This window comes from Sarcophilus harrisii, chromosome 3, assembly GCF_902635505.1.
Source record: "Sarcophilus harrisii chromosome 3, mSarHar1.11, whole genome shotgun sequence".
Classification (NCBI taxonomy): Eukaryota; Metazoa; Chordata; class Mammalia; order Dasyuromorphia; family Dasyuridae; genus Sarcophilus; species Sarcophilus harrisii.
In genome coordinates this window covers 468,669,798-468,741,886 of record NC_045428.1, presented here as the reverse complement: position 1 = coordinate 468,741,886, position 72,089 = coordinate 468,669,798, and the positions used below count along the sequence as shown (strand labels likewise).

The window sequence follows — 72,089 nt, the reverse complement described above, 5'->3', positions numbered from 1 at the left end:
ATGGCCAAAAGAGAACTTAAAACCCTTCCTTCAGAAGCCATCCTTTTCCCTAACTTCCCTATTTCTGTCAGCAGCTCCACAATCTAGTTATCAGGTTCATAATTTCAGAGTTGTCTTCATCTTTGCTCAACTCTAGTCCCAATATCTAATTTATTGTCACATCTTTGAGAGACCATCTCCCTACATTTCTCACACCCATTCCCTTGTTATGTTCACAGGGCTAATAGCCAGTTTAGGTTCTTACTACCTTCCCTGAAGTACTGCAGTAACCTCTTTTTTTTTTTAAATTAAAGCTTTTTATTTCAAAATATACACATGGATAATTTTCGACATTCATGCCTACAAAACCTGTGTTCTAAGTTTTCTCCTCCTTTCCTCCCACTCCTTGCCCCAGATGGGAAGTTATCCAATACATGTTAAACATGTGTAATTCCTCTATACATATTTCAACAGTTATCTTGCTGCACAAGAAAAATCAGATCAAAAAGGAAAAAATGAGAAAGAAAATGAAATGCAAGCAAACAACAATAAAAAAGGTGAAAATTCTATGTTGTGATCCACACTCAGTTCCCACAGTTCTCTCCCTGGATGTAGATGGCTCTCTTCATCACAAGCTCATTGGAACTGTCTGAATTACCTTGGGGTTGACAAGAGCCATGTCTGTCAGAATTGATCATCATATAATCTGGCTGTTGCCGTGTATCAGTTCATGTAAGTCTCTCCAGATCTCTCTGAAATCATCTTTGCATGTTTTGTATTACTTACATACATATATAAGTATATAAGTAATACAAAATATATATATATATATACAAAATGTATATAGGTAAATATATATTTTAAAATATATTAACATAAAACATATCTATATATAAACTATAGGTAATATCTATATATCTATATATCCAAGTTGTATCCCTTGATTAAATGTAGACTTAAGGGCAGAGAGTGGTTCATTTTTGTTTTTGTATCCCCAGCTACTAGATTTAGGGTTCTCAACCTGGAGTCCATGGGTTCAAAAATAGATTTCAAGGAGTCCATGAACATAAATGGAAAAATTATATGCATATCTAAATAAAGATTCAGATATAAAACTATATGCTCATAAATATGTAAATATCCTTATTTCAAAATAATTGGTTTTCTATACATTTTATATTGTAAAAAATTTGTTTTAAAAAGGGATTCTATAGGTTCTACCAGCCTGCCACTATGATATAAAAAAAGTTACGAATTTTTCTCCTAGAATTGTTGATTAATTAATTGGTGTCAGACAATTTTAGTTATCAGTTTCAGTGTAAATGAGGCTTTTATTTAACTAGTTCTCTGTCCAAAAAAATCTTATTAAGAGAAGATAGATGGTGGTCAAGTCTAAGTTCAGAAGGCTATAGCAAAAAAGATGTGTCTCCCAGAGCACTGACCTTTTTCAGAGGCTGAGAAGCCACATTGCTTACCGTTTCTATAGTTGTCCTTTGGGGATGGAGGAAAGAAGAGGGAAGGAAGAAGCAATATCAGTCTATGATCCCCAGAACCTTGACCTTATAGCCTATTCTAGAAATTTGTGAGGTCATATGACTAAAAGATGACTTAGATCTTTCCTCCAATAACTCTGAAAAATTCTCCAAAAGAAGCATCCCAACAAGAGCAGCTAAGTGGAGCATCAGATGGAGCACCAGGCCTGGTATCAGGAAGACCCGAGTTCTAATCTCAGCCTCAGATACTAATTACCTGTATGACTCTGGGCAAGTCATTTACCCCTATTTGTCTTGGTTTCCTCACCTGTAAAATGGGGTTCATAATAGCACCTATCTCCCAGAATTGTGAGAATCAAATAAAATCCTATTTATAAATGATTAGTTATGTAAATATTAGTTATTATTATTAACATGGTAACTGTATTATTTATTAGAGGGGAGAACACAAAGCCTTAGTTACTCAATACCTCTTCTCTCCTGCTTTCGTGTTCCAATAGAACTCATGCCCTTCATAGGTCCTATTTTTTCCTTTACTTTCCTTATTTAGACAAGAGAGCTAAGTATACCTTGTCTCCAAATTCTTTATCTTGAAGCCTAGGGCCTTTCAAAGTTAGACCAGCCCTGACTATCACTTTCCTCAATTTTTTACTAGAGTTCTTTGCTAGTAGCTTTTTCCTAACTAAGATTTCAAAATAACACAGGGACAGAATGCAGGTGTTCAGGAATGCTTCCAATCCATGGTGGTTCTGGTTTTTTGTTGTTGGTCTTTTTGGTGAGATCCATTGAATGCTAGAATTAGAAAGTCTTCGAATGGGGGAGTTGGTTACAGGAATCATTAGATCTGAACACAATAATGTTGCCTTCTTTGTTTAATGAAATTTTTCATTTATATGTTGCCATTGGTAAAGGGACAGAAATGTGTGAGGTATTAAAAAAGAACTGACATTTATACAGGGTTTTAAAGTTTTCAAAGTGTTTTGTATTATCCTCAATAATTTGTCCTCAAAAATTCTGTTTGATGGATCATACAGCTGTTATTATTCCGATTTTACAGCTGAGCAAACAGGCTGAGAAAGACAGATTATCAGTGCTTAATAAATGCTTGTTGATTGCTTAAGTGCAATTGCGGAGAATCGCATAGATACTATCAGAAGTGGACTTTGAATGCAGTTCGTTAGGTTTCTGGTCCAATCCTTTATCCATTCTACCATATTGCCACTGAACAGCTTAGAGGTTTATTATGAGGAAAGCTCTTTGTAAGTCTTAATGTGATATGTAAATCTTAGTTTTATTGTCATTATTCTGGTTCACACCATGCCCTGTACCTCTAAGTATTTTTTGGATGAATAAATAAATAATTTCCTTTTTGAAGTAGGAATTAAAACATTTGGGGATTGGAAAGGACCTCAGATATCAGTTGGGCCAATAACTTCCCTTTATGGATAAGGGAAATGGGACCTTTAGAAGTTAGACAGCTTGTCCAAGACAGATACAAAGCTGGGACTGGAACCCTGAGTTTCTGACTCCCATTTCAGACTTCTTTCCATCAAACCAAGTGGAGTTTATTCCTTTTCATGGTAGAGATCATGGGCATATGTTTTGAAATCTGTCATTGCACACAAGCTACAGACAGAAAAATCTATACTCCTTTTCCTCCTCTGAAATTGCACCAAATGAGTGCAGGTCCTAATCCCCTCATGCATGAACTACTGTCAAATCCCTCCCCAAACCAGTTCATTGTCCACTCAGCTGTCAAACTGGACCAGTTCACAACTCACCAACGCTGTATTTTTCCACATCCCTGCCAATTATCATCTTCCTTTTTAGTCCTCTTAGTTAATACTCTGTATATAAGTTAGTATCTTAGAGTTGTTTTAATTTTAATTTCTCTGATATTAGTCATTTATAACATTTTTCAATAAGATATTGATAGCTTTTATTTTCCTGTTCTGAAAACTGCCTTTTCACATCTTTTGACCATTTATCAATTGGGAATTGCCTCTTATTTTTATAAATTTGGCTCAATTTCCTATGAAACTTTTTTTCAGAGAAACTTGATGTAAATATTATCCCCTAGTTTCCCCGCTTTCCTAATTTTGCTTCATAGGCTTTATTTCTATTAAACCTTTTAAATTTTAAGTAAGCAAAATTATCCATTTTACCTCTTGTGATCTTCTCTATCTCTTGTTTGGGCATACACTCTTCCTCCATTCATAGATATGACAGGTATTTTTTTCCTGTGGTCTCCTAATTTGTCCCTTAGGTCTAAATTATTTATCAATTTTGAGCTCAACTTGATACCTTTTGCAAGATATTGCCCAATAATTAATTTCTAACAAACTGACTTCTAGTTTTCTCAGGAATTTTTGTCAAATAATGAGTTCTTGCTTCAAAGGCTGGGGTAAGTACCATCATTTCTGAGATTATTTGAAATTTATGTTTTTTTATCTCTTATTGTACATTAGATTCTGAGTTCCCCCAGAGAAAGGATCTGTTGGTTTCTATGTTTTTGTTTGCCTTTCTCTGTATTAACAATGCTTAGGATGGTACCTGAAACATACTAGGTACTTAATAAATATTTGTTGACTTGATTTGACTCAACTATAACCTGTTATACCTCCTGGAAGGCACAACTTTGGGGAACTGTAGTATAGAAATAAGTTTTCTAGATTCTCTTCTCAAATTAGAGATTAAAAAAAAAAAACATAAAAGATGAAGAAGCGCCTGAAGGGAAGGGAAATGGCCACAATTTTCCCAGTGGGGATGTTATCTGAGAATGTAATTGTTTTGAGCTTCTTTGGCTCATATCTAATTCCCCAGTTAAACCAGGGGTGTTTTCACACTAATACTCTGCCCAAAGGTTAGAATGAGGGAATGTTTATCATCTACCAGTTTGTCTTGGAAAGCTAAGCAGGTTTGCAAGCTCTTACTGAAAATCAAAATTGTCCAGTAACACAACGAGCTGCTTCTGGACTAATGATTACCCTGCCACTAAAGTTCTTTAAAGATAGTTTGATGATCATCTGTTGGAGATATTATAGAGGGAGTTTATTTTCAGGTAAGGGCTTGGACAAGGTGTCCTCTGAAGCAGGTGGGTGGCAGATGGGTAGAATAGTAGGCCTGGAGTGAAAAGGACCTAAATTAAAATCTGATCTTAGATACTTACTGGCTATATAACACTAACTGAGCCTCTGTCTGTCTCAGTTTCTTGAGTTGTAAAATGGGGATAATAACACCTAACTTCCAGGGTTGTGAGAATCAAATGAGATCATATCTGTAAATCAGTGGCTGACGAATACTTAATAAATGGCTTTATCCCTTTTATTTTTGCTCCTTCCAAAAGTAGGATTTTATGATTCTATAATTTTTACATTTTCTCAGTAACTCATACATTGATCATCCATCAGTTTGTCATCTCTTCTTAGACCCATCTATAGTCTCACAGTAGTAAATTCTGTCTCCAAGCAACCACCACCTTGAAATTCTCAGAAAAGCACTCTTCTTTTTAATAATAAAATCAATAAAGATTTTTTATATCATCTTCATTTTTGAATAAATCCTGCCCATCTCTCACCCAAAAGTCATCCTTTGTAACAACAACAAAGAAATAAAAGGAAAAAGAGAAGTAGTTCAGAAAGATATCAATTGAACGTGACAAGGACAAAATCATTATAAAGAAAAGCAACTTTGAAAGGCTAACCATGTCTCTAAAGAACCTGTGAGAAATCATGTTGTTCACCACCTGACTGAAAGGTGATGAATACAAAACCACAGATATGACCACTTTTTTTTTTTTGGTTGCCTGTGCTTCATTCATTTTACATGTTATTTTGAGGTACTTTTTTCCCTTCACTGACTGGGGTTTAAAGGGTGGAAAGGGATTAGTAACTGAGATGCTCCCAAAAGAGATCCATTGCAATATTTAAAAAAAAGTTATGGAAAAGAACATAAATATGGCTAGAAAGAAGCACTGACAAGGATGACAGTTTTGAAAGTAATGTATAAAATTGATTATACACTTTTTTAAAAAGAGCATGTGGTGTAAAATGGAAATACATGATTTTTGTGTTTTGTTGTGTATGTGTAAAAGCTCTTTTTTGGTATCTAAATTCACACATACACAAATTTAAAGTAAAAAAAAAAAAAAGACAGAAGAGTACTCTTAAAAAGTGGCTTGTTTTAGCCCCCCATGTCCTTGACCTCTTAAGTCTCTAAAGAGTACAGGCACACTGAGGTATGTCAGAAAACTGTTTTTTAGAAGAATACAATTAACTCTGTAGGGTTGATCACCCAAGTAAGAAGGCAGCTGGTGACACAGTTGATTGAGCACTTAAAGTCAGGAAGAACTTAATTCAAATCCAGCTTCAGGCACTTATATGCTATGCAACCCTGGGCAAATTAATCTCTGCCTCAGTCTTTGCAATTGGAAAATGAGGGTAATATTAATATCTCTCTCTTGGGGTTGTTGTGAGGATCAAATGAGATAGCAATTGATAAGGGAAAAAAAAAGGACTCAGCCCAGGGCCAGGCCATAAAAATGGTTACTCTTTCCCCTCCCATGAAGCCATCAGGGAGAAGAAGCATAAAGAAAGGACATAGTTTTAAAATCTTTTATGTTCCTCAAGGCATTTGGGGCCATAGAGGAATTATTGACTGTTATATAGAGGAGATAAAGCTGCTTTAACCTGTGGTACCTTCCCAAATCCATGTGGATTTGATATTCACCTCTAAAAAAAGATCCTTTTTCTCTGTTATTAGTCAGTTCATTTTAACAGGACTGATTATGGGACTGGGTGAAGGAAACAGAGGAATAACCCTGACAAAAGGAGTCAAGCTCCCCAAAGTTCACATAGTGCATTTAGGTAAATGAGTTGGACTGCCTTTTGCTTTTAGCTCCCCTTTTGTGTAGGGAAAGTAATTACTGTATTAGCTCACCCTTGGCCCCCAGCCCTGGGTTATCATGCTGAGCCAATCTTTGGCAGCTTCATCAGTGGATCAAATGTCTATGGTTTTATTCTAGTCCCTAAATGAATTGGGCCCTGAAAATTTGTTTTTGACATTAAATAATTTTTTTAAAAAGTAAAGCTTTCAAGCCTCTGAGCTTCCCCATGAGACCTTTTTGTTGTCCAGTATTTGCAGGGGTAGGAGGTTAAAAGGAAAGGAAGGAGAGATTGAGGGAAGGAGAGAAAACAACCCAAATTTAAAATGGCTTTCAAAGAAAAGACCCAGGCGGGAATTGATTTTTCATGTGGGCCCTGGCTCTAACTTGGCAGCTGGATCCAGAGACAGCATGCATTGTAAAAGGAAGAGAGCCCTTAGGTGAACGGGCTGGAAACCTTGCTCAATTGGGTTTTTGTTATGGTCGTATATTTTGGGACACACTGCAGAGCCTAGCGCTGCTCCGCTGGCCTGTTGTTCCAGGTTCTTAGCTCTTGGGGCTTTCTCCAGCCAAACAATCCCACAGCCTACCCCCTTGTTCTGGGTCAACAAGACGTGCTGGTGAATTTGTTTTGCCTGACGCTGAACCTGGAGGCTGCAATTATAGCTCTCTGTTCAACACAAACATTTTAAAAATGAAACTGGAGTATTTGCTGGGTCTGACTAAGGGGCATCTGTACTGGGACCAAACCTTTGCCCTCAGATGCTCTAGCATTCCTTGAATACTAAAGCATCTTAGATAGACCCTCTCCACTCCCCAAACCCCTCAAGGACCACAGGTAACTCCTGATATGCATTCCTATTCTGGGGACATGTAACAGAAGCTCAGAGTTAAAAGAGAGAGATAGCTCCCAGGAATAAAGAGATATAAGCCCACTATAATCTTTCACCAAATCCCATTTTGATTATATAGATATAATTATAGATATCATATATTTATTATCAATAATACATACAATATATTTTATACAATAATTCTATAATAATCATATATTATAACATTATTATATATGTATATTATATATAACATTTTGTACATTATGTATATAATATGACAATATATTATAATATATAACATTTGTATATAATATAATTATAATATGCAATTATATATTATGTGTATAATATTATATAATTATATATATTATAAATATATAATGTAATATAATAATATTATAATTCTGGAGACCACAGTTTAAACCAATTAAGATTTAGAGAATATCTAAAGGAAAGTTAAGAGTGATGACGACCATTTCCATCAGAATAATGAAGGGTCTTGAGTCACATTGAGATTGGTGGAAGGAACTAGCAATATGTAGCTCGAGGGAAAAAAAAATACTGGTGGAATAAGCTATCTTAAATTTCAAATTTGGTGTCAGGACTATGCTGAAATACAATGAATTGCCTCCTTAGGATCTTCCAACAGAGGCTGGACAGCCATTTGTCAGATTTACCATTTTCTAGGTATATTATAATAGAAATTAATTTCATTTATGCGTTTCATGAAAGAGTTGTTTCCAACTCTCAATTTCTGTAATTCCATGATTCTAGTCTAATCCCTGCCTAAGCAAGAATTCTCCCCCTCTCCACCCCCCAACAAGCTTCAACTTGAAGATTCTATCCCCTGTCTCTGCAGGAGGAGCCGCTCACTGTCTCCCATAGTAGGTACTCCAATGTTACTCTAATAAATAGATCTTTCCTTTCTCTTGAGCCAAAAGCTGTTTCCCTGAATTTCCATAGCTACCTGGTTCTGGCTTCTATGGCCAGGAATAACACACAGCACCAACAATAATAATAATTTATAAATAATTATATATAATATATATTATTAATAATCATTTATAAAGCACCTACTATGTGCCAGGTATTGTGGTGCTAGAACTTTACAATTATTATTTTTTTTTGATTCGCCTGACAATCCTGGGAGGCAGGCACAATTTTGATCTTCATTTTATAGATAAGGAAACTGAGGCAGGAAGAGGTTAAGTAACTTTCCCAGGATCGTACAGTTAGTGTCTGAGATGGAGATTTGAACTCAAATCTTTTTTATTCCATTATATCGGTTGTGCCATTTAACACAACAATTTCTCTTTCTACATGACAGATTTTTTTTTAACAACTTGAAAATAGCTATCCTACAACAATACTATATGGTGATCAATTCTGATGGACCTGGCCATCTTCAGCAATGAGATGAACCAAATCAGCTCCAATGGAGCAGTAATGAACTGAACCAGCTACGCCCAGTGAAAGAACTCTGGGAGATGACTATGAACCATTACATTGAATTCCCAATCCCTATATTTTTGCCCACCTGCATTTTTTTTTATTTCCTTCACAGGCTAATTGTACAATATTTCAGAGTCTGATTCTTTTTTGTTTAGCAAAATAACAGTTTGGACATGTATACTTATTTTGCATTTAATTTATACTTTAATATATTTAACATGTACTGGTCATTCTGCCATTTAGGGGAGGGGTGGGGGGAAGGAGGGGAAAAATTGGAACAAAAGGTTTGGCAGCTGTCAATGCTGTAAAATTACCCATGCATATAACTTGTAAATAAAAAGCTGTAATAAAAAAGAAAAGAAAATAGCTATCTTAGAAGAACTATCCTGAGTTAAACACTTGGCATTTGAAGTATCTGTCTGGCTAACAGAAGAGACACCATAAACTCCTCTTTAAGCCCAGTTACTCATTCAGTCTAATAGATCTAATTTCCACCTGGGGTCTCACAGGAGCCTGAATTTTAGGTGAAGCAGAGAAGGGGAAAGGATAAAATTACTTCAGTTCAACACATATTTAATTGAGCACCTGTTTTGTATTTAACAGACGAAACATAAAAAGGTAATGTGGATACAGCTGGTGGAGGGCCTTCAAAAAAGAAAAACCCAGGTGTAAAGTCTACCTCTGGGACATTCTACCTGCAGTATGGACAGACAGTCATCCAATGTCTTAGTGTCCCAGGCAACCCTCTAATATGATAAAATACAAAAAAGATACTGGTATGCAATACTGGAGGAATTTCTATCCCCAAGAGTTATTTTTGGGATCAAATTACAGTAGAAGGTATAATGAGGGACCAAGGTAGAGCCTACCACTCAATTCTTTTTCTTAGAGATCTTTACAGGTTTGTTGAAGAGGATAAGGCTTCCGTTCATGAAATAAAACGTGATCTAAGAGAATGCATAATTAAGTGCTAGTGGTGCATTAGATACAATAAATGCTTATATTGTTGTTTTTGGTAGTGGTCCTTCGTTACAGAAGACCCCTAATGATATCACAGCGTGAAGTTTAAATTTGAACATAAATTGGAGTCACTGAAATTCAGTGGCGAGACAAAAGCCAAAATGACTGGTGATGGCCAGAGACTTATGGAGGTAGTCAAGAAATAGAAACATTTATTTGGGGCTAGAATGTCTGGAAAGGCTTCAAAAAGTTGGATTCTAATGAGGTAACTCATTTTCCTTTGGGATAGCTCTGATACCCAGTTTAAGTTTATTTACCCACTGTTATTCATTCTACTTTTTGGAGCCAAATGTGAGAAGTGGTCAAGCGTTATAAGGAGATAGATATGACCAGAATCGAAGGTACCAATTGGAGGAGTGGAGATGAAGAAGGGAAATGGGGAACTTCCACTCCTGCAAGTCATGCTGCTGATATTGGACTTGGGCACCCATATATTCAGTATACCCTTTCACAAACTGGGTCAGCCCTGGAAATAAATAGGGGCTAGTTTAATTCTGGAAGAAGAGTAATTCCAGGTGAGAAGAAAAGTCTTTATAAACACACTAAAATTATATGAGCTTGTGTAAAAGAAGAGGAAATCTTTTATGAACTTGGAGGTAACCTTTGTTTTGCATTAAATTATCCTCATTTCAAGGTAATGGTAACTTCCTGACTTGCCTGTGGTAGTCTCTTGGTAGGAAGATATGATGTGGGAAATCTCAATAGCTGAAAATTGAATTTCAGAGTGCTATAGATTGAACACAATAAATATCCCATAGATTTCCTATGGGGGCTTCTTGACTGACTGAGAATAAGGTAGGAATCCCAAAAGTCCTGATGTACAGATCCCAAGGTCAATTTCAGTGACTTCTGAAAACCATCCCTAGTTAGGATGCTGTGAAAAAAGCACTTTAAAAATCTTAAAATTATATAAATTTGGATCATTATTATCATTATCCAAGAATGGGAAAAAGGAAGATAAACTGGTATGTCCAAGCAAGGTCAGGAGGAACTTTAGAAAAAATTAACTTTGTACCAATTAGTTTGGAGGTAAATAGATTAATTATTTTATCCTAGGTATACTTTCTGATTTTACAGATATTTTCCTTATGTTAAAAAAACCTTTGAAAGATTGTTGTCTTAGAGTCTGAAGCACAGAGAAAGTGTAGACTTGGAGAAAGAAGGGAATAAAAGTCCTAGTCAAGGATACCTGGCCCTGGTAGCAGAGCAGAGGAAAGCAGACAGGTAATCAGGAATCAAATGCAGTAAGAAGAAGTCTAGATTTAGGATTATAAAGTCCTGGGTTTGAATACCACCTATAGAGATCATCATTCTCATTTAAGTAATGAGGAAAATGATCCTCAAGGAGTTTAGGTGGCTTAACTGCAATCTCATAACTAGTTAGAAGTGGGATAATTCTTTCAAGTCCAAATTTATTTAGGAAAAAATGCTATTCTTGGGATGAGAAAGACCTGGCTTCAAATCCTGCCTTAGATATTTGTTAGTTATATGACTCAACAAGTTTTTTAACCTAAGTCTCAATTTTCTTAATGAAGATGATAATACTTTTCATATATATGTATATGCATATCTATAGCACAGGATTGTTGGGAGAATCACATAAAATATTTTCTGTAAAGTGCTCTGCAAACCTTACAACAATATATAAATATCAATGATTGGTTTCTTTGTTTGTGGACACTGAAATCTGAAAGCAAACACAAAGTTGGGATCAGCAAGGACCAGAATATTTAATATCTTGAGATGGAATTCAGGAATTAAGAAAATTTCACTAAAGAGTGCAAGTTGAAAAAGCCCTGAGCCCAAAGACAAGTGCCTAGGATTGGCTCATATATGCCAGCAGCTATCCGTCACTGGACATCATTAGTTATCCATCACTAACAATGGATCTTTGATATTTAAAAAAAAAAAAAAAACAATGTATCCTGTTACAGTTTACACTCCGTAACTTTCTGTCTTGATTTATAAACTGGGATTCAACTCCAAAATACTATCGGTTCAGTTTGAAGGATACTAAAATGTCTTCATTGTTCACTAGCTTTGGAAAATGTGTGCATATAGTTTTAGACTGAACTGGTACACTATGGATATGAGGTCTATTTTTAAAAGAAGATAAAAAATCCTTGTCAGTTGCATTTTTTTTTCTTTTTGGAAGCATATTTTGGTTTCAAATTGGGTTTAGCCAGATTCTTTCTGGGTTTGGGGTCATGGGTCTGAGTTCAAGTTCCTGATTAGAAAGTTAGACTGTCACGTTGTTGGCCTTGTGCAAGACAATTTAGCCCTGGCTAGGAGCCTGTAGGAGTGTTGGAGAAAAGACTAAAAAATGCTTTGGCTGCATCAAAACTGTAAATGCTTATGAAGTGATTTTGAGATGGAGCAAACAGACCAAAAATGTTCCTCTCAGACTGACACACAAGAACCACAAGAATCAGTCTTCATAATAAAAGGTCAAAAATTTCAAGGAAATAATGGAAAAAATGCAAAAGAAGATGGCCTAGCTGTACCAGACCTAAAACTATATTATAAAGCAGCAATCATCAAAACCATTTGGTACTGGCTAAGAAACAGAATAATGGATCAGTGGAATAGGTTAGGATCACAATACATAATAGTCAATGACTACAGTATTCTAATGTTTGATAAACTCAAAAGACTCCAGCTTCTGGGATAAGAACTCACTATTTGACAAAAATTGTTGGGGAAAATGACAAAAATAGTATATCAGAAACTAGGCACTGACCAACACCTAACACACTATAACAAGATAAGTCAAAATGAGCTCATAATTTAGACATAAAGGGTGATATTATAAGCAAATTAGGAAGATAAGGGATAAACTACCTCTCAAATCTGTGGAGAAAGAATTTATGACCAAAAAAGAACTAGAGAACATTATAAAATGCAAAATGGGTAATTGTGATTATATTAAATTAAAAAGTTTTTGTACAAACAAAAAACCAATGCAGCCAAGATTAGAAGGGAAGGAGAAAGCTGGGGAAAAAATTTGCATCCAAGGGCTTTGATAAAGGCCTCATTTCTAAAATATATAGAGAGAATTGACTCAAATTTATAAGAATACAAGCCATTCTCCAATTGATAGCCTAAAGATATGAACAATTAATGAAGAAGATGAAGAAATTAAATCCATTTCTAGTCATATGGAAAAATGCTCTAAATTGATTAGAGAAATGCAAATTAAGACAATTCTGAAGTACCATTGCAAATCTCTCAGACTGGCTAAGATGACAAGGAAAGATAAGAATAAATGTTGGAGGAGATGTGAGAAAACTGGGACACTGATACCTTGTTGGTGAAGTTGTGAACTTAGCCCAACCATTCTGGAGAGCAATTTGGAACTGTGCCCAAGGGGCTATCAAACTGTGCATACCCTTTGATCCATCAGGGTCACTACTGGGCCTATATACCAAGGAGATCTTAAAAGAGAGAAAGGGACCCCCATGTGCAAAAATGTTTGTAGCAGCCCTTTGCAGTGGCAAGGAACTGGAAAGTGAGTAAATGCCCATCAATTGGGGAATGGCTGAATAAGTTATAATATATGAAAGTTATAGAATATTATTGTTCTATAAGAAATGATCAGGATAATGATTTCAGAAAGGCCTGGAGAGACTTACATGAACTAATGCTGAGTGAAATAATCAGAACCAAGAGATCATTGTACATGGTAACAAAAAGATTATGTGATGATCAACTCTGATGGATTTGACTCTTTTTAACAATGAGATGATTCAGGCCAGTTTGAAAAGACTTGTGATGCAGAGAACCATTTGTACCCAGAAAGAGAACTATAAGGAATAAGTGTGGATCACAATATAGTATTTTTACCTTTTTGTTGTTGTTTGTTTATTTTTCTCCTTTTTAATCTGATTTTTCTTGTGCAGCATGATAAATGTGGAAATATGTTTAGGGGAAGAGCACATATTTAACTTATATTGGATTACTTGCTATCTAGAGGTGGCAGGTAAGAGGAAAGGATGGAGAAAAATTTGGAACACAAGGTTTTGCAAGGGTAAATGTTGAAAATTATCTTTGCATGTATTTTGAAAATAAAAAGCTATTATTATTATTTTTTAAAAAGAATCAATCTTCATTTGCCATGTAATAGTAAAAGTTCCTTTTCAGTATAATTCCTTTTCCTTCTTCTCATAATTTAGCTCTAAATTTAGGGCCAGAAGACTTGAACTTAGATTCCAATATTGACAATTATTGGCTGAATAAATTCAAGTGGATTGGGTAGCTTTTCTTAGTCTCAGTCTCCTCATCTGTCAAATTGGAACAGTAGAGCTGATATTAATATAGTACTTTGAATTTTGAAAATACACCCATTATTTCATTTGAAAATAAGTTTATATATGCCATATATCTGAGTCATTATGAGAAAAATGTTTTGCAAGCCTTAATGTATTATATAAATGTGAAGTAATATTAAATGGTATCTGAGCCGTGGTCCTGGTTCTACAATTAACTTGATATGGGACTTTGACCAAGCCTTTTAACCTTATTTGGGTTTCACTTCTTTCAGATGGAAAATGAGAAACTTTGCTGATTTCTAAAGTCTTTTCCACCTCCAAGGAATTCTTCTGCTTCTTTTGAATACATAGGTCAAAGTCAGACTGAACCCATGATGATAAAAATAAAAGAACAAATATAAGAACATATTTATAGATTTTTGTTGGCAAAAGTTAGGTTTCTGGAGAAATTTCTGTGGATCACATTTCAATAGTCATATTAATAATCATCTGAGTCCATCCAATTATAAAAGCAAACAAACAACAAAAAACCCCAAGCCATTCACATACACACAAAGTTGTGGAAAAACAGGCAGTACAGTCATTTATTGCTGAAAAATTACAAATTTGTAAAGTCTTTTTTGGAGAAAAATCTGGTTGTACTCAATAAAAGTTACAGAAATAATCATTCCCTTTGACTCAATAATTCTACTGTTGGGAATATACCATGAAAGTGTTATTTAAAATAAAACCACCAACAACCAAAAAAAGAGCCATCTGTTCATAGATTTTCATAACAACTTTGCAGCTGAAAAGAAAAACCATTGTAAAACCAGAAAACAAAAAACAAAACCAACCCCCCAATCCCAATAATCTAGAAGCATTTTCAATGTCCAACAATGGGGCATGACTGAAAACATTCTGGCACATTAATGTAAGGGAATAGTATAATACAATTAAAAAGACAATATAAGAAATATAAAAATATGGAAAGCTCTAAAATAATGCAAATGGAAAAGACAGAACCTAAATTAAGGAGTACACACTAATTGTAACCATTTGAGAAGAAAAGTAAAAGCAAATGAATGGTCCAACAAAGAATCCTGATGATGATTTACAAAAAGTGACTGGGCTATGATTATGTTTTACATGTTTAAATTTACTTATTTAAATATAAGTAAGTATTTGAAAGCAAGTTTAACTGGTTGTATTGGTGATTGTTATCATGTTAAATTTTTTTTAAAGAAAATAATATTTAAAACCCACTGTGTTGTCTGTCTAGCCTCGTCAATACTCCCCCCCGCCTCCTGCTTTTCTCCCTCTTTTCATCTATCTCTGCATCTGTGTTTTCCATTTTCATTTTTATTGTATGGGGCCTGAAGTCAAAGTATTTTATAAAAAAAAAAAAAAACCTACCTATTGACAAAAAATTTTTCACCAGACTGGTTACATTGAAAGGTTATTTTTTTGCTTATTCATTTGTTTGATTAAAATTCACAATGTTAACAAAAACTGCACTAATGAGAGTAGATTTGGAAGCTCAGAGATGTCCTTATTGATTGTTTTCCAGAAACATTACATAAGTAGACACTAGTACATAATACAGAGTAGACATGAAGTCAGACCACCATAATTTAAATTAATCTATGAGCTAAAGGCATACATTGACATGGGAATTAAAGAAGGATAAAGAGTAGATTTTCTTCAGTGATATTTTTTGGATGGTTTTGTTCTTTTTGCTACTAAACTTAGTTTTGGTTAAATCCCAGAATTTTAGAACTGGAAGGAAATCATCCAGTATAGCTCTTTCATTTTTATAGATCAAAAGCCGAAGCCAAAGGAGTGAAGTGATTTGCCAGAAATCACACAGCTAATAAAGGATAGAGCCAAGAAAAGAATTCACCTCTTTTTACACTATGAAGATTATCATTTTTTTTTAAGCAGCCAATACTAAGAGATTTAACTCTTCCCTCTGCATCACCCCCATCAAATCAGTTGTCAATTCATTGATTCTATCTCTATCTGTGCCCTTTTCTCTATTTCCATCGTCACCACTTTAATACAGATTATTGGTTGTTACTTCTCTATTAGAATAGCTTCTTAACCAGTCTCACTAATCTCCCATAATCAATTGCACTCAAAGACATTAATTTTCCTAATGCATATCACTCCTCTGGTTATAAACCTTAATGGCTCCTGATTGCCTATTAAAAAAATAAATAAAAAATCAAGTTATAGATTAGTCTGATATACAAGTCATCTGTAACCTGTATTGCATATACCTTCCCATTTTAACCTAATATCATTTCCTATCCAGCCTAACTGAATAACCCAGCATTCCTCAAATACGTCTCTCATATTTCGACCCTGAACTTTGTCTTAGCTGGAATGGCCTTTTGCAACATCCACTTGTTGAAATCCTGTCTATTCTCTAAGGCCCAGATCAAAGACCCCTTTCAGGAAACCTTTCATGATCTTCCTGGCTGGAATTGCTCTTTCTCCCTTCTGAACATTCACAATAATTCACATTCACAGTTACATAGCCCATGAAAGTTCACAAAGGTCTTTCTTCACAAAAACTAGATATGGTGAATAGATTTGGAGTCAAGAAACTTATATCCATGTCCTACTTCAGACAGCTGCCACAGTGGACAGAGCATAGGGCCTGGAGTCAGGAATTTCTGAGTTTAAATCTAGTCTTAGATGCTTTACTAACTGTGTGACCCTGGACAAGTCACTTAAATCTATTTGCCTCAGTTCTTTCATCTGTAAAATGGGGATGATAATAATAGCACTTGCTTCCCAGGGTTGTTGTGAAAATAAAATAAAATAACAATTGTAAAGTGCTTAGTGCTTGGTATAGAGTAGATGTGATATTATTATTGATCATATATTAATATACATTAGATATGATTTAATATGCTATTTTAATGGGTTGGCTATTATTATTACTAGAGACTTCTGCTGCAGGCCTCCAGGGAGAACTGGAAGAAGCTCAACTCAAATTAGAATCATAAGATGGGTGATATTGAACTGGAAAGGATCTCAGTGACCTCTGTCTTTGCTTCCATACTTTTTTGCATTTTCAGTCCTTTACTCTTTACAAAATGAGAAATTTTAGACCAGGCCAGACCAACACATTTTATAAATTTGCAAACTGAGACCTAGAGAAGTTGATTGTCTAGCCCAATGCCACCCAGATAAATATACAAATCAGGATTGGATCCAGGTCCTTTCTCTCCAAATCCACTATTTTTACCACTTACTGCCCTCACTTCAGTCCAAAATTTTGCTTTGCTTGTAATCCACTGCTTCTAGTTTTGTCCTCTGAAAGCCAAGAAGAGTAAGACGACTCCTTCTTTCGGGTGACAGCTTTTGAAATACTTAAAGTCAGCTATCTAAATCTTTCCTTATGTAGGCTAAAATATCTGCAACATCTTCAACCCATTCTAATATGGCATGATTTTAAGAGTCCCTTCATCATTCCAGCCACCTTCCCCTGGGAACCTTCCCACTTATTAATGTCCTTTCTAAAACGTAGAACTAAGGATGCTTCTTTCTACAAGTATGATTATTAGGGCAGATTCCTAGACCTTGAAGCCATGCTTCTTGTAATAAAGCCCAATCATGTGAGAGTTTAGGTTGCCACGCCATATTTCTGGCTCACTTAGAATTCACAGTTCACCAATAAATGCTACCTATATTAATGAATTTATTCATAAACATGATGTCTGATGTCTATGTTACACAAATGTTCAGAAGGCAGCTTCACTTAGATGTGAATTTGGGGGCACTAAGAAGGTTTTTATCAGTTTTCTCATCTATAAAATCAGGGTGTTGACCTACATAATTTCTAAAGTTCCCACTTGATGAATATATGTGATTTTTTTTTTTTTTTAGCAATTAGTTCCTCAGCTGCAGATCAGAAATTGGAATTCCTGCCCCTAGATTCTGTTGTTCCCTGGGGCCTAATGCTACTAAAATTATCCTCTTCTGTTTATGTGGGAGCTGAAACACAGAAAGGTCTGTTTTCTGGCCTCTGAGAATCATAAAAGTGAAAGAAAATATAGAGATCATCTAATATTATATATATAAAATATATGAAATTAAGGAGATAAGAGAAATTAAGGGGCTTCTCCAATATTATCCAATTATTCCCTGGCAGAGCTAACAACAACAATTCAGCATTTCCCCATCCCCTCTCCCCAAATAGTCCCCCTGCCTCCTACAAATAATGACCTCATTAATAAATATTCCTCTAGATCTAGGGGAGAAAGACAGATGAAGAGAGAGAGGAAGCCAGAGGAATTCATCCTTCTCTCTTTTTAAATCAGGGATTAAAACAGCAACAACAGGTTGGGGGGGAAGGGATAAGTGGGGTCTGGCATTTGATGTTTTGTAAAATTCAGGGAAGAAAAAAATTGGGTGTAAATGTTAACACTGCCCTGAGGGGCAACATGGCAGACAAGGCAGGTCACCTCTCACTCCCTTAGTGACCAAGGGCACAGAAAACGATTAACTCATGGGCTGAAGGGCTTCCTCAGGGCCTGGAGCACAAACAGACTTTTCTTTGGCATCAGCCAACCCAGCACAAAAATCTTTTATATTCGCTGATTCCTCAAGCAACATTAACTAATCTCATGAGAACCTCCACAGGAAAAACACACGAGACAGCTAGTTCCCTAAGTTATATTTGCCCCCAGGAAGGCTGTTTGTTGCTTGTTTGGAGGGATTAGGGGCAGTGAGGGGTGTCCAAATGCTGGATCAAGTCTCAGAGTTAAAGTCTGCCCCATACTGTTCTACGACTGGGCTCAAGGTGACCGTTCTGAGCCTTACTAAATTGTTCCCCTGAATAATTATGGACAAAAAGTAAATAAAGATATCTCTTTTTGCAGATGATAAGATAATATTCTAGAGTTCTTTAAGTATTCTGGAGAGTCAACTGAAAGTAGCAGAAACAATAACTTCAACAAAATTGTAGGCATAAAATAAATTCACACAAAACCTTGCATTTTCCTATATTACCCACAAAATCCAGTAGAAAAAAAATAGAAAGAGAAAATTCCATTCAGAATTTATATAATGTATACAAATATTGGGAGTCTACCTACCAGGACAAATCCAGGAACTTTATGAATACAACTACTAATTATAGTTACTAATTGTAATACAACTACTTTATGAATACAACAGCTTTACAGAAATAGACATCAATAATGAGATAAATATCAATTTCTAATGAATAGGCTGAGTCAATATGATGAAAATAATAATTCTATCTAAATTAATTTACTTTTTCAGTGCCATACCAACACAGCTACTGAAATATTACTTTAAAGAACAACAACTACAACAAAAGCAACCCCATAATCAAGAACAATGCTTGGTACTTAGTAAATGCTATATAAGCATTAGCTATTATCAGGAATAGAAGTTATTCCCCAGTTAATAATAATAATAATAATAATAATAATATAATAATGGTCAAAGGATATGAATAGGCAGTTCAATGGGAACAAATGATAAATAAAATCTTACACTTGAGTTAAAATTTTAATTTCACAAGTTATGGGGGGAGTTATTTTTGTGTTTTTGTATGAATATATGAAATGAAAAATAAAAAAAAGAAAAATGAAAAATATCTATGGGTATTAGTCCATTGAAACTCAAAGTGGGGGCAAAGCTAAGAAGGCAGAGAAAAGCCAGGGAATTGCCTGAGCTCTCCCCAGTTTCCATCAGGAAAAAAAAAAAACCCAAAAACAAAAAAAACAAGCCTCTAAATAGATTCTGCAATGATAGAACCTACAGAGAGATAGAGGGAAACAATTTTCTACCTTAAGCTAACTTAGAAGGACTTCAGGAAAGGTGCACAGCCTAGCGTAGTCCAGAGCAGCACTACCCAGGCAAGCCAGGGGGAGTTCTCAGTGAAAGCACAGATCTGAGGCACCCAAGTCATGGCTCAGCAGACAAACTGTGAATCTGTCTAGTCCCAGAGCAGGAGACAAATGGCCATCCCAGAATCAAGGCAACAACAGGTGCAAATCGGACTGGTGACCCTAGTGAATAAACTGCCAGCACCAGAGGCCCCAGTGCTTAAAGCCAGTGACCAGATTCCTAGTCCCCAGCACTAGAAGCTGGGGACAGTACCCCAAGTGCCCCAGGAGCAAAATTCAACTTTGAAAGTCACGAAAAAGGCTTAAAAAAAAAAAAAGGAACAAAAGAGCATGGATCATAGAAACCTAATATGGTGTAAGGGAAGATCAAAGCACAAATTCAATAATGTAAAAATGTGAATTAGTCTAGGAATGGTCTCAAGCCCAAAAAGCCTTCTTGGAAGAGCTCAAAAAAGTTTTTCAAAGTCAAATAAGAGAGGTAGAAAAAAAATGGGAAAAGAAATGAGAGGTACACAACAGAGTCAACAGCATGGAAAAGGAAGGATAAAAATTGGCTGAAGAAAACAATTCCTTAAAAAATACAATTGGCCAAGTGAAAAAAACCCTCCATTGAAGAAATGACTCTTTTAAAAGTAGAAATGGTTAAGTGCAAAAGGAGGTACAAAAAAGTTAAGTGAAGAAAATTATTCTTTAAAAATTAGAATTAGGTAAGTGGGAGGTAATGACTCTATGAAACATCAAGAACCAGTTAAACAAAATTAGAACAATGAAAAAAAAATAGAATAAAATATAAAATACCTCATTGGAACTCTATAATATGTTTTGTTTATAAGAAATACATTTGAAGTAGAGAGACATACACAGGGTAAAAGTAAAAGACAAGAGCAGAAATACACTGCTTCAGCAGAAGTTAAAAAAAAAAAAGTAGGGGTAGCAATCCTGATCTCAAAGCAAAAGCAAAAATAGATCTAATTAAAAGAGATAAGGAAGTAAAGTACATCTTGCTAAAAGATACCACTGACAATGAACTAATATTGATACTAAATATACATGTACCAAATGATGTAACAAATTCTTAGAGAAACTAAGTGAGTTACAGGAAGAAATACACAGCAAAACTATACTTGTGGGAGACTTCAATCTCCCCCTCTCAGAGTTAGATAAATCTAACCCCAAAATAAACAAGAAGTCAAAAAAATAGAATTTCTATTCTAGATAGACTTCTGAAGAAAATGGAACAGGGATGGAAAGAGTTATAGCTTTTTCTCAGTGGTACATGGCATCCTCACAAAAAATAACACTGCATTAGGGCTTAAAGCTTCATACTTAAATACAAAAAGGCAGAAATATTAAGTGTATTCTTTTTAGATAATAATACAAAAAAATTACATGTAATAAAAGTCCATGGAACAATAGATTAAAATTAATTGGAAAATAAAAAATATAATCCTAAAGAGTGAGTGGTCAAATAACACATCATAGAAATAATAATTTCATAAAGAGAATGACAATAATGAGATAACATAACAAAAATTATGGGATTCAGCCAAAGCACTACTTATGGGAAAGTTTATATCTTTAATTGCTTGCATGAATAAAATAGAGAAAGGGGAGATCAATGAAATGGATATGCAGTTTAAAAAGTTAGAAACAGAATAAATTAAAAATTCCTAATTAAATAGTAAATTAGAAATTCTAAATAAAATGGGAGATTAACAGAATTGAAAGCAAGAAAATTATTAAACTAAGAACTGGTTTTATTTAAAAAAAGAAGAAGAAGAAAAAGGTAGATAAACTTTTGGTTAATTTGATTTTTTTTTAAAAGAAGAAAACCAAATTACCAATGTAAAAAATGAAAAGGTAAATTCATCACCAAAGAAGAGGAAATTGAAGCAATAATTAGAAGCAATTCTGTCCAACATTATGCCAATGTATCTGACAATCTAAGTGGAATGTAAATATATTTATGAAAATATAAATTTCTTTAGATTAGCAAAAGAAATACAATACTTTTAAGTAGACTCATTTTAGAAAAAGAAATTGAACAAGCTATCAGTAAACTCCCTTAGACAAAATCTCCAAAGCCAGATGGATTTAGGAGTGAATTCTGCCAAATATTTAAAAAAACAATTAATACCAATAATATATAAACTATTTGGAAAAACTGGTTTAGAAGAAATTCTACGAAATTCCTTTTTTGACAAAAATATGGTGCTGATAACTAAACCAGGAAGAGCCAAAAGAAGAGGAAAAATTAATGAATATTGATGCAAAAAATTGAATAAAATATTAGCAAAGAGATTACAGTGATTTATCACCATAATAATTCACTCTGACGAGGTGGAATTTATATTAGGAATGTCGGACTGGTTCAATATTAGGAAAACTATTAGTATTGACCATATCAATAGCAAAACTAACAGAAATCATGTGATTATCTCAACAGATGCAGAATTTTATTTTATTTTACAAAATACAGCATCTGTTCTTATTTAAACCACTATGGAACATAGGAATAAATGAAAAAATTGTTTAAAAAAATATGTATTAACTATCTAAAACCATCAGCAAGCATTATATGTAATTGGGATAAGCTAGAAGCTTTCCCAATAAGACCAGGGTGAAACAAGGATGTCCATTATCACTACTATTACCCAATATTGTATTGGAAATGTAAGCATTAGCAATTAGAGAAGAAAAAGAAATTGAAGGAATTAGAATAAGCAGTAATGAAACAAGACTATCATTCTTTGTGATCAGAGTCTACCTGCCAAGACCGATTTGGGAATTATATAAACACAATTACAAAATACTTTTCACACGAAAAATGTCAGATCTAAACAAGTGGAAAAATTTCAATTGTTCATAGGTAGGCCAAGCTAATAATAATAATAAAAAAAAAGACAATTCAACATAAATTGATTATCCATTGCCATAATCAAACTATCCAAAAAATTATTTTATAGAGCTAGAAAAAAATACTAAAATTCATCTGGAAAAAATCAAAAGTCTAGAATATCAAGAGAATTAATTTTAAAAATACAAAGGAATGTGCCCTACCCATACCAGATATAAAATTGTAATTATAAAGCAACATTATACCAAACTATTTGATACTGGCTAAGAGTGTAGTGGATCAGTGAAATTGGTTAGTTGGTGAATGACTATAGTAATCTATTGTTTGATAAAATCAAAGACTCCAGATTCTGGGATAAAAACTCCCTTTTTAACACGTCTGCTGGGAAAATTGGAAAATAGTATGACAAAAACTAGGTAAAGACCAACATCTTACACCCTATACCAAGATAAGGTCAAAATGCATATAAGATTTAGACATAAAGGGAATTAGGAGATGAAGGAATGGTTTACCTCTCTGATCTATGAAGAAGGGAAGAATTTATGACCAAACAAGAGATAGAGAACATTATGAAATACAAAATGGTTAATTTTGATCACATTAAATTAAGAAGGTTTTGCACAAACAAAGGCAGTACAATCAAGATTAGAAGGGAAGCAGAAGTCCAGAAAACAATTTTTACAGCCAGCATTTCTGATAAAGGCCTCATTTCTAAAATATGGAGAGAGCTGAGTTGTATTTATAAGAATACAAATCATTCCCCTAATTGATAAATGGTCAAAGGATAGTTTTCAAAGAAAACACTATGCAAAATACCAGGAATACAGAGAATGGCCAGACAATCTCCATCTTCATTTTGTGGCTATTTTTGTGCTTTCATATTGTCTCCTGAAATAGAAAACAAGCTCTTTAAGGGCAGGGATTGTTTCTTTTTTGTCTTTGTCTCCTCAGTTCCTAGAATAGTGCCTGGCACAAAGTAAGAGCTTAATCTATGCTTACTCATTGATGGATGTCATCCAAGAAACAGCAGAAGATAGTACCTGTGACCCTCTGATTGGATCATATCTGGGTTATTCTGTTCTGTTGTCAGCACTGCAGTTTCAGGAAGATATTGGTAAGCTGGAGAACAATATAGGTAAGGGTAAGAGAGGGGAGGGATAGAATGATGAACCTTGAGAACAAGGTAAATAAGGATCAAAAACTGAATGGGGATATGAAATCCAGGTTCAGATACTTTGAAGGGCCATGATAGGAAAAAAGCCTTGCCCTGTTCTGTTAGACCCAATTCGGTCTGACCAGAGCAAAACCAGGAATAAAGAACAGAAGTACTAAAAGAGGCAAACTTAGGATTGATATACAGAAGAACTTCCTAACAATTAAAACTTTCCAACAGAGGAATGAATTACCTAGGAAAAAAAGCTAGTTTCAATTTATTTCGACTTGTAACTACTTCCAGTAAAATCTAAATGGCCATCTTAGCAAGTAACATCCATGCATTCGTATTTTAGTTAACTTTTCCCATTTTTAAGTCTTAATTCTCTCCCCCAACCTTAAAACCCCCCTTAGTTTGTGAGTTATGTAAACACAAGGCAACCACTGACTTATTTATCCTGGTATTCTCTATAGCCCCAGTAGAGTATAATACTGTGCACATAGCAAATAGCATTATTTGTTGATTTAAGATTGATCTGAGATAGTTTGGTTTTAAATGTCAAACAAGGCTCCTTCAGAGGGCAGCTCTTTGAGATGTGTGGTGGGAGGGAGACTCAGATAGGGTGGGGGGAGGTGAAGGGTGAAGTTATGTGCAGATAAATCAAGGAGCCTGGATTAAAGCTCTTAGTGTGATTAAGCAGGATTAGAAATTTGGATGATGCCAAGATCTTTGGTCAAATGAAACAGAAAATCGCTTTTAGAAAGCCAGACTAGGGTTTCTCCCAAGCTTTTCATCTTTTCTAATTAAGTTATTTTTCTCCTTGACGAGTGCATTTGGGAAAGACGAGTGGAGAACAGCCTTGAGGTCTCCAAGAGCTGAAAGCTCTGGTTCTCTATGCTCAGCAAACAGTCGAGGAAGAAGAAAATTAAAAGATTAAATAATTTATGTTTCAAACCACTTACCCCCTCCCTTCCCTAATTCAAATACTCAGAGACTGTAGAGAAGACTTTAATAACCTCTGGACAACTTCAAAGCACTTGGGAGTTTCAGGAGTTATCTCAAAAGTTTAACTCTTTTGAATTGTTGTCATGTAACATGACATTATAAAAACCAACAATAGGTAAAATGGGTCTGGAACAATTTGAATCAGCACAGGCAAAGACTGTGAAAGTGGAATAACTCTTAAGGAAGACTTCAGAAAACCAGATGCAATATAAGTCAGGTCAGCTAAAGCCAAAGAATGTACTCAAGAATACTAGGTGGTGGGTAGTGAGCAGTTGTGGGGGGTAGGAATTATTCATGATGAGAAGAATCTACTGCAAACCTCTGGGATTCTGAATTTAGGACAACCCCGGACATAGTGTCTGGCTCTAGGTCACATCTGCATCTAAGTCAAGTATACTTCATAGGGTACCTGGAGAAAATCCACTACAATCTGCCTTTTTTGCTTTCATTTTTCTTCAGTTGGTATTCATGGAGATCCATATTGGTAGCAGGATTTCAAATAACCTATTCACTATAATGGAAAAAAGAATGGTAGGATGGTGTTGGAAAAAGGAAGGGGCTGATGGAGAGATTGTAAGGCAACTGGGACCTCAGTTTTGAGAACTACTTCACAACCTGTTCCCTGTCAAATGTAGAATACCTGCATTGTCAGGCTTTCTAGTACTAAAGGCAGGCATTCCTATTGAAGAAAAACATCAATATCCTGACCACAGGAAAATCAGCTGCTGTACTTTATGAGAATATCTTTTATGTCAAGAGAGAGCTAGGTGACACAGCAGATAGAGTGTTGGGTCTAGAATCAGAAAGACTCATCTTGAGTTCAAATCTGGTTGAAGACATTTACTAGCTCTTTGACCCTAGGCAAGTCACCTAACCTTGTTTTAGTTCCTCATCTGTAAAATGAGATGGAGAAGGAAATGGCAAATTATTCCAGTATCTTTGCCAAGAGAAACCCAAATGGGATCATGAAGAGTTATTCTTGACTGAATGATTCACCACCCCTATTATCAACAGCATTTTTTAATATTACAGGTACCTCCTTCATCACAGGGAACATCATCTAACTTCTAGTATCATTAAATCCATACCAAAGTACTTAACAATTAACTTGAGTTCTGCCCCAATTTGTTCTCTAGTATTTTTAAAAATTCCTATTTTAACAAATTATTCTGGTAAACTCTGTCACATATTACCTATGTGACTTTGGACAAGTAATATATCTTTTCCAGACCTCAGTTTCTGTAAAATGAAGGTGTTAGATTAGATGTCCTCTAAGGTCCCTTTCAAGATCTTTGATCCCATAACTTTACAAGGCTGCGCTTTGGCTACTATTTTGTGTATAAGAACCCCAACCAATCTTTGGTTGAAGAGAACCCCCTAAGATGGGAAACAAGCCCAGGGTAGTCAACTCCTCAAGAAACTCATGGATTTGAAAGTTGCTATGAAATATGTTTTGAATTTTTCCTCTCTGGGAGCCTTTGAAAAATGGGACATGATGTGTAGCCAAACTCTAGACACCCCTGGGTTTGCACATCCCTAATAATCCTGTCCAGATACATTTACTTTCACATAATGGATTTCTGGTTCCAAATGTTTGTTTCTATGAACTAATAGCTACTTCACAAAATGACATCTCCAAGGGCTAAGTTTCAGCTGGAGGCAGCTTGAGTTTGGTATAGATTGAGTCTAGCTACAGAAAGTGGTCCATTGGAAGCCAACTTTGAATCCCCTAGTCTTTTTGTTTCACAATTGCTGTCTTTCTCTAAATTTAGTATTAACCAACCCAGGCCCACAGCTAGGAATGTTTGTGTCAGGAACAGATACCTTGAAAACCAGGCTCAGGGAAAGTCATCCCACAGCTTTCCCTCAATGAAATGGATGGGAAACAGGTCAAGGTATGGGAGGATTCCGCTCAACTTGCTGCCTAGTATTTTTAAAAATTCCTATTTTAATAAATTATTCCGGTGAACTAAGTGCTAGATAGACTCATTCTATGCTGCTGAAAGACTTCAAGAGCTCACATTGTCCTACAAATCTGGCACCCTGGGACAGGCTTGCCCTACTTAAGGCTCTAAGTCTCCCAGATGGCAAGCCTGTTGTCCTCCTTTCCTTTCTGGATGTGGGAGTAAAATTGTTTTTCTTTGCAGGGTTTAATTTCATTGAAAGATTTTGTAATTGGAGAAAATCACTCTGGAACCTCAATTTTTAGTTTCTTTTCTTTAGAGGACAGAGATAAGTAGGGTAGAAGGAGAAGAACCAGCTTTGTTTATTTCTTCACCTTCCACCCATAACTAGTCCTCCCCTTTTCAATTTGTCTTCCTAGGCACCATAGCCTTGCTGCCCTAGTCTACAGGTCCAGAGTGCTTGATGTCAGAACCTAGACAGCCCACAGAAACAATGACAAAAAGCAAAAATGGTCCCCATTTGCCAAAAAATAATCTCATGCCTTTCCTGGAGCTATAATTGCATGTCTTTATTTAAAATGCATCTTTTTTACCTTAATCATTCTTGCTGCTCTTTCTGGGACTGGGACATACCCTTTACTCAAATTAATATTAGCAGGGATGACAAGGAAAAATGTATAGTAGGTTTTAGGAATAAAGAAAAAGTTAAAGTTAAAAACTATAAAGTTTAGGTCACTTTTTTGTTTTGTTTTGCTCTATTTATTTAGTTAATTAATTCCTCTACTAAAGTATCCCTTACTTGTTTTATTCAGGCTCCTTTGAATCAGCCTGATGAGGTAATGATAATGGCCACAAAATAGATGAGGGTATGACTACCAGGTATCATAGAAAATTGCATTGACTGAAAAGAAGTTATCCTCAAGAGTTAGATTAGGAGGCCACTTAATCCAGTCCCCTCATTTTACAGAGAAGGAAACTGAGGCTCACAGGGATTAAGTGGTTTATCTGTGAACTAACAAATATCAGGATTAAAGTCTTCTTGACCCCAAAATCTAGCTACAGTTAAGGAATTCTCACAGTTGAAACAGCTTAGTATGAGTGAGTTTATCATAACTGGTATGGACAGCAGAAAAAGTGGAAAAAGAAAGGAATGGAGTGAGGAGAAATAGAGTAGATAAGTTATATGAGGAGATGAGTTTTTTATAGCATCGTTACCTGATGGGACCCTCTCAGCAAACTTAGGAGCTAGGTGTAAAAGGAACTCTATTTTATAAATGAAGAGAGTGAGGGAGGAGACCAGTGCAGAGCATACAGCTAGCAAGTTATCTCAAATAACATTCAGATCTTCCTCTTCCTCACTTCAAGGCCCATCACCTGCTGCTATAGGACCTCAAGAAAAGTCACCTCATTTACAGTATTGTAAATACTTAGGATGGGCTCTCACCACTTGAAATCATCCCAAATCTTCCTTTTAACCAGGACCTTCAGTCTCTTTCCCCAATAAAAAGTTTCTGGGCTGGTTAGAGTTTTGCTAAAAGTGGTGGAGGCTGTGTGGACTTTGCTGCCAGCACAGCTGCAGGGGATTAACAGAGGCTCAAGCAGCCTGGCAGGGGACATGTCTGCCCCTAAGAAGAGCACTGCGGGCCGTGGGGTGGAATAAACAAATCCCTGGATTGGCAGTGACAGCTTTGTACCTGGTCCCCTCCCCGGAGTCTCATCTCCTAGTCCCTGACCCTTTGGTCCAGCTCCCACTAATGCTTGCTGGATCTCTTTTGGCAGGAAACGCGGTGCCCACAGCTCCCATGCCGACTGGACGCTTCCTTGGTGTCGGCACCATTTGAGTCTGGGATGTTCCTCTCACTGGGGATGAGGCCATGACCTTATAACTATGTCAGCCATGGGTCACTGGGTATATCCTGAGAAATACATGGGATGGAGCATCATGTCTACATAACCAGCGTACACAAAGAAAAACCACTGGGTCACAGGGACTATGGAACATTCTAATAAGAACAAACAACTACAGTTATTTCACAAATATTTAGGAGCCTGGGGCCTGTTTTGAATTTTTTCCTGTTAGGAGAAATGACAGGCTTAATGCTTTAAAAAACCCCAAACCCAAAACCAAACAAAGTACCCAACAGCAACCCCAACTATATGTATACTTTTGTATGTAGGGGAAGAAGTTTAAAAACATTCCTCCATTTTAAAAGACATTGGATTAAAATTTTTTTTTTTTAAAAATAAAATACATTGGATTTGGTTACTTTTTTGATCTTAAGGCCCTCTGTTTTCAGTATACTTTTCCTCCCTCTTTTCATCAACTCCCCTGCTCTCCTATCTCCCTTCGTTTCCCAGGTGTAGTAGCTTTCTCTTATAATAGTTACTTAACTGAATTGAAGCTTTAGAGTGATCCCCAACTTCCCTATCTTCAAAAAAAGGGAAGAGGCTAATATTGTTGCGGGTATGTGTAAATCTGTTCTTTGTGGTTTTTTTTGAGACCTGAAGAGAACTGGTGGATTTCTGGAACCTTACAAGGATACCCAATGATCCCCTTGAAGCAGAAAAAGTGCAGGTTCTCCAGCATAAAAGAAAGCAACTCTAGAGGGGAGGAATGTAACTCTTGTACAAAGACTTTCCTTGCTTCCTCAGGATAGGTTTAGTTATTGTCTCTCTCCTTAGGTTCCTTCCTATTTTTATTAAAAACTTTAGTGAGGGACATTGATTGGTTTCTTGGAGTGTGAGATAAGTAGAAAGTCTTTTTAGTTGCTTAAAATATCTCCCCCATTAGCCTGTCATGTCTGAAATGAACACTGTTGTAGTCGGTGCTTTGGCTTAGGGCCTCATCTCCTGAAGGCCCCCATTAGAGTACAAATCTAAAATGGAAAGAGAACTGAATTTGGAATATCAAGGCCAGGGTTAGAGTCTTGCTTGTCCTAAACTTGTGGAAATTATTCAACTTTTCTAAGTCCCAGTTTCTTAATTCATATAACAAATATGATAATACCCTACCTATCTCACAAATCCTTATTGAAAAAGCTCTTTGTAAATTGTAACTAGCCATAGAAATGATCTTGAAGGACAGGGACAGTGTCATATACTAAATTTATCTTCCACAATAGCTCTTAGCACACTGCCTTGGGCATAATTCACATCGAATCTATGTTAGTTGATTGACTAATAATTACATAGATTCAATGTGAATTATGTTTATGGGTTTTTGCTCCTTCCCCCTACTCGGCCCTATCCATTGAGACTGTTCTGTCACATTTAGTTTGAGAGACAGGAGTCATATTCACTTTGTTTATTTTGGCCACGGGGACCCATGACTTTTTTTTTTTTTTTTTTTTTAGCAATCGAGCTCTCCCTATTTATCCCCCTACCCCTGAGACCTAAGCAGCAGCACTTTGCCCCAGGGAGCCTCCGAAATAGATGATCAGCCTAATAGAATAAAAATAAACGGGGCAGTGGGGTAGAATGAGCACAGATATTGGAGCCAGAAAAGGAATCCTGAGGACTCCTGGCTCTGCCATTTACTATGTTGCCTCAAAGCCTTCATCACACTTAATCTAAGGGAAGGAGCAACCCAAGAACTAGAAAGGTACCTGGTTACCACCAGAGAGTATCTAAGGAACTGGAAGATCTGACTAATCCTTAAAGAAGAAGAACTATAATCCGAAGTGTTTTTGGGGAGAGCTTTGAAAAAGTACTTGGGAAATTTGGGCTACCATTTTGTTTCTCATACTATAAGGTCATACTTGGTGTCTTTGGTCTGAAATTTCAGCAGATCCTGCAGTCTCCTTTTTCAGATCTGGGGCAAGGATAATCAAAATAAATTTTGCCCTAGGTTAGGAGATGTCCTTGATTCCTCAGAGAAGGCCTGGAAAAGTAGGTAATATATGGGAAATGGGACCTGACCCTTCTCCAGGGCCAGGGAGAAGAGGAAGAGAAAAGATGACCTACTGGAAACAAGATGAGAATGTGGAGGGAATGGATGTTTGGGACTTGCTATTGATAAATGAAGCAATCTGTGTCTGGATTTCTGACCTCTGAATGTTCTAATAATACACAAAGGAACATTTGGAAAGTCAAATTCTCAATTTGTGTTCTGAAAGGCATCATAAGGAGAAAAATGTGTATTATGTGCATGAAAATAAAGACTGACAGGTAATTCTCAATGGGAAAGGAATAAGCATTTATAAAACTCCTTCTTTGTGCCAGGCACTATGCTAAGTACTTTTTACAAATATTATCTCATTTGATCCTCACAACAACTCTGTGAGGTAGATGCTATTATTATCCCCGTTTTACAGGTAAGGAAACTGAGGCAAAAGGTTAAGTCAATTGTCTAGGATTATACAGCTAGTAAGGGTCTTTAAACTCATGGTCTTCCTGACTTCGAGCATTCTCTCTAATGCTTTCTCTATTAGATGGTAACAATTTTAAAGGTTTTCAAAGAGCCATTGAATCTGAGAGTTAAGAAGAATCTGGGTGGAAAGATAGCACTGGAGCATTGGGTAAAGAAGTGGGCTGATGAGAAATCAAGCTAGAAAATTGGGTGGGAGCCAGTAAATCAATCCACTAAACACTTAACTCATGTGCTAGGCTCTGTGTGAGAGATATAAGAACTTGCATTTGGGGTCCAGAGACTTGAGTTCAAATTCTTCTTTAGACATTCACTAGCTGTCTGACCCTAGGTAAGTCATTTAACTTTCCCAATTTCAATTTCTTCATCTGTAAATGTAAAATGTGGCTAATATTAGCACCCACCTCACAGAATTATTATGAATATCAAATGAGATCACATATGTAAAGGGCATGGTAAAACCTTCAAGCCATCTCTAAATGCTATATTAAAATAAAATATTGCCATATAATGCTATAGAATATGTGCATACTCTAAAATAATATGTAAAATAAATGAAACCATTCTTATTTGCAGAGAGCTTGCATTCTGATGGAATATTAGGTAAATTAATTATTTTAATTATCATTATTAATAATAAATTAACATTAGGTAAAGACATTTATATCTGGAAATAGGCAATTAATTCATTAACTATTCCAACACCATTTATTTCCCTTTAGGATTTTTTCCCCTGTAGAATATCTTATTTGTTTTGCATTTTGCTTCCATCCTCCCTAACCAGAGTGAAGGAGAAACTAAAACTATGGATTAGTTCACCCAGGTTTGCCCAATATTCAGGCAGAGGGCATGAGGGAGCCCACCTACAGCTATCTTCATAATTGAATTGCAGAAAGCTGGATATTTACTTTTGTCTTGTTCAAAGTACAAATCACAGAGCCTATGGTTCATAGGTTTTGTGGAAGGCACGCCAGAGAAAGTGGAGTATAATAGGGTCCTTATTCCAATTTAACATACATTATGTATGAAGCTGTACTTTCTCTGACCTCCCCTCCTGGATCAGTCCCAATCTGTAAACAGCCTGGGCCAGATTGCAGAGGCCAAGCTGAAAAACCCCAAGGAAGCTGCAAGCTCTGCTCCTTTAAATGGGATGGTGGCTTGGTCCAAAACACCCATTTAGGACGTTTTCTCCAAGTGTCTCCAAGTGCCTGGGTCAAAGACTTGGGTGTAAGCCAGGGCCACACCACCGTGCTATCTGCTAGAATGGGCAGTCCCTGAGTCTGGCAGCCAGGTAAGGGCCCACTCTGGGCACTCACTGTTTGAGGAAAATGATGGAGAACCACTTACAGCGAACAGAGTGGCCAGGACCTTTTTTTTTTTTTTTTTTTGCTTGTATCCCTATGGTGTTTCTCTACCTACAAGTCCCAGCAGACCTTAAACTTTAAATAAATATTTGCTGGTCGAGGAGGAAGAGAATACAAAGAAAGAAGGATAAAACAGAAATGTTTTGGCCAGATCGAGAACATGCCCAGAACCCACCGGTTTCTAAATGGGACATGAATTGCTGAGTTTTTACTTTTGACTTAGTGATGGGCATCTTTACAGATGGAAAAGTTCCCAGACAAAAGGCCCTGCATGTATTTTCTGAAAGCCGAAAGCTCCTATTTAGTGAGCTATGTATGATTTAAATTAAGCATGCAAGTACAAATAAATTACTCAACCACCCACCTCTTGACTGCCTGAGCTGGGACAGGCAGGGATCAGGCAAAGTAGAAACTGGAAGGAGGGTAAAGTCATGATTGTGGGGACCCCAGATGAAGAGAAATACTATGCATTCCCCCTAAAAACAAATAAATCAGAGATAGGAATTACATCCTCTGGAAACACAATTCAGCAAAGTGAACTTTAATCCCTTTTTTTTAAATGTCCAAACCGTTCTTTGTTATTGTCATTGCCATTGGCAGCTAGGTGGTACACTGGCTAGAGGGCCAGTCTGCAGTTAGTAAGACTTATCCTTGTGAGTTCAAACCAGGTACTGATTAATTGTGTGACTTTGGTCAAGCCAATTAACCCTGTTTGCCTCGATTTTCTCAGCTGCAAAAATGAGCTGGAGAAGAAAATAGCAAGATATCATTCCAGTAGCTTTGCCAAGAAAGCCCCAAATGGCATCATGAAGAGTAAGACATGACTGAACAATAAGAAACAGGACCAGGAATTTCTATCTTTGTGTTTTTTTTTAAATACCCAAACTATTCTTACCTGGTCTTAACACTCTTAACCAACTCTTCTGTTGAGAAAAGATTTTCACCCTTTCATCAGTCTTGTTTTAGCAAAAAACAAACAAATAAAAACATCAGTAGAGGAATATGGTATAGATATGTTATCCATATATCATGCCATTTAATAGCCAATATGTATTTACTTACCAACTATCTATTAATCTACCACAAATATAAGCTTGCATCAAGTTTGAACAAATGGAGGTTCTACATTCCAGCCCCTTTCTCTTCCTTGAATTCAACATTCCATCTCCCACTTGTTTGCTTTCCCACAGGCTGTCCCTCCTCCCTTAAATGTATTCCCTTCACCCCAGCTTCTTAGAAACCCTGGCTTCCTTCAAGGTCCAATTCATGGGCACTTTCCTAACAGAAGCTTTTCCTCATCCTCTTAGTTGTTTGTGCTTCCTTCCCTCTGAAATTATTTTGTATGTATGTTCTCAGCTGCTTATTTATTTATTCCTCCCAGTCAGATACAAGTTCCTTGATGGCAGACTGGTGGGTTTTTTTTTTTTTTTTACCGTTGTATCCCAGAACAGTGTCTGGCACATAGTAGGTCTTAATAAATGTTTGTTGAATCGGTTTGGACCCTTACTATCCAAGTCTGGTTGAAGACCAATAGATTAGTCAACAGGATCCTATATTTCTCAGCTGTAGCCTGATAAAGAGATGGGGGAAATGTAGTTTTTATGATAACTAGCGAATATGAAAGAAAATTGATGGTAAGTCACTTCTTTAACAGGCCTGTTTTGTTTCCTTGGTTCCAAGAGAAGTTAGATGGTCCAGTGAATAAAGTACAATTAAAGTCAGAAAGACTCATCTTCCTGAATTAAAATCTGACTTCAAACACTAGCTGTGTGACTCTGGACAAATCACTTAACCCTGTTTGCTCAATTTCTTCATCTGTAAAATGATCTGGAGAAGGAAATGACAGGTCATGTAAGTATTTTTGCCAACAAAACCCCAAATGGGGTCACAGAGAATTGGACGTGACTGAAATGACTGAACAACAACAGCAAGAAGGTTTGACTATAAACTGAAGTTTGGGGGGGAAATATCAGAACAACCTCAAACACGTTTGGACTCCCATTCCTAGCATTTCTGAATCTGAGGGGATTTGGCAAAACCACCCTACCAAGTTAGGAACAAAACTTAGAAAGCTAGCTTCCCTGGGGTGTCCTTAATCATTTTTCCACCAGTCCTTCTGAGCATAAACTAAAGGGAGGGCTAAGTAGGAAGAAAAGCCACATTGAAATATCGGCCCTTGTTGGTTGAGATGGTTTTTATTTTGTTTTAAATGAATTCCACACATTTTTGACATTACCAACTAGTGTGGAGGAAAGTATGTTCCGTGATTTTGTTTCTAGGACCAGTCAATTCTTTTTCCCAGTTACTCAGAGTCTGGCTTCTTTTGAACATTGACTTTATTAACATTATTCAAATTGTTGCATATATTATTCCTTTGGTTCTGCTTATTTCACTTGGGTACATTTAAGTCTTCCCATGCTTTTCTAATTACATTACATTCTTTAGTTCTTAAAGGATGTTTTAATAAATATTCCATTGTATTCAACACCACAGTTTGTCCAGTCTTTTCCCAATAAATGGAACACCTGCTTTGCTCACTTGTCTTTGCCTCTAAAAAATTCTACTACAAATATTCCTGACACACATGAATTAAGTGCCTACTATGTGCAAAGCTCAGCTTTGTAGGTATTTGAACTGGAAGAATTAATTTGACTCATCTTTGTTTATCATGGTTGCAACAGTCAACCTTTTAACATAGAGCAATTAACTAAGAGTACATGGGAAGAAAACCATATAGTGATGGGGGGATCCTGTTGTTTACCTGTTTTCCAGTCTTGGATTACAGTGTCCAGCAGCAAAACAAGACTGTTTTGCCCAGAGAATTTTCCAACCAGATAAACCACTCTGAATTCCCTTTGCTATATTCTAGCCAATTTGGGGTTTCTTCACACTCAGCCTGGGTATATTTTGCTTCTCTACACTTCTGAAGGTAAGCAGAGCAGCTGAAATGTAAACACTCTTCCCAAACTCTTGTAGGCTCTGACACTGCAATATAAAGGCACACAGTATGTTTGTGAATTTTCTTGTTGTCCTAGCAATAAAATGTGAGAATTTGAATTGTCCTGTAGGTGAAATTTTTACCACTTGTTCCTTGCACCCCAGATGTTAAAGGTCTTGCTTCACAATTCCCTTTGTCACTCTAAAAAGTTAAAAAAAAAAAAGTCAGACTATAACTAGGACAGCAAATATATAAGTTCATAGGATTAAATTTCATTTCATAGATTTAGAGCTGGAAAGGATCTTAGAGGTCATTGAGTCTAACCCATGACTTTGTACTTGAGGGAAAATAAAGAAACTGAAGCCCCAAAAGTTGTTATTTGTCTGAGATCACACTGCTAGTAAGTATTTGAGGTAGGATTCAAACTCAGGCCCTCCTAATTCTCAGTCCTGTAGTACCGTACTCTCTGAGCTCAATGAATTCCCTTACTTAATTCTATGAATGTAAGTTGGAGAAGTGTATTGACTGATTCTAAGCTACATTTCACGTTAAAATTTCTGTCATTTGCTGTCAAATTCTCATTACTGTCCCCTCCCCCTGCCTATTCAGGAGCTCCTTTGCTCTAAAACTATGAACGTATTAACCAGATTCAGTTCCAAGAGAACATGATCACTGAAAAGAAGGGTCAGCATTCTGATTGTATTTTCCCACCTGACATCCCAGGAAAAATTACTCACATCTTAGGTTTGGGGTTTTATCTAGGGTTGTCCTGCAAGAGAGAATCAGAAAGGCACTGGATATACAGGGCAGATAAGGTACAGGTCAGCTTTATTTCCTCTGCACAAAAGACATATTCAGCATATGCAAGATTTGCAATCATGCATTGACAAAGAATTTAAAATGGATATAACAATATAACTGCTATTATATTCTACCAGGAGGTTGATAACGAAAACACTGGCATGATGCAGTTTCATAAAATGGGTATTATATATATATATATATTGTGTGTGTATGTATATACACATGCATATTTTATATTTCACTTTGGCTCTATACTGTCCAAAAATTCCTTCTGGATCCACAGTCAGCCCAGGGCTTGGGCTCATCCTCTGGCTAGCAACTCTTCTCCAAGAAGACTGGGAATAGATATAAGCAAATACCCTCCCACACTGACTAAGGATCCTCTTGAACTCACCAGGTGACCTCCAAGGCTGGATAAGGATTGCTGCTACATTCAGGTAAAGAAATTCAAACTGAAAGATGTAGCCACAGTCCAAGGTTCAAGCTCATCTCAGTGAGTCTTACTCTAGCTGTTTTGCAAGGAACAGTTGCTAACTCTGGTAGGATGAGAGAAAGGGTGAGCTTCCTTTCTTTACCCATCCTCCATAGGAAATTCAGAGAGAGAGAGAGAGAGAGAGAGAGAGAGAGAGAGAGAGAGAGAGAGAGACAGAGAACGAATGAGAACACACTATGGCCACACATCCCCAAGACAGAAAGGAAGAGATATAGAGACACAGAAATAGAAAGACACATAGAAAGCCGTATCTCCTCTATAAACTGTAGTTCTTCTCTTGTCCCTCTCATAGGGGTTAAGACCCCACAACAAGAGGATTGCTTCATTATCCCAATAAGCTCCTGCATCCTTCAGCACTGGGCCAGCCCACTTGGTCAATGAGAAGCAGGAAGGACGATTCTGCACATGGTCCATGGGTCACAATCCCCTTTATAGTAACAAGTAAAGTGTTCATGGTTTTATGTGGAAATGGAGGGTGAAGTGTTTATTTCAAACAGAGATTCTTTGTATCTCCAGCACCCAGTATTTCCCTGGAATATACAGGATGCTTAATAAATGCTGATTGATTGATGGATCTTTGAACATTCTAAGAAGTCCTTGGGTGCCATTAGGGGACAAAACTTTGTGATGAATGGTGGGAACAGGCTTTACAAAAGGAAGAGTCTATGGATTGGAAATTAAGATTTAGTGGCTGTTGAGAGGGTTTTAAAAATGGAACAGCAGCAATATTTAGGGAAGGCTAGTTTGGATTCTGAATAATATTGATGGAAGTAAATTCACAAGACAGCTTTGTGGATGGAGCAGGAGTCAGAAGACATGAATTCAAATCTAGTTTCAGATATTTACTAGCTTGGTGATCCTGGACAAGTCATTTAATCTTTTTCCCTCAGTTATTTGTACCATAAAACATGGTCAATAACAGCATCTACTTCAGAGGACAGTTGGGTACATTAACTGAGATGATATTTTTAGTGCTTGGCGTAGAGCCTGGAACAAATTTGTTGTTCATCTTTTGTTTTCAAAGAGGACCGATGACATCACAATGTTGGAGTGATGTTGGATGACGGGCAATGACTTCTCTTGCATGCAAACTGAATTTAAGTGAGGCAGGGTTGTGAAAGATCATCGGGACTGCTAGTCCTCCCTGAACTCCCACCAACCCCTCCTGGCACATAATGGTTGCTGAATAAATACTTGCTCCTTTACCCCTCTTCCTTATGAGACAGACAGTCTGTTGCAATGTTAGCTGTTTCCTTGCCGCCCTGCAAAGCAGGTACTCTTCTTTATCTTTCTCTCCTTTTTTTGCATTCTCCTTAGATTGCAGGCTCCTTAATAGCAGAGACTGTTTTCTTGCTTGCATTTTTCTATTGCTAATACTTAGCATCTCTTACTCCCCCAGCCCCTCATCTCTTTCTATACACTTTCTATACACAGCCAGACCAACTCATCCCCTTGTCCCTTCCCCTCCTGTAGCCATGGGGGAACAAGAAGAGAGTGACATAGAGAAGAGACAGACAGAAACAGAGACAGAACAACAAAATTATTCCCCCATATCCCTATTCTTTGGTAGACATTTTTGCCCATGTGGGAAGCTGTCTGAAAAAATAGGACTGTCCTGTGATTTCCTTTGGGAGTGCCTGGGAATCAGCCCCAATGACAAACAGTTCACCAGACAAAACTGTTGGAGGTTGCAGACGGGGTTGTATTTACACTTCAGGGAGGGAATCATTTCACAACATTTAACAAATCCCCGGGGACTCATCACCATGCATGGTTGAATGTTGTAAATTGTTGGTTTGCCTACATGGTAGGAGAACTGGAAAGGCTGTAGAGGTCGCCCAATCACTTCCTCATTGTACAGGTAAGAAAACAGGTGAGTGAAATGATTTGTTCAAAGTCATGCAGGTAAGTAGTAGAGCCAAGTTTTGAATGTAAGTCCCCATATTCCAAATCTAGTGCTCTTTCTCTATACTACTCAATTCAAATACAATCATACTTATTCTTCACTGATTATCCTCCAAGATATCTCTCCCTGTTGTACAGGCTCCCGACTTCCTTTTAGGATCCAACTTTTTGTCCCTGCTCTATTTCCCTCAGAGTACCTTGATTCCAGAGACCATGTAGTCAATGAATACTTGAAGGGGAATCCCTTTACAAGTGGCCATCCAACACCTTTTGAGAACTTCCAGTAGGGTTGAGATCTCACTTCCTTCTGAGACAGCCCATTTTTCTGATTATCAGGAAGTTTTTCCTAACTTCCATTCATTAATCCCAGTTCTGTCCTCTGGATCATTGGTCTCCTAAGTGGGGTTCACATGAAGACTCTAAGGGTTGTGTGATCAAGCAGAGAGGAGAAAGATGGGTTGAATCCCATCCTCCCTGCAATGACCCATCCTGGGATTCAATTCAATCACAATCATACCTATTCTTCACCCATTGTCCCTCAAGATATCTCCCTCTGTTGTACAGACTCTCTCCTCTTAAGTCCCAGAAATTATTCTTTAGGATATTTATTACCTGACTAATGCCTGGGCTTCGAAAATAGCAAAATTCTAGCATCTACTCTCCCCTTCCCTCAACTCCTACATATCTAACATTGTCCTCTTACTCACTTCTATGGCCATCTCTATGCTCCAGGGCAATTGTCAGTAAGTGTCTGGTACTCCTTTCCATTTTTTGTTTGGCTTCCAATAGGAAAATGTGAGTATGTCACCTATAAAAATAGAACACACATATAGTTTGTAAATAATTATGCATTCACTGAGAGCAGGATATGTTCAGCATTATCTATTTGTTTAACTTGTTTTACTTGTATTAACTTGTTTAACTTGTATTACTGGCCAGTATATGTGATCAAAAAATTCTAAGTTTAAGATTCAAGCAGAGCAAATAAAATCTCTCTTTCATATGTCAGCTCCATATCCCCAAAGAAACCTCTCTTTTTTTTTTCCACACTAAACTTTTCCTCCAACATGATTTCTTCAACAGGCATATAATTTCATCTTATAATTTACCATGTGGCTGTTCTCCGCTAGATTTTCATCATGCTCTCAGTGCAAGGTAGTTCCTCTTCTTTTCAGCTTTTTTATGCCTTTTTAAGTATTATCTCCCCCATTAGATTATAAACTCTTGGGGACGTATTGTCTTTTGCCTTTTTTTTGTATCCTTAGCACTAAGCCCGAGACCCTGGTACTTGGTAAGTGCTTAATATTTGTTTGACTGACTGAGGAAATAATACCCTTTAACAGAAAGACTCTCCTCTATAGGCATCTTTAAATAATAATGATAATCATGGTAATATTTGTATAATACTTTAAGATTTGCAATACATAATCTCCTTTAAAACCAGTAATAACATTACATTTTGATTTGATTCAAGGATTCTTTTTAATATTTTTCATAAACATGAATTTTCCTTATGATGGATTATATTTTTTAAAGTTTTGGTCTATAAGTATTCAAGAAAGTTTTTCATAAACATGAATTTTCCTCATTACGGATCATATTTTAAGTTTTGATCTGTAATAATTCAAGAGAGTTCTCAGAGTTCTAAGGAACTTCAGTTGTTATATAGTTCCCTCATTTATAAACTGAGGAGGTTAAACTGTGATCTCAGATGTACTTTTCATGTGTGATTCTGTGATCTTATATAGTTGAGCTCAAATCTGAACAAGAATCCTCTCTATGGTATCCTACAGGGACTTTGTCCTATTATCTTTCTAACCCCACTACCCCTACCCTAATGTCTTGCAGAGAGCCAGTACTCAAAATTATTTATTAATTGAAGATTTGCATGAATATTGATATAACCTTAGTTAGGGTGCTTATTCTCTGCCTGTTTCCTCACCTGTAAAATGAGGATAATAATTGCACTACTTCCCAGAGTCATAAAGATTACATAAGATAATCTTTGTAGAGTGATTCTGTTTAACTTATAACAGTTACTCCTCTAGTTCTAGAATATCAATGCAGTTTTCCTTCATAATTCTCAAAATCTGATATGTAGACTCTTTTCTTGATCATGGCTTTCAAGTAGTCTAGTAATTTCAAATTATGTCTTCTGGATCTATTTTCGAGGTCAGTTGTTTTTATTTTTTTTCAATTGAGATATTTACATTTTTCATTCTTTTAGTTTTGTTTTATTGTTTCTTGATTTCTCACAAAATCCATTTAGCTTCCATTTGATCAATTCTAATTTTATTTTATTTTTAAATTAAAGCTTTTTATTTTCAAAACATATTCATGGATAATTTTTAACATTAACCCTCGTGTTCCAAATTTTTTCCCCCTCTTCCTCCACTCCCTTCCCTAGAAGGCAAGTAATCCAATATTTGTTAAAGGTGCAATTCTTCTTTTCATATTTCCACAAATATCATGCTGCACAAGAAAAATCAGATTAAAAAGAAAAAAATGAGAAAGAAAACAAAATGCAAGCAAACAACAACAAAAGAGTGAAAATACTATGTTGTGATCCACATTCAGTTCTCATAGTTCTTTCTCTGGTTGCAGATGACTCTCTTCAGACTGTTGGAACTGGCCTGTGTCATCTCATTGTTAAAGGGAGCCAGATTCAATAAAAGATCAATTCTAATTTTAAAAAGTATTTTCTTTGGTGAGTTTTTGTACCTTCCCCTTTTATCCAATTCTGTTTTTTAAGGAATTTTTTTCTTCACTGAATTTTTGTGCCTCTCTTTTCATTTGGCCAACTACTTTATAAGGCATTCTCTTCCTCTTGCCTTTTTGTATCTCTTTTATGATATGGTCTATTCTGTTTTTAAGATGTTATTTTCTTCAGCATTTTTTGTGTCTCCTTTACCAAGTTGTTGACTCATTTTTCATTATTTTCTTTCATCACTCTCACTTGTCTTACCAATTTTTTCTCTTTCTCTCTTACTTGATTTCCAGAATCATTTCTGAGTTCTTCCATGGCCCGAGACCAATTCATATTTTTCTTGGAGGCTTTGAATGTAGGAGCTTTGACATTGTCATCTTCTTCTGATTATGTGTTGTGATCTGCTTGTTACCATAGGAACTTTTTATGGTCAGAATTTTATTCTGTTTGCTCATTTTCCCAGTTTATTTCTTAACTTTTAGCAATTTATTAAATTAGGACTCTGTTTTCAGGGTGAAGTATGAAGGATGAACCATCCCAAACTTCAGAGATTTTGTGCAGCTATTTTCAGAAATACTTCTAGGGACTTGTAAGTTTTCAGTTCTTCCAAGTTGGTAAAGACCAAGATGAGGTGTATTTACTATTTTACTGGTCTCTGCCCTGATCTGTGAATAACCAAAAAAATCTGGTTTCTGCCCTACAACTGTGAGGAAAGTTTACTGTGTCTACAAGATCTGGTACACTAATATTCCTCCTTGCCCTCGGACTGTTACTCAAAACTGCTACCTGAATTGGAGTCTGGACAAACTAACATAGACCTGCCTCAGGGTTAGGAAGAAACCTCCTATAATCTTCTTCTGACCTATTGTCCAACCCCCTTACTATCGGTGGGCTGAGAGCACTGAAAGCTGCCACTGCTACTTTAGTGGCTCCTAAGGTCCACCTGGTTTGTTGGAGCTGTATCTATACTGGTGTGGCCTACCTCTGGACTGCTTCAGTCTCACCCTAGGGCAACAGACCTTTCCTGTGACTTTCCAAGTTGTCTTGGGCTGGAAATGTTTTTCACTCTGTCTTTTGGTAGATTCTGCTCTTTTAGAATTCATTATTTGAAGGTGTTTATAGAGATTTGGGACAGAGGACAGGTGATTCCCTACCTTTACTCTGTAATCTTTGCTCTGCCCCTGTATACTCTAATTTCTACAAAGATTTGAACAAACTCAGCATTGCCCCCCAAAAAATACCTTTCCCAAATACATCGCATACAATATCACATATGTGACTTTCTTCTAATGATTGCTCATCAGTGCCTTCCTATCCTAAGAAGTGCCTATGAATGTTGTCCTATAAACTCAATACCTGATGTTCATTCTTCACTTTCTCTCTTGACATCATGCAGATAGGGCAGCACAGAGGTTTTCCAACAATTATTCCATTACTTTGCCATATGATCAAGCATTCTACTTTTTAAAAAATCAAACGTTATTTTGACTACAATCTTTTCTTGGTTCTTTTTCATAGTTTCTCATTGATTATGTGTTTCAGTTTCCTCACACCATTTTGCACTTTTTCATTGTTTCTGATTCGTATGCATTTTTAATTCCTCAGAGATTGTAGTATTACATGACTCATAGCTATATAACAAAATATTTTTAAAATGGTTTAAAAAAGATAATCCTTTCTTTTAGAGAGGTTTAGGGATCATTAAAGGAGGTTTGCAATTTTCTAAATGCAATCCAGATTGCTCTTCTCCTCCCATTTAATTCTAGGTCTAACTCACTGCCCCTGTTTTTTTAATAACATATTTCCCCAGTTATATATTGAAACAAGTTTTAACATTCATTTTAGTTTTTTTCTTTTCATTCTTTTTTCCCTCAATAATATTTTGGTTTTTTCCAAATACATGTAAATATAGTCTTCAACATTTGTTGTTATATACTCCAAATTTTTCTCCCTCCCAAAACAGCAAGTAATCTGACATAGGTTAAACATGTGCAATCCTTCTAAACATATTTTCATATTTGTCATGTTATACAAGAAAAATAAGAAACCATAAGAAAGAAAAAGCAAATAAATAAAAAAAACTGAAAAAAATACCATGCTTCAATACACATTCAGTCTCCATAGTTTTCTCTCTGAACATGCATGATATTTTCTATCTCAAGTCTATTGGAATAGTCTTAAATCACTACATTGCTGAGAAAAGCCAAGTCCATTACAGCTGATCATCACATAATCTTGCTGTCATTGTTCACAATGTTCTCCTGGTTCTGCTCACTTCATACAGCATTAGTTCATGTAAAACTTTCCAGACTTTTCTGAAATCAGCCTGCTAAAAAATTTTGAATTCCAAATTCTCCTCCTCTCTCTTACGGTATCCCATTCTGAGACAGTAAGCCAATGGTTCTCAAAGTCTGGTCCAGAGCATCCTGGGAATCTCTGAAATCCTTTCAGAGAGTCTACAAATTGATAATTAGTTTTTATTTTTAATGTGATCAATATCTATAACTATAAACCACATAAACAAAAACTCTTTGGACAGATCTTCAATCATTTTTAATAGGATAAAGATATTGAGAACAAAAGTTTGAGGACCACTGCAGTAAGCAATCTGATGTAGGCTATCCAAGATAGGTATGCTGAATCTAAGTTCATGCCATGATATTGACATTTATTCTTATTTTAATTATTCTTTATTCTATATGAATGGTTAGGTCAGACTCTTGCAGAGTTATTTGTCTTATTCAGGAGACTCTGCAAGGATCTGGGGTACAAGGTGATCAACATACAGGAGCACTTCACTGATCTCATCATCTATAGGGATTTTCTCTTCATCGAGTACTTTTCACCAGACATTCTCAATGATAATGGCATTTTGGTGAACATAGGCTTTCCTGATAGGGGCCTTGCTGAGGTGATGACATAACTTTTTTTCTATTTTTATTTTTTCTTTTAATTCTGTACTAATTCTCATCTCTTTTCTGGCAAGTTGATGATGTCACTATATATTAATAACTGTTGCTCTTTTTCTTTCGTTCTTAAAGAGAACCATGAAATCAGGGAGGTGATGCCATGACATGCAAACAAATTGGATTTAAGTGAGAAAGGGCCATGTGAGGTCACTTGTCTCACTTTCTCATCCAGAGCCATCTGGATCCACTGGCCAGATACCAGGATAACTAGAAATAGCCCTGGATGCAATGGGAGACCGTAGCCTTTTAAGCTCAGGTCTTTAACAGGTCTCAGTTTTTTCCTAAAAGAAAATATTTATGATATGTTAAGTATAAAACTTTTAAGAAATCTAAAAATCTCTGACCTCTATTATTCCTTTATGTTTCATTGTCCTCACATATTCCTACCTTTGCACTGAAGTCACAAAGTGTGAAAGATTACATGGATTTTGGCTGGAAGGTCTTACCATATTCTTCTTAGAATTTCCCTACCTCTTTATCCCATGCAACAAACAATATGGCACTAGGCTTAAATTATTTTCCTAATAGTGTTTTCACATATATTTATCATAGAAAAAATATTCTTCAGAATTATGTTTCCTCTTACCTTTAGACAATAAAACTAGCTCTGCCAACTCTTTTATTTGTCTCTCCAAGGAGAATCAGGGAGTCATCCCTTTGACTTTCTATTTGTTTTTATTTATGGAAAGTCAAGATGCATTCAACTCAGTTTGTCCAGTGGCACATTTATTCAATAATCAAATAAGGATCTTCCTTTTAGAGTACTGATAGCTAAGTTAAAGTATAACAATGGTCTAAAAACCTCAACTGCTTACAACCTTTTGGCTCTTTTTCTCATTGGCATGAGAAGGGGCAATTTTATACTTTTTTTAATTTTGTTTTGTGAGTTGCTGTGGTCAAAAAATTCTTCACCAAGTAGCCAGCATATTAGCTTCTCCATATTTAGCCAAACTGATTCATGGAAAGCAGATTCAATCTGTTTCTAAGACAATTCTTCATCCCAACAATGTACTTATGCTAGCATAAATTTTAAAAATTCCTGCTCATTTCCATGTCATGATAAGACATCAGCAGATTTTTTTTTTACAAGGTAACATCCTAATAAATGTTTGTTCAATAAAAATGGAAAGAATGACAAGACAGAGAAATGAGCTAGATTATAGTATAATTAGTTATATTTGCAATAGGCCTCAATCCATCGGAGCTACATTTTGGGATTTAGAAGTTTTAAAAGAAGAAAATTATCCAGTAATGCTAAAAATCAAGAGGACTTTATGACAGGCAGGCTTTGATTCATACTCCAGAGGGCATGAGGTCCAAAATGAGACACACAGAGAAGGGTGGGGATAATCAAGGATGAATCCAGACAAGTATCAATAATTTACTACCTATATGAAGATAAGAAGCAATAATTTACCATTGATGTGACAGACTGAGCAAGTTATTTAAACTCCCTACCCTCAGTTTCCTCATCTGTAAAGTCAAAGGACTTCATGACCTCTGAGAACATTTCCAGCATTTTATCTATGATTTCAGAATCTTTCACATTTCACAAATAAAGATACAACCTCATGATGGCTTTCAGGTTACACCAAGGAAGAAGGGAATCAAAAGTCCTTTGCAAGGTCATCCTTCTGGAACTGGTACATCCAAAGCACACTAAGTTCTTGCCCCTCTCCTTAATTTTGACTTTGGAACTTTCATTTCCTTCACATAATAGCTTTTTGAAAGTAGAAATTGTTTCTTTCTTTGTCTTTGTGTTTCTAGCACTTTGCACACTGCCAGACTAAGTAGGTGCTTAATAAATGCCTATTGATTGATTGATTAATCATGAGTGAGAGCTAAAATATTTGATTGGATTTTGGCATTGGTGATATAAGAAACCAATAAAAGCTTCTTCTTTGCAAATTAATTGGAAGCCTAAGGCAATCAGAAAACCAGGTTAAAATCCTAGAACAACATTGTTGGGCATCAACTTGGTAGCATGGTTTGGAAAGGTATAAAGATATTCACTTATGCATCCAGAAAAAGAATGAAATTGCTGCATATGTTAAACATTAATGCAAGTTTATAGAATTGGGCTGTTTTTTGAATGTGTTGTTTAATTCACCTTTTTTTTTTTTTTACTTAGAAAGCACAATGAACAGATTGCTAACGGTCAGATTGATCTGAGCGTCAAGAAGATACTCTGACATTTTATAAACTGTGTTACCCTGGGCCAACTAACTACTTAACCTTTGTTTTAAGGCAACTCCCTAGGATTTATCTAAGTATAGACAGTTTCAGTTAGATGGAGGGAATTTCCCACACGGAGGCATCATTTTGTTTGTTGAAGAAACTTTCATTTCCTCTTATTTGTTCTTGTTTCTGTTTCTCAATTCACCTTAAAGTCATATACTCTTAAAGGTAGAAATGGTCTCCATCTAGTCCTACACTATCCAAAGCATCTGCTATTTGTAGTTACTTAGTGTGTCTCTTTAGGGGAGACACTTATATACCCCTATCCCTCTCATACTATCCTAAGCATAGTGACTAGAACATAGTAATAGCTCAATAAATGCTTATTGACTAAGTATTATATCATGCCCAGGAAAGAACCAGAATGTGCCTTGTGCCAGTTGTTAGAAAAAGCACTGGGGCTTAGGAGAATTGATCCTCTTCTTGGGAGAAGAGTAAATCTAAACAAATTCAAGCAGTTGTAAGCCAAAGGTCATTTGCTATTGGGGTTTATTCATTATATCAGTGTCCAGCAGTTTGAATGAGAAGTGGAAAACTGGTGACAGGAGCAGAAATTCAAGCCAACAGTCTGTACTAGATCTGGAAGCAAGAGATTAATTAAGGAGCTATCTGCCTCCCTCAACCTGAAACCCCAAAGTTTCAGTCTTTTATTGTAGTTGCATGAGCTCCCTGCTTTTCTCTGTGCTAAAATGTTATCACTGTCCCTGGTTGATTCCACAGTGTCACTATTCTCCCTCCTTAGACATCTATGATCTAGAACTTTTCCTCCCTGCTCCTCCAATTTAGTCAATCCATCAATCAACAAATATTTATCCAGCTCTTACAATATATTAAGCAGCTGTGCTAAGTTTAAAGTAAGATATATTTGTCATCTATTTATTTCTGTCAGAGCTCTGCAATCTACTTGTCTGACTTTCTAACCTAGGGTGGAGTTGGGGAGAGAAATTAATGAAAAGATTTTGTTAGCCAATAATGACTTTAAATATTATCCTTATAAGAGGTATTTGGATTTTTAAAGGGGAGTTTTATTGAGATAATGCCTTAACCCAAAGAACTGAAGTCCCAGGGCAGGGGCTTCAGGCTGCCTGCCAAGGTCCAAAGTGAATTTATTAAGGAGTTTGGAGGCGGATGTGTCAGACCACCCACCACCTCCACTTGGATTCCGTGTCTCAGAAAGGTTTCTATTCTGTCAGAGGAAGGAAGGCAATTACAAAGGGAAGAAACATAATAGCTGTGTGTGGGCACCCTGGTGGTTTGGGAGTGAAAAGGTCCTGCCTCACATTTTTAGTCTGTGCATTTTCATGAAATTGAAGATAGCTTAACAGACAGGAAGTGACTGGTTACAGATCTAACCGTCTTTTCAGAATCAGCTATCTGTGTGTAGTCTGATTGTTGCAAGCCAGAGAAAACAAAGTTAGAAGAAAAGATTCAGATGAGAAGATATTGAACGTGATCATATATTGTGACCTATTTAAACAAAGCCCAATTCAGAAAATAGGAAATGGACAAAAGTAAGGACACTGACTGTGACTTTGCATTTCTTAGAAACATTTAGCTACAAGAAGATCAAAGAGGTCTGAGACCACCTCATGCAGCACACACTGGTGCTGTTTGCCAGACGGAGAGAGAGGCAACAGCTGAGGATAAATCTGGTTCAGAGCACCACCTCATTTGACAAACATTATTCAGGAGGATGAAAGACTATAAGCAAAGACAACTCATAAAATGGGAAAAAGGAATTTCAGAGAAAAACTTTCAGAGAGTTTGACAAGATCCAGCTAAATTAGATCATCTTGAGATGAAAAGTGTCATTGATCATCTGGAATATTAACAGTAATCTATTCTCATTCTACTGCATTGGTTAAATAGTAGATCATCTGAAAAAAAAATCTCAAGAGTTTTAGCAGACTGCCAACTCAATAAGATTAACAGTGTGATGTGTCAGTGAAGCAGGTTTAGGCTTCATTAAGAGAAGCATAACTTCTAGGATTAGGGAACTAATGGGCCATGGTCAGAACACATCTAGATTATTGTGTTTATTCATCCAGCCCTCCTGACAAGCTCTGGGTGGGGCTTGTTTTGGATGCTAAAACATCCTTCCAATTTTAAAGGAGTGTTTTTGCCTCAGCAAATGCAGTACCAATTTGCTAATTCTTAATCTTTCTATTCTTGTAACTGAGAACCTTGCATCATATTTTACTGAAAAAAATGAGACCACTGACTGCGAAGTCCTTCATCTTCACTTCTCATCTCACATCACCCAGAGGCCTTCCACTAACATCTCTTCCTGCACCCTGTCTCACATAAAGAGGTCACCTTTTTGTCTTCTCCAGCAGACTCCTCTTGTTTCTCTATAATTTCTCTGTACACTGGCTGCTTCTCTACTGTCTCCCCCCTTCAAAAAAACTTTACTTTTTGTTCATTCGCACTAATTATTGGCCCATGTCATTTTTCTTTTTTATGATTAAATTCCTTGAGGAAGAGTTTACAATAGTGTGTCTACAATAGATGCTTCCATTTCCCTTCTCAACTCCCTATATTTTGGCTTCTGATTTCATTCCACTGGAATTGTTTTCTCCAGTTATTAATATTTTAATTGGCAAATCTAATGGCTTTTTCTTTATCTTTATCCTTCTTGACTTTGAGCATTTGAAACTGTCAACTACCCTCTCTTCCTAGGTTTTATGACCCATCTCTCTCCTGGTTCCCTCTAATTTATCCACAGGATCCTGCTTCTGCTGAGTCTCCTGTGCTAGATCTTCAAGTTCATACACACTAACTTGGAGTCCCACAAGACTCTACCTTAACCTTCTTCCCTTCTCCTTCTATAACATTTTACTTAGTGATTTCATCAACAACTATAAATTCAATTATCATCTCTATGGTATTGGTTCTTAAACTGACTTACTTAACCTTATCCTCTCTGCTGACTCCAGTCTCACTTCTTCAACTGCTTATTAAAAAGCTCTAACTGGATGTTCTGTGGATGACATCAATTCATCATGTCCAAAATAGAACTCAGTATCTTTCTTCTTCAAATGTTCTTCTCTTGCATATTCTCCTTTTCCTGTTAAGGACAACATTACCCTGACAGTCACTCAGGCTAACTACCTAGGTGTCCTACTCACTTCTTCATTCACTTACCCTTGTTACCAAAATAGATCTAAGGGGGATTAGCTTAGGACCTTAGATATATTTAGATATATAAAATTGTTTTTCTTTTCCTCTACTACCTTGGGAAATAGATCTAATAGTGAGTGGTACTGCTGTACCAGAGTATACAAAGTTCTATATTATTTGGGGTAAAATTCCAGATTGCTCTCCAAAATGGTTTCATTAAGTCACAGTTCTACCAACAGTAACTTGGTGCCCCAATTTTTCCACATCCCTGCCAACATTTGTCACTTTTTTCTTTATCATTTTAGTCAATCTGATAGATATAATATGATATCTCAAAGTTGTTTTAATTTGCATTTTTAATCAATTATGATTTATGGCATTTTCATATGACTATATATAGTTTTGATTTCTTCATCAAAAAACTGCCTGTTTATATCCTTTGGCCATTTATCAATTGAGAAATGATTCTCGTTCTTATGAATTTGACAATGTTCTTTTATACTTCAGATATAAGTTCATTATTTGAGAAACTTTAAAAAAATTGACTCCCAATTTTCTATTTTCCTTCTAATCTTGGCTATATTGATTTTATTTGTACAGAACTTTTAAAATGGGATGTAAGTGAAATTATCCATTTTATTCCTCACAAACTTCACTATCTCTTATTTCTTCATAAATTGTTCTCCTAAACTGAGTAGATGCCCATCAATTGGAGAATGGCTAAATAAATTGTGGTATGTGAATATTATGGAATATTATTGTTTGGTAAGAAATGACCAACAGGATGATTTCAGAAAGGCCTGGAGAGACTTACATGAACTGATGCTGAGTGAAATGAGCAGGACCAGGAAATCATTATATACTTCAACAACAATACTATATGATGATCAATTCTGATGGACCTGGCCATCCTCAGCAATGAGATGAACCAAATCAGTTCCAATGGAGCAGTCCAATGGAGCAATCCAGCGATACCCAGCGAAAGAACTCTGGGAGATGACTAAGAACCATTACATAGAATTCCCAATCCCTATATTTTTGCCCGCCTGCATTTTGATTTCCTTCACAGGCTAATTGTACAATATTTCAGAGTCTGATTCTTTTTGTACAGCAAAATAACGATGTGGACATGTATACTTATTTTGTATTTAATTTATACTTTAACATATTTAACATGTATTCGTCATCCTGCCATCTAAGGGAGGGGGAAGGGGGAGAAGGGGAAAAATTGGAACGAAAGGTTTGGCAATTATCAATCCTGTAAAATTACCCATGCATATAACTTGTAAATAAAAAGCTATTAAAAATTTAAAAATAAATAAATAAATTGTTCTCCTACCCATAAGTCTAATAAGTAATATGTTCCATGATCTTCTAAATATCTCTCTTCATTTCTAAGTCATGGATTCATTTTGACCTTATCTTGGTAAATGATGTAATGTAATTGTTCTATGACCAATTTCTGCCAGATTACTCTCCAGCTTTCCCAGCAATTATTATTATTTTTTTTTACCAAATAATTTATTCTTCTCCTTTATATTTGTCAAAAGCAGTTACTATAATCATTTGCTACTGTGTATTGTATGTCTACTCTATTCCACTTAACTATTTCCATTTCTTAGCTAATACTAGATAGTTTTGATAGTTACTACCTTATAGTATAGTTTAAGTCTGGTATTGCAAAACTTTCTTCCTTAACATTTTTTTCTTTAATTCCTTTTATATTCTTGATTTTTTTTCCTTCCAATTAATTGTCATTTTTTTTCTAGCACAGTACAATTATTTTTTTGTAATTTAATTGGGATAGATGGCATTGAATAAACAGATTGGGTTAGGTAAAATTGTCATTTTTATTTTATTGGCTCTGCTTATTCATGAATAATTAATATTTCTCCAGTTATTTAAATCTGATTTTATTTTTATACAAAGTGTTTTATAATTATGTTCATGTAGTTCCTGGGTTTGTTTTGGTAGATATATACCAAACATTTAAAAAACAAATAATTCCAGTACTGTATAAACTGTTTGAAAAAAAGTAGGTAAAGGACTTCCACAAATTCCTTCTATGACATAAATGTGTCTTTGACACTTAAATCAGAGAGTGTAAAAGCAGAGAAAGAAAACTATAGAGCAATTTCCTTAATTAATATTGACACAAATTTTAAAACATAATATCAGCCAGGAGACCACAGTAATGTCACAAAGACCATTCACTATAATCAGGTGGGATACCAGAAATGTAAATCTGGTTTAAAATCAGGAAAAATGTAAGCATAAATTAATCATATCAATAACAAAATCAATAAAAAGCATATGATTATATCAATATATGAAGAAAAAGCTTTTCACAAAACACAATAATTATTCCTATTAAAAACACTAGGAGCAGCTAGGTGGCACAGTGGATAGAGTACCAGCTCTGAAGTCAGGAGGACCTGAGTTCAAATGTGACCTCAGACACTTAACACTTCCTAACTGTGTGAGCCTAGGCAAGTCACTTAACCCCAATTGCTTAGAAAAAAATCACTAGAAAACATAGGAATAAATGGAGCTTTTCTTAAAATAAGTAGTATCTATTTAAAACTAAGAACAAGCATTATTTATAATGGGGATAAGCTAGAAAACTTCCCAAAGAGATCAGGGGTGAAGCAAGGCTGTTCATTATCACTATTATTTTTCAATATTGTACTTGAAACACTAGATATAGCAATAAGAAAAGAAAAAGAAAATTCAGGAATCAGAATAATGAACAAGGAAATAAAATATCATAGTATACTTAACCCTAGAGAATCAACTAAAAACTAGTTGAAATAATTAACAACTTTAGCAAAGTTGCAGGATATAAAACAAACACATAAATCATTGGCAACTGACAAAATACATGAGGAAAAAACAAAAAAAGAAATGACACTTAAAATAACCTTAGACAATTTCAAATACTTGAGAGACTACCAAGAAAAATCCAAGAACTATATGAACATAATTACAAAACACTTTTCAGACAAATAAAGGCAGACTTAAACAAATGGATAAAATATTCATTACTCTAGGGTAGGCCAAGTCAATACTTTAAGAAAGACAGTTCTTCCTACATCAATTTACTTATTCAGTGCTATACCAATCAAAATACAAAAGAATCATTTTATAAGTTAAAAAGTATCATAACAAAGTTTATCTAAAAGAATAAAAGATTAAGAATGACAAGAGATTTAATAAAAAAAAAAAAAAAAAGAAGGTAGCCTAACAGTACCAGAGTTCACGTAATATTATAAAGTGGTAATGATGAAAACAATTTGATACTGTCTAAATAATGAGTTGTGGATCAGTGAAATAGATTAGCACAATGGCTCTTACTATACATGTTTGTTCTTTTTTCTTTTAGGAGAAAGAGACCGAGCCTCTGATTGTGTAAATTTGGAAGATTCGAAGGAAATTTCAGCACACCAGAATTCCAGAATCTGGGTTCTAGAACCTATATAGTATTAATATCCCAAGAAGCAAATCGGGACCTTCAGGACCCTAGCCTAGTTGTATTTATGAAAGGACTCATTTAGCAGGGATTCCACCTTTGGATGTGAACTTCATGGGATCAATACCACCTAAGAACTGAGCTAATTCTTAAGCCTATTCACCCCAGGGGATAAGGTGGTCTAGGATTTTGAGAATGTCTTGAAGTAATGGGGAAAATATGTGTGTGTTTATTTTTGCTGTATCTATACATCAACATATACCCCATGGTTCCCTTAATTTTCCAAATTGAAATACCCATTTCTGATTACAATTTCCATATACATATATGTTGCTTACCCATATTTGAATAGAAATTCCTTGAAGTCAGGGGCTAATTAACTTTTGTATTGATATTTCTAGTACCTAGCACAGCAATGAGCACAAAAAGTTTCTTGAATTCTTTCTTTCATTCATTCACTCACTTAACACAGAGCAAGGGGAGACTGAATACATTAACACAGAAGGCTGAGAGGTGATAGTGGAGAGAGCCCTTGGCCTTGAGTTTCCTTCCCTGTTATGAAAATGTTGGTGTCTGAGTTTTCAGAGTGTTGGTGTTGGCCTGGGTTGTTTGCCACTCCATTCATCACCACGGACCAGTGCAAGAAAGAAATGAGAATGATACTGCAATCACTGATCAGTCTAACATAGTCGATCTAAATTGCATTAGCCAAGTATACTCCAAGTTCCCACTCCCAGAGAAGCAATATCACCCCCCACTGGGCAGGCAAAGATCTGGTCTGTATGGATGGTACATGAAGAAACTGGGAAGGTAATAGCTGACATTTATTTTGTGTTTTTTATCCTCCTCCTCCCTTTTGGCCTGTGTCCCTTTGGTTATATGGTCTTCATCAAAGGTAGGGGAACAGAAGAAGATGGGCAGTGACAGAATTTGGGAAATCTCAGCTGGTGCTGAGAGATAATGTCAATGAGAAAAGGACTAGGAAATGATAAGTCTATGCTAGCTCAATGCTGACCCTGGCCCTGTTTGAAGAGATATAGTGTCTCTCCAATTTCCTCAAATAATAAAATAATCACTGGCATTTCTATGGCACCTCAAGGTTTGCATAAACTCATTTGAATCCAGAAATAACAGTGAAAGCCCTTAAACAATAACCATTATGTATCCTCTAAGATTCAGGGCTCAAAAAGCATTTCTTTCTTTTTTGCTTTTATTTTAATAATATTTTATTTTCCCAAATACATAAACATTCACTTTTGTGAAACCTTTTGTTCCAAATTTTTCTCCCTCTCCCCCCCCCCTTCTCCCTCCCCAATATAGGCTAAACATGTACAATTCTTCTAAACATATTTTCATATTAGTCATACTGCAAAAAAAAAAATCAGATTAAAAAGGAAAAAAATAAGCAAGCAAACAACAAAGTGGTGAAAACACTATGGTTTGATCTACATTCAGTCTCCATAATTCTCTGTCTGGATATGGATGGCATTTTCCAACACAAGTTTCAACAGGGATTTTTGAAATAAATTTCTAAGTCAACTTTCTTCACTTCCTTCCCACTTAGTCTGTCTTCCCTGCACTCCCCAAGCTGTTCTCTAAGAGATCTCAATGAAATCCTTATCTTCAAATCCAGGGGCATTTTCTCTGTTCAAATTTTCTTTGACCATTTTGTAGCATTTAACACTACTGACCTATTCTTTCCTTACTGAATCTTCTTTCTTTCCTTACTCCATATTTGATCATCCTCGTGAGTCTCCTGTCTTCTTCACTCCTCCACTAAAACTAAGGACTTGGGATGATCCAGAGATACAGAGAGCAAGTCAAAGATGGCATATTTTGGCATCCCAGCAGGGAAACTCTAGAAAGCACACTTCATTTTGTCATCCCCCTTAGTTTAGAAGCAACCAGGTGGTAGGTGCAATAGGTTGGGTGCTGTGTAAACTTGGGCAAATCACTTCACATCTGTCCGCCTTGAGTTTTCTCAAATTGTAAAAAGTTTGACAATGAAGGGGAGAGATAAGATAGTAGGTATATTGATAGAAGGTCTCTCTCTCTTTCTCTGTCTCTCTGTCTCTTTCTCTGTCTCTCTCTTTGCCTCTGTGTCTCTCTGTGTCTGTGTCTTTTTCTCTTTCTCTATGCATCTCTCTCTCTCTCTCTCTTTCTCTCTCTCTGTGTATATATATATATATATATATACATATATATATATATATATATATATATACACACACACATAAAAAATGTTATGTGCATGTTATCTACTTCATTAAAATATAATTCCTTTTAGTACAGTGCTTGGAACATAGTTTGTGATTAATAAATGCTTATTTCCTTCCTCTTTGTTCATTGTTGATAGACTAACTGGACTAGACATATCTGTAAGCAGATAGGCAAGAGTAAGTAGAGAAAGAGAAATTAAAGATACATGAGAAAGAAATGGTTATCATTGAAACAGTCTTGGATAAGGCAGGAGAGAATGGGAACTAGAGTGCAATGTAGAAAGATTAATTTTAGGAAGTTACTAGGATACCTCTCCTTTGAGAAGGCTGGGCTTTAAAAATATTTATAGAATGGAAGTGGTGTCAAACGCAAATAAAAATGGGGATCACTAAATTATACATAAGAATTCCTGTGAGCTACATCTTGACCTATAAAACTACATATTAATTTTAACTATGTTTTATTTTATTTTTTATTTGTTTTGTTAAATATTGCCTAACTACATTTTAATCTGGTCCAGGCCATATTCAGGATTATTGTTGGGCTACATGTAGCCAGAGGAACATATGTTTGATACCTTTGCTTTGTAGCAATTTTGTTTTCCTCTCTTCCCCTCTCCCTATTTTATTGGTCTTTTCAAAAGACCAACTCCTTCTTTTGCTTCTTAATTCAACTTTTGTTTTCCATTACGTTTACCTCTGATTTGATTTTCAGAATTTCTGTTTATCTGTTTATTTTCAAGGTTTTTGTTTTGTTTTGCTTTTTTTTCTTTAGAACATGATAGATGAATGAAGAAAGAGATAATATTGACTCACCCCTTCAAACAACATCTTCTCTTTATTGTTTCCTTGTTAATTTACTTAAGTTTCTCATTTTTGACAGAATGGTCCTTGGGGCTGTGCTTGCAATTAAAAAAAAAAAAAGATAAGTTTTTTATTCCGGGTAAAAACTGTGGGTTTTGTAAGTAAGCCAGCCAATTCCCTCTCTTTCCCTTCTAGAAGCATTATTATAAATTGTCCAAGTGTATCTGTCTTTAATATACCATCTCAGAAAAATAGAAGTAAAAACAATCTCAGAGAAGGTTCTCATGGTTCCCCTCTGTAGAAGGTGTCAGATTCTCAAAGAAAATGGAGTTTATATCAAAGAAGCTCCCATTATAACAGACATTGATTGACTGGCTTCCTCCCAGAGAATGGTACTTCCAAGAAGGAACAAGCCGGGGATCAAGACTATTTTGTCATCTTTAGAAATGTTCCCCTTCTTTTCACATTAAATGAAGAGTTTCATAAAAGGCCTCCCAGAACGTCCATCACAGACTCAAAAGGACCTCAAGAAGTTATTTAGTTCTTTGTCAGGGAAGATTTTGAAACATCCTAAACCAATAACTATTTTTAATCTTTTAATTTGCCCCTTAGCCTCCATCCTAAACCCCTGAAGGAGTTTTACTGTCCTTTCCAATATAGAAGTTCCTCCCCAACCTTCCAGAAACTAAGTATATTGAAATTCATCATTTTATTTTGCATTTCATTTTCATTCCAAAGTCCAAAAGCTCTAACATCCTGCCTACACTGTCAAATAGGACTTGGGGCGGGGAGAGGCAACCTATGGCAAAATGGCATTTGGTGCTGGTGGGTGAGAGGTCCTAGCTGCAAAGAAATAGAACAAGTCCCCTAAATCATTTCTCAAGCTTCTATCAACCAGCGAAGAATGAAGGAAAAAAGTGACTTTATTTTAGTAAAAACTGATATCTTGTTATCCTGCTTTGCCCTAGTTCTCAGACAACACTTTCTCTAGCCTTCCTACCCTAGCCTCTCACATCCAATCAATGATCAAGATCCACTATAAAGTCTCATTCCTTTCTTAAGATTCCCTTCATTTACCTTAATTGATCTTACCTCCTCCAATCCCTTTCTTTTCAGTCTGCCCTCCTAAAATACTTGATCATACCATTCTCTATTCAAAAACTTTTAATGGCTCCCCATTGCCTACCAGATCAAGTCTGAGCTTTCAAGGCCATTTAGAATTGGAATTTAGGTTCCCCCCATTTTTATATCCTGCGAATCATTGCTTCTTTCACTAACTCCCTACCCCCTTGCACTTCAGCTGGACTAGTCTACTCATGAGCTCCCAGATATGCTGTGAAAACCCCCATGCCTTTATACAATAGATTGCTTTCATCTTGAATTTTTCCCTCTTCTTCATTCATTTTTGAAGGATCAGGTATTTGTAAAGTGCTTAGCACAGTGCCTGGCACATAGTAGGTACTTAATGAATATTTCTTCCCTTTCTCTCTCAGTCCTCCCTGTTCACCCCGCCCACAGGGAGCTTTGCTTTCTTTGATGTCCTAACGTGCTTATTGCCTACATTCCTCTTTTACCACCATATATTGTTAACCCTCTTTTAATGTGCATATTCTTGCAGCTAGACTGTGAACAACAAGCCCTGCACCCAGCCGGTTTCATATTTCTTTTTGTTCTCCTCCATACCTAACCTTTTATAGAAGGGGCTCTGCAGAAATGTTTGTTTATTGTTTGTTGATTGCAGGGCTTATGCAGTAGATGCTTATTAAATGTTTGTCAAACTGAATTAGGTTAAATTGGATTGAGTTCATTCTGAGGTCTTAATAAGCAGTTTAGCAAAGGAGACCTACCTTTCCCCAGGAAATTATCCTGGGCTGCAAGATGTAAGTCCAGGCCTGGCTTCTAGCATCTGAGATAGCAAGTGGAAACATATGGAAACATTTGGAACTGGCCATTTCTTTTTCCTTCTTGCTAAGAAGACCTTTAAAGCCCTACTAAATATGTCAAGAGGCAGTAATGAAAATGTCAAGGAATTGTGATATTGCTTATTGCAAAAAAAAAAAAAAAAAAAATCTCATGTTGACAAAGCCCTAAATTAAAAAGAAGAAGGAAAAAAAAAAAAGAAAAACCACCAAAGGCTAATTTTAGAGTTTTTTTTCCCTTTTAGTCAAAATAAGAAAAAATAAAAACAACCGAAACCCTACTGTGCAAAACCTCTTAGTCATAGCTCCTAGGCAATTTTGGAAATTGGTTTGTTTTTTTTTCCCCCCTGTGGAAGCAATTCTAACTTTTAAGTGACTGCATTTCAAATAATCCTGTTGAATCAAGAAGGCAGAGATATCCTAGTGGATTGGATTGGATAAGACTAGTTGAGATAGGATGGGAGAAAGATAGGGACCAAGAGTACAAATCACAGAGGGAAAAGAAATAGGGCTTGGTAATTGGAGGAAGAATTAGATCTGACTTTCCCTTTAGACTACCATGTTTCTTCTTTTTCAAATATCTTCAAAGTTATTGTTTTTCTATGCTGCTAACTAAAAAGGTAACTGACCACATCTCTACTTCCCCATCTATTATAATGCTTCGTCATTGACATCAGAACCATTTTCAAAGCAGAGGTGACTCAGAAAATGCAGCCAGAAACTTCACTTGGGAAATCATTCATAGGCCAAAAATAATTCTGAAAAATACAAATTGTACTTTCCTCAGTACTTGGGGTAACAGCTCAAATCTCCATGGGGAGGATAGGAAAAAAGGAGGGAGGGGAAAAGGGTAATTGTTTATTACCTTTTTCGTCTCAGAAGAAATCTATTGCTATTCCAGCCCTTGGGAGCCACTCCTCCCTTAGGTACTGAGCCTCCATTCCCACTCCCGCCAGCTATGAAGACTCTCAAAGGCATCATCTTTCAAATTCTCTCTTTTAAACTGTTCCATTTGCTGAATACAAAAGGTGCTTTTGTCCTAGAGTAATAAAGATGCATACATGAATGATGTATATATGAATATCTTTTGAAATCTTTTTTGTCATTGTTGCTTATTCCATGATGAAGAAAATGGATTTCTGGGACTGAATCTTTATTGAAAATTAAGAGACATTTTTGTAATCAGAATCTCAGATCTCTCAGATACCTATAGCCTTGTATGGGTTATAGATATCCATAAGATATAAGGGTTACAAAGCCCTTTGCCCAGAACATCCCTGGGAGCTTGGCAAGTACCAATCATAGCAGGTCCATTTTATAGTGGGAAAAAACTAAGGCTCAGAGAGGTTGACCTCTCTAATTTACCCCATTCTCACAGTTATTAAGTGATAGATGTGGGGTTCAGAATAAGATCCCATGACTCCAAGTCCAGAGCTCTTTCCACTAAATCATGACACTTTTCCCATCCCAACCAGTTCAAATTCCTCTTCTTCTACAAAGACTGTTTTGGCTATTTTAACCTATCACAGACTTTCTCTTCTCTGAACTTCCATAGCAATTATTGTCTTCATTTCTCATGTATTATATAATGTCTAGAGTTGTTTGGTTTTTGTATGAACATTTCTTGGCTTCTCAAAGGGATTTTAAGCTTCTTTGGGGCAGAGACCATGTCCTCTACATGCATTTTCCACGGCATCAAGTTGAATGCCCTGCCCAAAGAAGGCTCTCAGTACATAATTATAAGAGATTTTTTTTTAAAGACTCCTTTGGCAACAATAGTCATCTGAGAGGACAACAAAAATAACTCTTCTCTTGGCAGCTCTAAGCTAACCCAGTTCTTATTCTGTGGCAATAGAGTTATAACAGAAAGTGCATGAATGTACAGAATCATCATTAGCTTCTGACAACACTAACTGGACAGGGCCATTTTATGGTAATGTTAGGACTGGAAGGGTTCTTAAGAAAATATTGGATGGAACCTCTTCTTTAAAGAAATTCAGGCCAGAATAATTCACCCAAAGTTACCCGTATAGAAAAAATTGGGATTTAACCTTGAGTTTCCTGACAGCCAATTCCATTCTCTTTCCATGATACCAGGCAGTAGTTTGACCTCCCTATATCCTTTGAGAAGACATGAAACTGATGGTTTATAGTTTTTAAGAAAAGGCCAATCATACAGCATTAGAAGAAAAAAGGGGAAAATAACTGTCATCATTCAGGTGAAAAAACTATTGAGAATAGGTCACCAGTAAAGTCCAATATAATCCTGATTCATGTGAATTATTAACCAGTTTCTTCTTTACCTCCATAATTGAATTTTCCAAACAGAGGCCTTGAAGGGGATGTGGAACAGCATCCGGTCTCTTCTGGAGGGCTTATTTCATTCCATTGCTTAAGAGACAGTTTTATTTCTCTGTTATTTTTCTGTGCAGTGAAGGACAACCAGGGGAAAAGAGAAGGAAGATCAGATGAAACCATCCTTTTAATACCCATCCTCTCCTAATTCTTCTCGAATAGAGTCAGTATGGTGAAGTTGAAAGTCAGTTGGTCAATAAATATTTATTAGGCATTTGCCACATGCCACATTTCTGAGACTTACTTCTTGTTCAGTTGTTTCCAACTCTTCACAACCTTATTTGGATTTTTCTTGCCCAAAGATGCTGGAGTGATTTACCATAGTCTTTTCCAGCTCATTTTGTAGAAAAGGAAACTAAGAAAAACAGGTTAAGTAACTTGAACAGGGTCACACAATTGGCAAATAAGGCCAGATCTGAATTCAAGTTTTCCTGACTCCAAATTCATACTCTATCCATTGTATGACCTGGCTAGGGATTAGAAAGAAAGATAAAAGAAGTCCCTGCTCTCTAGAACTTGGCAAACTAATGGGAGAATTAGCGTGAATAAGTATGTACAAAAATCGTATGCAGAAAAAATTATAAATTATTAACTAAGGATCAGGAAAGGCTTACTGTAAAAAGTAGGTGAGACTTCGAACATGGGACCTGAAATTGGATACTGGCTCTGATACCAATTAGTTGAATCACCTTAAATGAGTCATTTAATTAATTGTTGCTTCTCTTTTATCTGTAAAATGAGAGATTGAATTCCATGATCTCTGAGGTCCACACTAGAAATTCCCCAGAAATCTCACCCCATTCCCCATTTCTAGTCTTGTGGGGATTAATTAGGCCTACTAATCAGAGATAGCCTCACTTTAAGTGATGCAAGGGATAGAGTGCTGGATCTGAAATCATAAAGATTCCTCTTCCTGAGTTCAAATCTGACTTCAGAACACTTACCAGCTGTGTGACCCTAGACAAGTCACTTAACTCGGTTTCCTCAGTTTCTTCATCTGGAAAAACAAGCTGGAGAAAGAAATAGCAAGCCACTCAGTAATCTTTGCCAAAAAAACAAAAACAAAAAAACAACGGGGTTGGATGCTACTGAAACAATTCAACAGCAGTCTCTTTGAACCTAAGCATGTTTTCCATTTCCACCACAGTGGGATGTCAAGGATAGACTTGACTAGGACCTTGTTTTTAGCAGTAGCAGCAGCAACTTCAAATCCTCTGTGAATGATCTATGTGCTTGGCCCTGAGATGCTCCTGTTTCTTCTGACTGAGACAGGCAGCAAACAGATGGTTGGGCACTGCTGGACTTGGCATCCTGGGTATAAAATCCTCCACAGCCTTGACCCCAGATGTACAGAAAGCACCACCCTATCTAAAGGCACAATGCTTCAGTCATGTTAAAGTCTCACCTCACAGTTGTGGCACTAAGTATTCCAAGACCTTTTATTTAAGCTTTTTTATTTTCAAAACATATGCATAGATAATTTTCAACATTCACCCCTGCAAAAGCTCCAAGACCTTTTATTAAAAACGAGATGCTACATGTTTAATATATATTTGATTACTTGCCATCTCAGGGAGAGGGTGGGGAGAAGGGAGGGAAAAAAAATTGGAATACAAGGTTTTGCAAGGGTGAATGTTGAAAATTGTCTTTGCATATGTTTAGAAAATAAAAAGCTTTAATAAAAAAGAAAAAATGAAATGTTAAAGGTGAGGTGTTTGGGGGGACAAGGCCACTGGAGCATGCAGAGGTTGTTGACAAGGGAGGCAGCAAAACTCAGTGTTCACAGTGCCCAGCCTACGAATGAAATATCTGGATTCTGTTTTTCCACTAGTCTCCATTTGCTCTTAACTCCTCCTTCTTGTTATTCTTAGCTTTCAGTTATCTGCCTGTGGGTTATCAATCCCTTCCAAGAAACATTCACTGAATGCCCACTATGTACAAATTGCTTGATAAAGGAGCACATTTTAATTTCCTGCAGGCTTCCTCCCACTCTCTGAGAGTTCTAAGTCTCCTACTCTAGCTGTCAAGATGGTGTATCTTTAAGGAATCATATTTCAACATCATTTAAAACAAATAAAATTAGGAAGTAAGTTGTTTGTATATGCAAATACAAATAAGTTTTGAATAATCTAGTATTTCTGATTTGTATTTTCATTGTCTCGAATTTCTTTAGCACTTTTTAAAGATTTAAAAAGATGAATTCTTGATGACACAGGTATTACAAGCATGTTTCATAAATGAGGAAACTGAGGCTTGGAGAAAAAAAAGATCCCCAGCAATTGGTGGGGATCTTATAGCTTAGGGACATAGAAGTTGCACTAGAACCCAAGGTTATCTACACTAATGCCCTTCATCAGACTGGTAGCACAACACTTTTATCCACAAAAAGACTAATTTTAATCAATTTAATTAAATTTTAGATTAATTTTAACCTAAATTTACTAAGGGAAAAAACTGAGGCATTAAAAATGGTAAAAATTCATCCAAAGACACAAAGTAAATCAGTAACAAAGCAGATCTGACTTTTCTCCACGTCTCCTGCCACTTCAGTATTTAGTAGTGATTAGGCTGATAATCATAGACTTGCATAGTTAGAAGGGACCTCAGTGATCCTAATTCTCACCTAACTGGTACCAGAACAAGAATGTCCTGCAGGAGATATGCAACAACCAGTTACCTAGACTTTCCTGAAAACCAGCAGTCAGGGAGAAATCCACTACCACTTTCAAGTTTGTCCATTCCAATTAGAGATAGCTCTAATTATTAGAAAGTTTCTCTTTAATAGGAGAGAAAAAAAATTGCCTTTAAGGAACTTCTACCCATTGATATCATTTCTGCCCTTAAAGACCAACAGAACAAGTTTAACTATTTTTCCAAGTGACAACTCCTCAAAAATTTGGACATGACTTTGTTATTCCCCCAAATCTTTTCTCCACCTTCAACTCCACTAATTCCTCCCACTGACCCTCTTCTGGTCTGAATTGGAGACCTCTTCATCAATCTGCTGGCTTTCCTCTGTTTAATGATGTCCTTTACCAGAGGATTGCCTATAAATGCATATACAACTCCAGAAGTGTTCTAACTGAGGGCAGAACAGAGGGAGACTTTCAACTCCTTATTCTTGCACACTATGTCTGTTCCAATGTAACCATAGTTGAATTAGCTTTTTAGATAGTTACTTGACACTGTTGCCTAGTTTCACAGAAAATAATTTATTTGAACTGACTTTAGAAAGCTTATTTGGTCCTGCTTAGATTCCTATAGGTCAAAGTCTTATGGGAAAATTATGTAAATGACATTTAGTGACTGCCTAATGGAAAATTATGATGAATAAAGTTTTGTCCATTTTGATGGCTTATTAAAAACACAAATATTAAGGATAATATACAATGTTCAATATAAAATGCACATAAGAAATACTGACATAACCCTTAGAAGATCAGTAATATTTAAATGTATGGAAACTCTTTTTGAAGATCCTCAGTGACAGAAAAGTCACACTTTCCCAAACTAACTTAGTCCACTTTTAGATAGCTCCTAATACTTAGAAAACTTTTCCTTACATTCAAATGAAATCTGTGTGTTTAATCTGGGCTCCTAGTTCTTCCCTTTGCAGAACAAATTTGTTTTTCAGGTTAGCCGGAAGTCACCTTAAATCCCCATTTAGGCATTTTAGGGTTGCTCTGAGTTACCAACACATTCCCTTTAGGGCTCAAAAGACCAAAAAAACCGAGAGAAAAAGTAATGGAGCAAGATCAGGAAAAAAAGCTCTCTGTGTTGAAAATGCAGGGGAAAAATCTGGTTTTATCATCATGATTGCTGCTATTCACTAAATCTTTTGCACCTGTTGTGGTGGTGAGCTTCACTTTGCTTGGGTCTTGTTCATATTAGTTGATCTTTCCCCTTTTAGCTTGACCATGTTTTCTGGACTCGTTCAGAATCTCAACATGTTATATTGCCAACCCACAGCCATAAGCATCAGTGAAATGATGATTTCACTAAGTGGAAAGATATGTTTACATGTTATTACAGCTATAATTCATATGGAAATCTTCAAAATTACATTAATTCACAAGGCAAGTTACACCTGTACTAAGTATCAAGATTAATTGGCATAAGTGCAACAAAGGAGATAGAAATTATATGGTAAAGGTAGGCTGCTAATGCTTCCAGATGTTTCCTTAAACCAGAATACAGATGTTAGTAGAACACTATGTGCTGCTCTTGTCCATTTCTCACGAGTTAAAAGAAAGCCAGCTATAAAATTCAGAAAAAATAATTTTATACTCACAAGTCAAAGGAAGTCTGGCTAAATAATATTTCAAATGAAAAATGTTATCAAGCCCGATTATGACTCAGGAGGGAATCATGGCAGCCAAAAATGCTTAATGCAATCTGAGGCTTCCTTGAACTATGAGCTCCCAAATGGGGATTGCCACACCTAATGCATCCTGCTCTGATTAGAGCATATCTGAGAGCAATAGGCAATTGAGGTGATACATTTTAAAATGATATTGAAAAGCTGGAGAGGGTCAATCTATGCATTAATTAAAAAGCATTTATTAAACATCTACTTTGTGTTCCAAGAAGCTATGGCATTCAAAGCAGTTCTGCCCCCATAAAGCTGTCCTTGCAAAAAGGTTAAACCACATTGAGGGGAACCACGAGTCCTCAAACCACTGGTGAGATAAGGGGTCCCCCATCCAACGGAAGGATGAGAACCATGTGCTCCAACTGCCAAAGCAGATTCTGCAGAGTGTTTACAACTTGGTCAGACATGGAGGACCACAAGATCCTCCATAGTACCCTCAACCAGTGACAGTGTTTTTTGTTTTGGTCCTGCCCCTGGACTTGGGTGGCTCAGGAAGAGCGGGGCTGATAACTGGGCAACTGCCTCGCTTAAATCCTATTTTCTTGTAAATCAAGACATCACCTATGACGTCATTGGTCCTCTGAAAAAAAGGATGAACAACAACAGGTACTGCGCTAACTAATGATGCTACAAAGAATGTGTCTCTGATTTCAAGGAACTCACAGTTGTTTAGAAGAAACAATACATGTAGATATAAGTATATCTTATATTATCTTATGTTACTACATACTACTACATACATATATGCATAGTAATGGAAAATAATGATCTATAACAATTTATTAAAGAAGAGACTTAGACTGGACCAGAGAAAATTAAGGGAGAACATAATAGGTGTCTGGAGGGCTACTGTGTGTAAAAGAGAGATTAGACTTGTTCCATTTAGTTCTAAAGAACAGAAATAGGGGATACTTAAAAGGTATTTGGAGAACTGAATAAAGGAAAATGTTCTTAGTTAATAAATTGTAATTTGTCACTAAAGTACAAGAATCTGGCTCTCCACTCTATCTCTCCTCCTTTCACCATCCTTAATTTTGAATACCTGATGGTAAAAATCCTTCAGGATGGTACACCAAGGTCTGATGTTCTCTGTCTGGGGAGGTCAGATTGCATTTAGCAAAATCCAAAGTATTAATACCACTGAGTGCTGGACAACTGACAGAGGGCTTTGAACTCTCATATCTCCTGTGTCCAAGCCAGGCCTTAAAATAAACTCAAATTAGATGGAAAAATGAGTGATGGATTTTTAAGAGCATGAGTCATCATCTTCTATCTTCAATTCTCCTCAGAATTATAATAAGAAGTCTCAACCTTTGCTGTTTTTCTCCCTCATTTGGGGGTTTCTCTATTTGATAGAAGCTCGGGGACTCTTTTTTGTTCCCCTTTTGGTAAAACATGGTGTCCTTTGATTATTAGCACGAGTACTGTTCCAGATCCCATTCACCTCCATCTTTATGGCCTGAAAGGCGCTCAACATTCTCCCCTTTCCTAGACAGTCCCTTCTGTCATAAATACTTTCGTGTCCATGTCACTACTGCAATATCCCTAATTTAGCCCCTTTCTGACATTTCAACAGATTTAAAAAATATAGGAACTAGGAGTGGAGTATATGATACATCTACCATATTATGTTGCATTACTATATACATGTATGTTTAGTAGCAGAACATAATTTTGGAGGAGAAGGCATTAGTGGTTGTCCAGAGGAAGGCAACCATAATAATGGCAGAACTTGAGATAATGTCCTATAATAATTTATTGAAGTAGACGCTATTATTAGCCCAACTTTATAAATGAAGAAAAGTGAGACAAATAGAGGTTAAATGACTGCCCAGGATCACACAATTAATGTCTGAATCAGAATTTGAACGCAGGTCTTTCTCACCATGTGCTACTTTTGACATTATACAAAAATGTCTCACACAGTACTCTGTTCTTAATAAATGTTATTGAATTGAATTGCCGAATTGAAGGAAGGGAGAAAGGGGAAAAATGCGACCAACAGACAAGTTGATCATAAACAACTGTGATAGGATGGAGGAAAGGATCATTTCTGCAATATGCATTGCTATACACCAGAATGATTCAACGAACCACCCAATTTGGGGACCCTGCAAACTGATACCCTCATTTACCTTTAAAATGATAACATACAACAAACAACATGAAAAAGTTATATGGAATCCCTATCACAATAGTGAGAAATGAAATCTATTTCTCCTTTTAGAAGTGATAATTATATTGGGGAACACAATGAAACCAACACTAGAAGATACATATTCAAATACAAAAAGTGCCAATTATTGTTTGTATTACCGTAGGCCAAATCATTTAATTTCTATGAGTTTAAGTTTCCTCATCTATAAATGAAGATCATAATTACCCTTCTACCCATTTCACAGGATTGTGATGACTAAATGAAAGATCCCCTCAAGCTATTGTCCTATATCTCTCTTCCTCATCATTGCTAAACTCCTAGGAGTAGTGTATTCTCACTGCCTTCAGTTCCTAACCACCCACTCACTTCTCAAGCTCCTAAAAACCTGATTTCTGTCTCTACTACTCTCCTCTAACTGCTTTCTCAAAAGTCACCAATGGCCTATTATTTGCTATATCCAATGGGTCGTTCTTAAGCCTTATCCTTCTTGGGCTTCCTTGATCTTTCTGTAGCACTTGGCATTAATTACATAATTTCAGAGTTAGATAGGGGGATCTTAGAGACAAGGGCAACCTATGCCCTAACAGAAGATCCTTCTGCCCAGACCACAATAGAGATTATTTAACTTCTACTTAATGACCTTCATTGATGAGGAATTTAGTTGGAGCTGTTGGCCTCCAATTTCAGGATTGTTAAATTCTGAATGTGGGCAGTTACACCTTGTAAATCAATAAACACCCCAAATCAGGGCTTGATTTATTATTTTGTTGATTGTCTAGAGTTATTTTCTTTGACTATGAGGATCATATCATCTGCAAATTTGATAAGTATGCCATTTATGTCTTCAAGTCATTGATCAAAATGAAAAGCAGTAAAGGAGCAAGAGAATTGGGGCTTTTAACTATTTATTCCAATTGACTTTGAATGACTGAAGAAATCCCATTCATCCAACTAATTCTTATTTTACCTCACAGTACTACATATCCTCAAGCTTGTTTGTGTAACTTCATCTTGTCTAAAATGATATCATTAGAGATTTTACCTACACTGCAAAAAATCTAGCTAAAGTATATCGATAACAATATACAAGGTATATAATCCTATCAATGTTAGTTGGGAAAATTGGAAATTAGTATGGCAGAAACTAGGCACTGACCCACACTTAACACCGTACACCAAGATAAGGTAAAAATGGGTTCATGATCTAGGCATAAAGAATGAGGTTATAAATAAATTGGAAGAGCATAGGATAGTTTACCTCTCAGACCTGTGGAAGAGAAAGGAATTTATGACCAAAGAAGAAGTAGAGATCACTATTGACCACAAAATAGAAATTTTTGATTATATCAAATTGAAAAGTTTTTTGTACAAACAAAACTAATGCAGGCAAGATTAGAAAGGAAGCAATAAACTGGGAAAACATTTTTACAGTCAAAGGTTCTGATAAAGGCCTCATTTCCAAAATATATAGAGAATTGACTCTAATTTATAAGAAATCAAGCCATTCTCCAATTGATAAATGGTCAAAGGATATGAACAGACAATTTTCAGATGATGAAATTGAAACTATTACTACTCATATGAAAAAGTGTTCCAAATCACTATTGATCAGAGAAATGCAAATTAAGACAACTCTGTGATACCACTACACACCTGTCAGATTGTCTAGAATGACCAGGGAAAGATAACTCAGAATGTTGGAGGGGGTGTGGGAAAACTGGGACACTGAAACATTGTTGGTAGAATTGTGAACACATCCAGCCATTCTGGAGAGCAATTTGGAACTATGCCCAAAATGTTATCAAACTGTGCATACCCTTTGATCCAGCAGTGTCTCTACTGGGCTTATATCCCAAAGAGATACTAAAGAAGGGAAAGGGACCTGTATGTGCCAAAATGTTAGTGGCAGCCCTGTTTGTGGCAGCTAGAAGCTGGAAAATGAATGGATGCCCATCAATTGGAGAATGGTTGGGCATATGAATGTTATGGAATATTATTGTTCTGTAAGAAAAGACCAGCAGGATGAATACAGAGAGGATTAATGAGACTTATATGAACTGATGCTGAGTGAAATGAGCAGAATCAGATCATTATACACTTCAACAACGATACTGTATGAGGATGTATTCTGATGAAAGTGGATTTCTTCAACAAAGACAAGATCTAACTCAGTTTCAATGATCAAGGATGGACAGAAGCAGCTACACCCAAAGAAAGAACACTAGGAAATGAATGTAAACTGCTTGCATTTTTGTTCTTCTTCCCGGGTTATTTATACCTTCTAAATCCAATTCTCCCTGAGCAACAAGAGAACTGTTCGGTTCTGCACACATATATTGTATCTAAGATCTACTGTAACCTATTTAACATGTATAGGACTACTTGCCATCTGGGGGAGGGGAAAAATCGGAACAGAAATGAGTGCAAGGGATAATGTTGTAAAAAATTACCCTGGCATGGGTTCTGTCAATAAAAAGTTATTAAAAAAATAAAAAAAAAAGAAAGAAAGGGAATGTTAGTACCTCATTTCACACCTTTTGGTTTCTCTTGCTTCCTTATAGTCCCAACTAAACTCTCATCTTCTACCGGAAGCCTTTTTCAATCCCCCTTAAAGCTAGAACCTTCCCTCTATTGATTAAGCCAATTTATTCTCTATAGCTTATTTGTAAATAGTTGTTTGCATGTTGTATCTTCCATTAGAATATAAGCTCCTTGAAGATAAGAGATATCTTTTGCTTTTTTTTTTTTTTTTTTTTTTTAATCCCTAGCACTTAACACACTGCCTGGCATAAAATAGGATCTTGATAAATATTTACTGACCAACTGATTGACTATTATTCTGGCATAGTCTATTCCAGATGAACTCATTTTGCTTCATGCTAATAAAAATATTAATTTATTAATGATTCAAAAATTTTCTGGAAATTGAAGTTAAGTTCACCAGTCTATAACTTGAAAAAAGTATCCTCTTCTTTTACCCTGGGCATTATCAATCTGCTTATTTCTAATACTGCAGCACCTTTTCTAGCTTCCATCTTTTTTCAAAGATTCCAAACTATAGGTTGGCAATCACAGCTACTGATTCTTTCAAAAGTTGGCTCTGGTGACTCATTTCCCTACAGTGTTTTAAATTAATCTGTTTCAGATTGTCCTAGTCTCTGTATCTGTGAGCCTACAGAATTTATTTGACTTAGATCTTCTGCTGAATTTCCATTCCCTTGACTCATTCCAGGACCTTTCTGTACGCCATAAACCCCAGGTCTTCTCGCCCTTGCTACAATCAAGAGTGTGCTCTCTATGTAGGGGATAGCAGCGGCAGAAGCCCCTTCATCCCAACATTCGGTTCTAATTAGAATCTTGGGGCATGATGATTCTGTCAGTTTCTCCATATACCTTCCCTGCTCTGAGTCTAACAAGTTTCTACCTCCTGTTCTAATTCCTGTGCTCCGGTGTATCCGTTTACCTTTAAAAAACTCGTCTCCCCTGACTATTGTTCAGTGAGGTTCAACTCATGATCTCGTTTGGGATTATCTTGGCAAAGATGCTGGGATCGTTTGCCATTTCCTTCTCTAGTGTGGTTAAGTGACTTGCCCAGGATCATGTAGTTAGTCTCTGAAGCCACATTGAATTCAGGTCTTTCTGTCTCCAGTCCTAGTATTCTGTTCACTGAGCCAACTAGGTGCCTCCTAAAAAAGACTTCCAACTTTTTTCCTCCTCTCAGGTTTCCAATTCTACCCTTAAACCCTCTCTTTCAGCAAATGACTTTGTCTACTTCAAAGCATCTATAATGAGCTCATTAAACCTCTTCTCTACTATACCTAAAAACCTTTCTACATTTTTATCTCTTCCCTTTTCTTTTACTCTTTTCTCTGTGAATGAGTTAACCAAGACTAATCCTTTTATTTGTGTTTTTGGTGATATTTTCTCCTATTTTTAGTGGGTATTTGCAATTTCAGTCATTCTCTTTTTTTTGCTCTGTCTCTCTCTATTTCTCTCTGTCTGTCTCTTTCATAATTACTCTCTGTCTCTCTCACTCTGTTCCTTCCCCTCTCTTTCTGTCCTTGTCTCTTTTTTTCCATTTCTTCCCCTTTCTTTCATTCTCTCTCCTGTCTTTTTCAATTTCTCCCCTTCTAATGTTTCATTCACTGTTATCTACATTCTTGGGATTTCTCTACCCTTAAAATAATCTTCGTTTGACCCTGTGATACATTCAGACTATTATCTCCTCTCTGAACTCCATTTCACCAATAAATTCATATACAGATTAGTCTGTACTTGCTGTTTCCACACCCTTAACCAACCATCCAGTTCTTCATCTCTTGTAATCTAGTTTCCAAACTCACTACTGTTCTAAACCTTCCCTTTCATGTAACTTTTATTTGCTAAATCTGGAGAGTTTTTTAGCCATCTCTTGACACTACTGACCCCCTTCTCATTCTTTTCCCTTACACTTCCCCCACACACTACTTGACTCAGCCTTGTTTCTCCTTTTTCTGACTACTTCTCATTACCATTCCTTCCGAATACACTCTTTTTTCCTTAAACGTGGCCACCCTTCAAAGTGCCATCCTAGATCTTCTCTCTCTTTGAATATTTCTTCTTGGTTGATCTTATCTGTTCACATATTCATTCCTTTGCAGATGATTCCTATTATCCACCAACTATCTCTCCCCTGATATTCACTCCTTCATCTGCCAACCTACTGTACATCTATCTCCAACAAAACATCTTGCAAACCTTTCATAATTAACATGTCCAGACAAAATCTTTCCTAAAACTTACCCCCATTCCAATGTCTGCTTTCACTTTTTTGGCACCTCATCACCCTTGATTAAAACTCAGTTATCATTCTTTCTTCTTATTCCTCTTCCCCATTTGATCAGTTAAGTTGCCAAGACTGAAAGCTGCTATTCCCATGATCTCTCTTGAAATCACCATCTCTTTTGTACTCATACTGTCACTACCTTAGTTCAAGCCCTCATCCCTTCTCATCTGAACCACTGAGGCAGACTTCTAGCTGGTTTCCCCATCTTTACTTTTACTCACTAAACTTACCAACCAGTTCTACTTTGCTCTCCCTCCCTCCTCCAGTGTGTACCCATCACATACTTTTAAACAACCTTTATGAAGTATATTAAATTCCCTATTAAGTAATCTACATTTTCTC

The 72,089-nt window shown here is 36.2% G+C and overlaps 1 long non-coding RNA gene across 2 annotated transcripts; it reads right to left on the bottom strand.

The window, feature by feature from the left end:
- Positions 1-32,816: 32,816 nt before the first annotated feature.
- LOC116422500 lies at positions 32,817-60,659 on the bottom strand. 2 transcript variants are annotated; one of them, XR_004233189.1, is made up of 7 exons: positions 60,341-60,659; positions 58,903-59,076; positions 39,300-39,400; positions 35,534-35,591; positions 35,214-35,437; positions 33,348-33,408; positions 32,817-32,928 (listed from the first exon to the last, which is right to left on the bottom strand). It is a non-coding gene; the product is annotated as an uncharacterized LOC116422500 (long non-coding RNA). The 2 variants fall into 2 exon arrangements; XR_004233188.1 differs by lacking the exons at positions 58,903-59,076; positions 60,341-60,659 and adding exons at positions 56,131-56,211; positions 57,966-58,175.
- Between the last annotated feature and the right edge of the window lie 11,430 nt (positions 60,660-72,089).